This window comes from Vigna umbellata, chromosome 1 (assembly GCF_029865625.1).
Source record: "Vigna umbellata cultivar VRB3 chromosome 1, Vumbellata_1.0, whole genome shotgun sequence".
Classification (NCBI taxonomy): domain Eukaryota; kingdom Viridiplantae; phylum Streptophyta; class Magnoliopsida; order Fabales; family Fabaceae; genus Vigna; species Vigna umbellata.
Window position 1 is genome coordinate 73848010 of NC_142165.1, and position 72089 is coordinate 73920098.

Genomic DNA, 72089 nt, shown 5'->3' on the forward strand with positions numbered 1-72089 from the left:
GGTCGAGCTGTGTCGATCAGACCAAAGTTCAAAACCAATAAGTTGGGTTAAATGTCGAGATGAGTCAATCAGGCTAAAGGTAAAGTTGAGTCGGTCTGGGCTAAAAATCGAGCTATAATGGGCAGTGTCGAAGGTTAAGTCAAGTAGGATTGCATCAATGGTCGATTGGAGATGATTTGTGTCAAAGTTTGAGTCGAGTTGACTCAAAATGAAATTGAGTCGAGTCGACTTAAACTAAAAGTTAAAATGAATCGACCTTGATTAAAGGTTGAAATCAATCCGCCCTAACTAAAGAATAAAATCAACATATTCTAGTTAAAAACCGAGACATGTCTAATTAGACTAAAGATCGATTCTAACTTACCAAGATCACTTATGATAAAATTAATCCAAATAAAAAACCAAAACAAATTATTCTAAATAAAAAATAAGCTAACTAAACTATAATTTAATAATAAAGTTAAATTTACCTTAAAATAGAAAGTAAATTGTTTTATAAAAAAAAATTAAAATATAAAATTATTTAAAAATAAAAATAATTCAATCATAAATTATTTAATATTTTAATTTTTTGAAATTGTTGAAATCCTCTTCCATACAAAATTGTATGGAAATTCTAAAATAGAGTGTTATGTACTCGGAAAAAACCAAGATCTAAAAAAGTGTGATGAGCAAAACCATTCCTGGTTTTAGATGAAAGATTTCAACATTATAGAATATTAGAACAAAAAATGAAGCCGAAAGGTAAGGTTTTGAAATTTTTTTTTTCAAATGCATAAGAAATCAAAGAAAGCAACTACTGATTGCACGAAAAATGAAGCCTATTAAGGGATAGTACAATTAATTACTTGGTTGCATAGGAAATGGGAGCAATGCAAGATGCAATTAATTCTTTTGAATATCATCCACCTACTGCACTGTTTGTGACATCATATTGATACTAATCCTATAGAGAGTGGCATTAACATTGATGAAAAGAATGATGAATTCCTAAAAATATATGAGAGTGGATAAGATGAAATTGATAACCCCAACAACATACTCATCCATCTAATTCATTGAAGTGTTTGTATTCTGTTTTTCTCCATTGATCAAATTCATGCATACATATTTAATTACTGTCTCTTGCATTTAAACCTACAATCAATTTGTTCTTAAGTCTTAAATAATCAACAAATCACATAGCTAAACTAGGCCGTGAGTCCTTGGGAAAACGATACTTGGTCTTACCTTGTTTTATTACTTGATACGATTCGGTCACACTTGTCGATTGTTAAACAAGTTTGTGGCGCCGTTTTTCGGTTTTCATAAATTTGTCATCACTAGCATCAATCTAATGCCCCTATTTATGCTCAAGAAGATTGGTGGGCTGGAGGTCAAACCTACAAGAATGATCTTGCAAATGGCAGACAGATTCATCAAGCATCCTTATGGTGTAGTGGAAGATGTTGTGATCCAGATTGACAAACTCAAATTCCCAGTAGATTTTGTAGTGATGGAAGTGGGGGAAGATGTAGATATCCCTCTCATTCTTGGAAGACCATTCATGAAGACAACCAAGGTTGTCATTCATGTAGATGATGGAGTTTTAACATTGAAAGACCAAGATGAAGAGGTGATTTTTAATGTCTTCGACAATGTGCAGCCAATCCAAGTAAAGTAGACTAGTCCTAAAATACCATATGAAGTTTTCTCAGTAATTAGTCTACCTAATCAAGCTGCAAAGTTGGTCAAGAGGAATCATAATTGTTTCTCTCCAAAACTGAAGGAAGAGGATGGAGATAAGGAAGAGAAACTAGTTCACAAAGACCCTGTGCTGGAAAGTAATGAACCCAAACCTGGCCAACCAGTGAAATTCAAGAACAGGTTATGGGTTATTAAGGATATTAAAGAAAAGGGAGTTTTTGAGATTGAGGCTCCCTATTCCAGGATAGTAAAGTTGGTGACTAGGAATTTGCTGAGATTTTGTTGGTGTCATGAAAGAAAGAAGAACGCCAACATTAAAAATCCAAATTGAGCATAGTGGTGTCAAGCTAATGACGTTAAATAAGCGCTTACTAGAAGGCAACCCAACTTTTCTAAACTTCTCTTTTTAGTTGATTTAGTTGTGTGGTTTTGATTTGATTTTGCTTTGAGTGTTTGTGTGTTTTTAGGTTATATGTTGCTTCTCCCGGACTTCAGTGCATCACTCGCATGTCTTGGCCTAGGGATCAGGCCCAAGCTAGGGGAGGAGGTGGCACGTCCCAAGTCGAAGCCATGGCAGAGGATGATTTGGAGGAAGATTCATATGCCTTTGAGGGGAGTGATGATAGCATCTCTTGTTTTTGTTATTTTTATGCATGTTTGAATTGTGTTTATTTTGTTTTTAATTTTAGTTAACCTATGTACTTGGTTAAATGGATAGTTTACTGCAATGGTTTGGTGTGAAGTGATAAATTGTTTGATGGTGAGAAGTAAGATTATCTTGTGTTTGCCTTATTGAATTGTGAGTGATGTTGAGATATTGATTGCTTTAGCTTTTAAGCATAGATGGTGGTTGCTCATAGTTGTTTAAGACAGATGCATGGTTTCAATTGTGACTAATGTGCTTGGCATGATGTTTATCAAATTGTGGAACTTGAATTAACCTGTGAGAGGTTGGGCTCCAGAGTTTATTGTTGAATGTTATTGGTTTGGAATCATAGTTGATTTTGCCTGAATTTTTTTGTTGAATTATTTGCTTGCTTGTTACAAATGTCCAAGGCCATCTATTCTTATTCCTTGTAAGCCAATGCCAACATTTTAACCCAAAAATTTGTTTTATCCTTTGAACCTTGAGCTTAATGTGAAAAGAACCTTTGAAATCCATTCCTTGATTTGAGTAGAGTATGCATGTATGATACAGGAGAATGGTTCAAGTTTGGGGTTGTTGGAAAAAGTTAAAAGAAAAAGAAAAAGAGCATTGATTAAAGCAAGAAAAGCAAGAGAAGAAAGAAAGAAGAAGAGAAGGATGAGCTCAATGAATAAAAGTTGGGATTAAGTTAAGAAGTGGTTTCTCAAGTGAAAAGTAGAAACAGAGATTAATGTTAAATTATGAAGTAAATTGTTCACTTCTTAACTCAAGGAACTTTGTTGTCCAGAAAAATCAGTTTTCTTCTTAGCCCAGCCACAATACAAGACTTAAAAAGTCTTTGTCATGATAACTTACTTGTGAATGTGTTTGATGTTGTTAAATGAAAGACAAAGTTGATTTGTGGGACATTGTGATGATAGAGTGAAAGGGACACCTCACTATACACCTTTGAGCTTGAGTGAAACACTTTCTTTTGTGAGGAATGATTCCATGCACTATAGGATAACATTTTGCTTTCCTGTTGATCACACATAAGGCTTTTGCATTTGTTGTGTATTCTTTGTTATGTGAGCACCATAACTGAAGCTTGATTGGCTAAGGCATCATTATATCTTGTCTGATCTTTATATGATGACCAAACATGAGTGATTTACTTGTCTTAGAAGAGAATGTGTCTTTTTGGTGTGCTAGACCATTGTAGTATGGTTATGTTGTTTGGGCCAAGTTACAAACAAAGTTTCAAGTTTGGGGTTGTGATAACGGTTGATTTCACCGTTATCTGTGATGCAATTTTGATAGTAAATTAACCCTTTTTGACTTTGAAGCTTACTTAAACTCTTGTTTTTAGTTAAATTGTATGAATAAGAGAATTGAGGTTATACTTAATGATTTTTATCACTAATCCCCTTTATTTTGTAGGATATTGGTATGTTTTGGAAGAAGAGCAAAAGTATCAAGGAAGTGGAACTCAAGAGGGATAACAAAAGCACCAAAGAAGAAAGCTAAAGAAGGGACAGGGCGCCTGGTTGCCCTTTTTTGGGGGCCCTCAGCGCAGGTAGGTTCGCATGGACGCCTAGTTGCCCTCTTTAGGGGCCCTCAGCGCTGAGGTTCGCGCATCATCGCCTGCTTGCCCTCCTGGGGGTACTGAGCGCTAGTCTGTTGCATCGTAGAATGCCTAGTTGCCCTCAACCAGGGCCCTCAGCGTCAGTCTTCTCGCAGTTGCGCCTGCTTGCCCCCATTTGGGGCACTGAAGCACAGAAACACTATTTTCAACCCTTTGGAGGAAGATTGGGCATGCGGGAGCTTTCCTTTTCTCTTTCTAGGGTTTCCAGCTCAATTTCATTCTTCCATTATAAGTCAAGGTTCTCCATGACAATGGAGAGCTAAATTCATTTGTTGTTGGGGAGGATGTAACCTCTAAACTTTCATGTATTTGAACATGTTTTAAATAATTTATGCTTCTTTCAATGAATGTTAGTGTTTTTCTCCTATTCGTTATGCTTGTCTTGTTTTTGCCATTCATGACTTGATGTTTGATTTGTTTGAGTATTGGGAAATATTTTATAAATCATGATCTGGAGGATTTCACCCAAAGGGAATATTGCCTAGGGATAGGGATAGGACGTTTAGTTGTCTTAAGCTTCTTTTCTTAATGCGAAATTGGTTATTAGGGATTCAAGGTATTGAGGTCTAATAATTAAGGCTAGGCTTTTTACGTCGAGGGATCGGGTTCTAAGTAATTTCGTAAGTGACATTAAGATTCCAATGAAGAAGATGAGTCTAATATGCATGAAAGTGATGTAGGTAAAATCTAACCCCAACAACAACATCATCTCATATCATCAATATCATTCATTCATTCTTGCTTTTAGTTGCAAAAGATCAAGATTTTACATTCAAGTTTATGTTTACTTTTATTGCATTTTACTTTTAATCATTGAAATTGTTTTTTAGTCTTAATTAGTTAAGGTATTACACGATTGTTTAGTAACACGACTCTCTTGGAAATCGATACTTGGTCTTACCATTTTATATTACTTTATATGATTTGGTACACTAACCAATGAGTTAACATCCGTCAATTTGGCCCCCCTTACATGGTTTGGTCATGACCCACGTGGGTTGGGACCAGAAAAACCCACAAAACCTAAAAGTCCCTTATAGAAAAAGAGCACAAGCTTAAAATATCTACAAAAACCCCATGGGTCAAAACCAACCCATGATTTTTTTTTTAGAAAAATTATTCATTTTAAATATAAAAAATTATAACATATTAAACTATTACATAAATTAAATTACAACATATTAAATTATCATTATATTTTAAAATTATAACATATTAAACCTTTTTAGAGTTTAGTTTATTAATAAAATGAGTTAAAGTTAATTTCGAGACTGGGTTGCGTTAAAAAACTTTAACTACATAAGTTTTATTAGTCCGATTTGAAAACTAACGTACAGAAACTAAATAATTTTATTTCTTTTTTACATAAAAATAAAAAATGATTAATATTTTTTTAAAATATTAACTATAAGAATGTGATAGTTGTATTTCAGAAACCCTTAGATTTCAAAATTTCGGGAACATGCTTGGAAAGCAATTTTAAGAAAATTGTGTAAAGATTCCGAAAAAGAGAAGGCTCTTTTAGAAATAGAGGCAATCGCTATCCATAAAGCTTATCTATGAAATATTAAATTGGTAATTCATATCTACGATTAAAAATGATTTTTGTTAGTATTTATGTAAAATCTCAAAATATAGCATATTATTATATAAAAGAGTCATCGCAATAAAGATATGATAAAACAGTTACGGATCATTCTATAAAGTAGAGTCTTACCGTTATCCTAAAACAATCATAAAATTTAAACTTTATATACAAACATCCTACACAAAACTAATTACAATTACTGTTTAGGAGATATCTACTCTACAGCATCACCTCCATCAAGAGCCTGCTCCAGAGACACCTCATCTTCCTTTGCTCACACCCACAGGATGATCATCGTAAAGAAAGAAAATCAAGAAAACATACAACACAGACACATGTAGAAGGGTAAGCTAGAAGAAAAACAAGTAGTAATATATAATTACAATTTCACGTAGATCAACATAGTCATATCAAACCAAAGTAACTTTGCATTTAACCAACACTTGACTTGAGAATCCCGATTAGTATGAATATGTAGCTATGAGAGTTCTTGCACTTGTTGTGGTGAAAAAATTGGCACACCCAAGCTACCACACAAGGTTAGCCCGTTATCACTCACCTTAGGCCAAGGAAAAGCCCCGAGGCTGGGACCTCCTGCTATTCTTACGACATGTCTCACCCCTCTCTACTTGAAAATAGGTGACCATTAGAATGTTAGGATGAACTCCAAGACTGAGTTTCCCATATTCATACTTACAAACTTAACAATCACCACTGAGAAGTTCCTGCTTGGAATTCTCTTCCACACAATTTGAAACTATAAACCTTACTTTCATACTCATACATAATCATACAATATCCACAAATAAATCAATTTCATTACTTCAACCAATAAAGAACAAAGAAGAGAAGAATGCATGATAACCTAGATCAATCGCTCAGCGCACGCAATCGCTGAGCAACCACAGACTTTACTCACATAGTGTGTAGCTCGCTGTGCGAATCCACTAACAGTGACCCCAACCTCCAATTCACTCGCTCTACGACTTAGCTCCTTGTGCAAATAAAATTCCTAGTGGTACCAAACCTCAACCTCTCCCTCAGCGACCCAACTCGCTGTGCGAAAGTCCAGACAATGGCTCAGACCTCCAACTCACTCGTTGAGCGCACCCATTCGTTGATCAAATAAGATTGACAGTGCTTCCAGACCCAAACCACTCGCTAAGCACATCTTCTCGTTGTGTGAATCATCAAACAGAGAGCCAACCCCCACAACCACTCAGTGAGCAACTCTACTCGCTCAGCGAGTCTGCATAATCTGCAATACCAAATCTGCAGAATTAAACAACTGACACCAAATTGTATTATACATTTGATTTGACTTGAACAAGTGTTTCAAAACATTACTACCATCATTCTAAAGTGATTTCTAACAATTTCCCACTCTAAAACACACAATTCAACAAATTATGGATCTAGATCACATTATACTACTTTTGGCACTATTTTAAGCAACTTAGGGACTCTAACAAGTCTCAAATGACTTGCCCATACTATTCTAACAGACCAATTGGTCATCTAACCCCTATTTCACATTTTCACTACTTCACTTCATCCAAATTAACATTAAACCTTGGCAATATGACTTTCTTCCCAACTAACCAACCCTATCACCATTTCAAACATTCAATACAGCCCCTAACATATCAATCATCACCCAATTCAGCTCATTTTTCATAGTTCATCAACAACACATTCCAACACAGACCAATCACATATGATATGATTTCTCTAAAGCCTAAATTTGGTTCAAACCACAAGATAACCAAGAATTTACACACATACATATCAAATTACTAAATAAAATTGAAACTCTAACTTCCTTTACCTCAATCAAACTTGCACTGCTTAAGAATTACTTCGTCCTTGCCTTGCACCACAAGCAAATTTCTAGAAACACCTACAAATCACCAATTGGTGATAGGACACTACTTTTAGAACTTAAATGGAACTAAGAATCAAGAGAAGGAAACTCCAAACACATGCAAGAGCAGAAATTCTGTGTGATCACAGAATTAGGGAAAACCTAGAGAAGAGGAACGAAACTTACTTGCTCAAATCGAGAAATTCATCGGGCATATATGTAGACTTTGATGTCATGATTCCCTAGGTACCTCCTGATCATCAAACAGTGGATCAAGGAGTGAGAAAGAGTAGAGAGAAGTGAAAGAACTCAAGGAGGATAGTGTTCTAAAGAGATAGAGGTGATTAAGATAATGAACCGAGCTTTAGAAAATTCTATTTATATTAAAACATTATTTTAAAATAAAATACTCGGTCTCATTATTTTTAATACACATATCTACTCTAATACTCTATTTTCTAGGTTCTTACATTCTACTTTTAAAATATTTGTTATTTTTGCTAATAATTTTTATCACATTTTAATCCTTATTGTAGGAATTAAAAATATGTATATGAACTAAAATAAAAAATAATAATATATAAAGAAAAAAGTTAGTATACAATTATAGAGAAAATAAATTTGCAACTGTAAGAGGGGAATTTATAATTGAACCTTTAACAAAAATATTTTCAACCAATTTTTTCGTTATCTTTGGGTGAATATGGTCTATTCGTTCAAAGTGATTAAAAATTCGTCATGTAAAATGTTTGAAAGATGTTTTGGTAACTTTTTTTTCACATTTTATTATTACTATTCATATATCTCACGAAAATAGTAGTAAAAAAATGAGAAAAACATAGAAAAAGAGAATACATAAATGAAAAAACAAATGAGATTAAAATTTGAAATAGAATCAATTGACATGATAAAATAAATACTATATTTAACTAATAAAAATAATATTATATTTTGTACTATAGGATACCTAACCCTCCAACGGTCAACCAATAACAACCACTAAAGGTTACTGTAATGACGTTCGACCATTCAGCTTGGTCGATCACTTGATGACCGACCGTAATAGATTACGACCACGTGGCGCTCTCGACCATTTGAGGCTCGACAGCCGCATAAGCGATGTCGCGACATGAGACGTACGTCCGACACGTCGTCCACTTAGGTCGACACGAATGATGATCGACACACGAATGATGGTCGACATACAGAATGCGACACCGTGATCTAGCCGTTAAGCAGTTACACACCTTGACTGAATAACGCCGCGAATCACGACCATATATCGTGGAAATAACTGACTCAATGTCAGCGCACAATTCGACGGTTACAACTTCTACTTCAGTAACTGACCGGATTTCCAGGTAAACGGTTTATTATGCTAATTTAAATATACGAAGCAGACCAGAAAAAAGGTACGTTTTTCCCCTAAGAGAAACTTGATTGAGATTTTCATATTTCGAACAACACCCCTGTTGACTTGAGCGTCGGAGTGCCTTTGCAGGTACCCAGCTCACTTTGCTTACGAAGATCAGAAAAGAGAGAGAGAAATACAACACAGTGAAGCCAGCATCAGAGAGAAAGGGAGCAAGGTTGTTAGGTTCGTATCTTGGTCTCCACATCCCTACTGAAACATTTTGGCGCCCACCGTGGGGCCCGAGATTACTATCCCAACAACGACCACCGGAACAATGGAAAATTCCGATACGCACGATTTGATCAGGCAATTGCAAGCGCAACTTGAGGCACAGGCACAAACCATGCAGGAGATTCAGCGTAAACACGCAGAGGAGATGGCGGCACTGCGAGCACAGATCCCAACGCCAGAGTTATCTGCTTCCAACAGACAGGAAGATAATGATGCCAGCCATCATGGGGAAGCCTCCCAACGGGCCGGTGGAGGAAGGAGGGGGCCTACTCCTATGCGCCTCACTAACCTGCTTCCATTCACAGAAGCCATCATGCAAGCAAACATGCCGGACAAGCCTCCTCCAACTCTGGAACGCTACAATGGCTCTGAAGATCCTGATGACCATCTACGCAATTTTATAGATGCCATGGCATTCTATACCGATAGCGATCCGGTGATATGCAGAGCTTTCTCCTTATCCCTCAAGGGGGAAGCTCTGGAATGGTTCCATAAACTTCCCCGATATTCCATAGATTGCTTCGCAACCGTCGAATCTTTATTCCGGAAACAGTACGCGGCAAATAAAAAACCGGCGATGACTGCTACTGAGCTTGTCCATACCAGACAGGAAAAGGATGAGACCTTGAAAGCTTTCATGCAGCGGTACATCGAGACAGCCCGGCGAGTGCCGGACATAACTCCTACTTTCATCATTAGCAATCTGTCGTCCTGCTTAAAGCCGGGGCAATTTTCGGAACAATTATATGCTGACCCTCCAGCATCCATGGAAGAATTACAATCTACTGTGGCAAAATTCATCCGCATTGAAGACCACCGTAACGCCAGAAAGAAGCACCACCAAGATGCCCCCAATCAGGAGACAAGAAAACCAGCGAAACGACCCCCCAACGACTACAGGCCAGACCGAGTACCTCGGAAGGAGTCGGGGTGGACATCTAAATATGATCGTTACACGGCCCTCAACGCACCAAGGGCGAGGGTACTGGAAGAGGCCTTACACGCCGAACTTCTCACCGTGCGGCGAAAAGTCACTCCCAAGAATGCGGATAACAGCAAAACCTGCCGGTTCCACATGAACCATGGGCACGACACGGAAGAGTGCAACATGGTAAAAGATGAGTTAGAACGACTCATTCGGGCAGGTTATCTCCAGAACTATGTCAAGGAGAGAGTTTCCACTAGAGCAACAACTCCTCGCCGAAGAGACCCTCCTAGGCGCAGTCCCCAGCGATCACCCCCCAGGGATGATCGACACCGCAGGCGGTCGCGCAGTCCGCCTCGACGCATAGAGAGAGAACGCTCAGTCCGAGGCCGCATCGACACCATTTCTGGTGGTTTCGCTGGGGGAGGCGTGTCGGCTTCGGCGAGGAAGCGACATTTGAGACAACTGAAGTCGGTCCATATGGTCGAGCGGCAGGCTCGGTCGATCCCCGCCATTACGTTCACAAACGCTGACTTCCATGCACCCGACCCCGACCATGACGATCCTATGGTCATCACGGCTAACATAGCTCGTTATGATGTCAGCAAAGTCCTCGTCGATCAAGGAAGTTCAGTCAATATCTTGTACTGGTCCACCTTTCAGAAAATGGACCTATCCGAGGATCTCATCGCCCCGTTTAACGAGCAGATTGTCGGATTCTCAGGGGAAAGAGTAGACACCCGGGGATACCTTGACCTACGGACTCGACTCGGAACAAGTCGAGAAGCTCCTGAGCTTCGGGTCCGATTTCTTTTGGTCGAGGCAAACACGTCGTACAATGCTCTGCTAGGACGACCTTGCCTGAATGCGTTCGGGGCAATAGTATCAACTCCCCACCTCGCCATGAAGTTCCCGACAGATCATGGTACTATTTGTACCGTCAAAGCCGATCAGCAAACAGCCCGACAATGTTATGTCGCCGGGCTAAAAGTCACCCCTTTTGTTCCATCCAAAAGGGCAAGAGGAATCGAGGCAGCAGCAGTTGACTTAGACCCCCGGACCAATGTAGACGAACGTCTTCATCCGCAAGGCGAAGTCAAACTCCTATCCCTGACGAATGACGTGTCTAAAACCACCAGCATTGGCGGAGACCTTCCCTTGGGCGAGGAACACGCCCTAGGTCATATACTGCGAACCAATGCAGACTTGTTCGCATGGACAGCCGCTGACATGCCAGGAATCCATCCAGGGGTTATGGCTCACAGGTTGTCTATCTTCCGGGAGGCACGACCAGTCGCTCAGAAGAAGCGAAGGTTCGGAGAGGAAAAGCGTCAAGCCATCCAGGTTGAAGTCGACAAGTTGATGAACGCCCGATTCATCAGGGAGTTAACGTACACTACGTGGCTGTCAAACGTAGTTATGGTCAAGAAGTCGAACGGTCAATGGCGGATGTGTGTCGATTTCACTGACCTCAACAAGGCATGCCCTAAAGACTCGTATCCCCTGCCCAGCATCGATCGCCTCGTAGATGGAGCTTCGGGTCATGTCGTATTAAGTTTTCTAGACGCATACTCGGGGTACAACCAGATCCCTATGTATCACCCCGATCAAAGCAAAACAGCCTTCATCACCGAACGCGCCAATTACTGCTACGAAGTAATGCCGTTTGGATTGAAAAATGCCGGGGCCACTTATCAACGCCTCATGGATAAAGTCTTCCATCATCAGATAGGACGTTGTATGGACGTGTATGTCGACGACATGGTCATTCGCAGCAATTCTGTGGAACAGCACCTGCAGGATTTGAAGGAGGTCTTCGACCAAATCCGACGGTACAACATGCGCCTCAATCCTTCCAAATGTACTTTCGGCGTCCCCGCCGGAAAATTCTTAGGATTCATGCTAACACGTCGAGGCATCGAAGCCAACCCCGACAAATGCAGGGCGGTACTAGACATGTCTTCTCCAAAGACCCTGAGGGAGGTACAACGTCTAGTGGGTCGCCTCACCACCCTATCCCGATTTATTCCAAAGCTGGCGGAACACATCAAACCCATCCTTAGGAATTTGAAAAAGGGTTCCCCGCAACACTGGGACGATGATTGTGAGACTGCATTCAACACCGTCAAACACATCTTAACCAGTCCTCCCGTTATGGCTCGGCCGGACGAGGGATCCGACTTGCAGCTGTATATCTCAGCTTCCCAGCATGCCGTTAGTGCAGCCTTGGTACAGGAAGCACCCTCCCTCAAGTTAATATATTTTACCAGTCGTACATTGCAAGGGGCAGAGGAGCGATATTCTCGAATTGAGAAGTTCGCATTGGCCCTTCTCACCGCCTCTAGACGACTTCGCCCGTACTTCCAGAGCCATCAGGTGGTAGTCCGCACAGATCACCCCATAGCCAAAATCCTCCGCAAACCAGACTTGGCAGGAAGAATGGTCGCCTGGTCAGTCGAACTATCTGAGTTCGGACTCCGTTACGAGCCACGTGGGTCCATCAAGGGCCAACATTTGGCAGATTTCGCATCTGAGCTCATACCTGCCCAAGAAGACTCAACGCCAACGTGGCTACTCAGCGTCGACGGCTCTTCCGACAAAAAGGGGGGAGGTGCCGGCATCGTCCTAGAAGGGCCTGATGGTTCAGTTATAGAACAAGCCATCATATTCAACTTTCCAGTTAGCAACAACCAGGCCGAGTACGAAGCCCTGATCGCCGGATTATCCCTGGCCAGAGAGTTCTCGGTCGAGCATTTAGAGTGTCGAATGGACTCGAAGTTGGTCGTCAGCCATGTGAATGGAGTCTATCAAGTCAAGGACAATCAGCTGTTACGTTACTTCCACACGGTTCAGACCTTACTCCGAGATTTTGCCGAAATTAATATCCTCCATATACCCCGGGAGCAAAACGCAAGAGCAGACCTTTTGTCTAAATTAACTCATTGTAAAGAGCGAGCACAGTTATCCTCAGTCATTCGGATGACACTCGACCGTCCTGTGGTGGAAGCTTTCGCCACCAATGTGTCACCACCTATGACAGACTGGCGACAGAATATCAAACATCTCATGGAGCGGCAGGAGAAAGGAGATAACATCACCGTGGCTGATTCCAAACGCATTGCGCGTTTTTTGTGTATAGGTGACGACCTATATCGTCGCGGCCACAGCACTCCTCTGCTGAAATGCATCTCCGAAGAGGAGGCGGACTATGTACTGCGTGAATTGCACACCGGCATATGTGGCTTCCACTCTGGCAAACGCACCCTGAGAGCACGCGTACTCCGTGCAGGGTACTACTGGCCTACGCTCGACCATGATTGTGAGGCTTTCGTCAAGAAGTGTTTCTCCTGTCAAGCACATGGTCACGACATACGTGCACCTCCCGAAGATTTGCATAATATTGTTTCTCCTTGGCCATTCGCCCAATGGGGTCTCGACATAGTGGGGCCTCTGCCGATCGCCAAAGCGCAAAACAAGTTCCTCTTAGTGGCGGTCGATTATTTCACAAAATGGATAGAAGTTGAGCCGCTATCTGTCATCAGCGCCCAACGAGTACAGAAATTCATTTGGCGTCTCATCTGTCGGTTCGGTCTCCCTCAGAAGATCATCACCGACAATGGTCGCCAATTCATCGAACGCAAGTTGGAGGATTTCCTTAGCCATTTAGGCATTAAGCATGTCACCTCATCAGTCGAGCATCCTCAAACAAACGGCCAAGCCGAGGCCGCAAACAAGGCAGTTCTGACAGAGCTAAAAAAGCGACTCGGTGACGCCAAGAGTTTATGGGTGGAGGAGCTACCAGAAGTCCTTTGGGCATACAGATGCACTCCCCATGGATCTACCGGGGACACGCCCTTCAACTTAACCTACGGCACTGATGCCATGCTCCCAGTCGAGGTAGGCGAGCCCACATTGAGACGCCAAATCACTGATATGTCGCTCAATGAAGAGCAGTTACGGACGAATCTCGACGTCCTTCCTGAACGTCGAGAGGTTGCCACCATCCGCGCTGAGGCCCGGAAGCGCATGCTCTCTCGACGATACAATACCAAGGTCAGGCCCAGAGCCTTCAAAAGTGGCGATTTGGTGTGGCGAAAGCGGGGAGAGGCTCGGAAGAATCGAGCCCATGGCAAGCTTGCAGCTAACTGGGAAGGACCCTTTCGGGTCGCAGAGAACATGTTGAACGGCGCATATCGCCTCCAGCTTCTTGATGGACGACCAGTCCCCAATACCTGGAACGCCACCCACCTCAAACATTACTTTAGTTAATGTCTTGTTCATTCTATTTACAACACTATCAAATTCAGTTATCGAATAAAGATTACATTTCATCATGTTATTGTTTAGATTCATTTATCACTGTGCTAATGTCGAGTCCCAGGCTTGTCGTACCGGACCCTTCTACACACAAAGGGCTTAAGAGCACACTCACTGGTAGATGTTCACCCTTGAACACCCAGTCCGTTCGGGATACACTCCCACTGGTCGATGTTCACCCTTGAACACCCAATATGCTTGGGATACACTCCCTCGGGTAGATGTTCACCCTCGAACACCCCATATTTTCCTCACTCGACTATCGCACTCGACTGTCCCACGACACGTTACCAGTGTACTCGACACTCACACTTAACGATCACTACAAATAAGTGGCAGAATCACCTGAGTTAAAAAACAAACTGCAATATCGCCAAACATGCAAAACGCCTTCTATCTCAACGTCAAGCATTCATATATTATCAAAATTCAAGATCATAGTCATCAACAAAATATCCAAGTATGTATGTACAAATCCTTACTACATCCTAATCTATTACAATTTTAGATGTATCGCCTTCAACAGCTTCAGCACTCTCCTTGGCGGGCTCATTCCCCTCCGTTGCTCTTTCGGGCTCGCTGTTGGCGACCACCTCTTCGTCCTCTTCCCCCTCGAGGACAGCGTCTTCCGGAATTTCTTTCAAGGGCTTCAGGTGACCTTCATGCACATCCTTACGGACGTCAAATTCAGCTCCCTTGGTCGATATCTGAAACAAGTGCCCAACTTGCCTCAAAGCCTTCCTGAAGCCCTTCTTATGTTCATCCATGACCGCATCCTTCAGCTCCTCGATCAACTCCTTGTGCTCAAAGATTTCTACCTTCAGCGCATTTCTCTCTCGGGCCACTATCAGCATCGAGTTCTTCGCTTGATCCAGATCCCTCGCCATCTGATCGCGTTCTTGTTGGAGGACCACCCCAGCCTCCCTAGTCTTATTCCACCGTGCCTCACCCTCCTTCAACTGTTCTTCAGCACGCTTCTGCCTGGCCTCACAGCCAGCATGGACCTGGGCAAGCTCTTTCAGTTGGGCACGCACCTTTTCTAACTCAGACCGCATCTGACCCCTATCCGAAGCATACGCCAGATGCCAAGCCAGCGCTTGTGCTCGTGTATTCATCTCCAACAAGCTGTCAGCAATTTGTTGCTCACTCATATTCTCGATCACCTTCTTCTCTGAAGCATCCAGGTTGAGGTCCACTCTATGACCCGGCATGAAGGCGCGATCCCATATACCCAGTGGAAGGGGACGTTCAGTGTCTTCAACCACCTCCTTACTTTTCTTTGACGCCTCGCGGTTGGGGTCGACTGTCTTGGCTTTCCTTTTGCGCACAAGGGGCACTTCAGCTTGTGTTGTCTCCCCAACCGACGCCACTACGACTGGAGGTGGACCAGCTGGTGGCACCTGGGAGCGTTGTTGCTCAACGGATGACCCCGGCCGATTACCTTCATCCCTCTCGTCATCAATGGTCTGAAACCAATTGCGCCCACTACCTTTCCTCCCCATTATCTCTGCAAACACAAACATCCATCCACACTGGTCAGCAACAACATAACAATTTACAAAAGTAGTAGGTAAAAGACACATACCAAACACCCTCGCCCCCGCGTCATCGAACTCGAGGCAATCTATAATCTGACGTGAAGAGAAGGGGCGTGGCAACGAAGTCAACACACTCAAAGCCTCCAACTCTTCAATCGTCATCTTATCCTCCGGCCACGAGGTAAATTTCAGAGGCTCCTGTGTCCAATATAAGGGAAATCTGGGATTCCCCTCACCATCAAAAAAGAACCGTCGACCAGCATCGGTTATCGACACCTTAAAAAAATTTTCCTTAAAACCCCTATACGATTGCAGGTAAAGCTCTAACATTGCGTTACCTGGTTCTGAAATCAGTGACACCCACCCCTTCGTCGCAAGCGGGCGACATCTAAAGAAGTACAAAAACAAGCCTACAGTAGGCCTAATTCCTAACACCCCACACAACACCCCGAAGGCCTGTACATATCCCCAACTATTGGGATGCAGTTGGCTAGGGGCAACATTCAGGGTTCGCAAAACATCCATTTGGAAAGTGGTGAACGGCAATCTTACATACAAATCGTAGAATAACGCAGCATAACAGTAAAAGAATTCATCAGCAGCATTCTCCCTCCCATGACAAACCCTCTCATCCTCCCGACACGCTACCAGTTTCACACAAGTTTGATACCCTAGGGTCCTCAACACACAACTATTCTCAATCCAATCCATAAGGATAGCCCTACTCCTAAATTGACTCCTCAGTTCCTTTACCTCACGCGCCGCCCAGGCGTATTCATCTCCGCTAATCAGAGATATCATGCGTCCCCCTGGACCCTCACCACATACGTTTCCATATACAAAGGCTCTCTCCCCATACGGTACTGTGGTAATTGCGGCACATTCCACCGCAGATGACGGCCCCGGCGTTTCGCCCCCAGTATCCTGCCCCCTCCCTTCCATGATCAACAGTAAGTACACTAAGACGAAAGAGATTTTAGGGTTACCTGGTTGATTCTCGTAGTAACGCAGGCAATGAGACTGACGGAAGACGACGCACTCTCGCTAGCAATACACGCTCTCAATGTTTGATCTTCCGCAAAAGTGACACTAAACCCCTTCTGAATCGTGCTGAAGAAGCCAAAACCGTTTAATCGTCAGGCGCCGTAGGATTCTTTTTGATCTAACGGCTACTAATTCGCGTCTCCTCACTTCCTTAAAGGAGCGGGAAAACCCTAAATTTCGTAACGCCATGCCCAGCTGTCATCCACGTTTTATCCACGTCTCCTCGTTTTCTCCACGACTCCTCGTCTACTCCACGTCTTCTCGTTTTCTCCACGACTCCTCATCTACTCCACTTCCCCTCGATTCTTCAAACAATACTCAAAGTCCTTCGTAACTTTGTCACCCATTTACTCGGACTTGGGGGGCATGTACTATAGGATACCTAACCCTCCAACGGTCAACCAATAACAACCACTGAAGGTTACTGTAATGACGTTCGACCACACAGCTTGGTCGATCACTTGATGACCGACCGTAATAGATTACGACCACGTGGCGCTCTCGACCATTTGAGGCTCGACAGCCGCATAAGCGATGTCGCGACATGAGACGTACGTCCGACACGTCGTCCACTTAGGTCGACACGAATGATGATCGACACACGAATGATGGTCGACATACAGAATGCGACACCGTGATCTAGCCGTTAAGCAGTTACACACCTTGACTGAATAACGCCGCGAATCACGACCATATATCGTGGAAATAACTGACTCAATGTCAGCGCACAATTCGACGGTTACAACTTCTACTTCAGTAACTGACCGGATTTCCAGGTAAACGGTTTATTATGCTAATTTAAATATACGAAGCAGACCAGAAAAAAGGTACGTTTTTCCCCTAAGAGAAACTTGATTGAGATTTTCATATTTCGAACAACACCCCTGTTGACTTGGGCGTCGGAGTGCCTTTGCAGGTACCCAGCTCACTTTGCTTACGAAGATCAGAAAAGAGAGAGAGAAATACAACACAGTGAAGCCAGCATCAGAGAGAAAGGGAGCAAGGTTGTTAGGTTCGTATCTTGGTCTCCACATCCCTACTGAAACATATTTAAATAATAAAAATAATACTATATTTAACTAATAAAAATAAAAATAAATAAATTTTTTAATCTATTTATAAACATATTATAAAATTACAACATATTAATCTATCTAATAAAATATATAATTTTATATGTATATAAATTATATTATTTCTAAAAATTAATTAAATTTTTGTAATGGGGTAAACCCACTTTAACTCTAACCCTAACTCACTTGAAAGAGGGGCTATAAGGGTTGGGTTTTTTTTTGGCCCCCACTTGAAAGGTTTCCTAAAAAAGAGCGGTTTTAAAAATGAGTTAGAATTGATCTATGGATCATGGGTCAAATTGACAACTCTAATTATGTTATCAAATTATAGGTATTTAACTACTATTCTACTACATTCATCACAAATACCTTTATAAGGTAATGCACACGATAATTTTTTCTACTAACAACTCTTACTAAAAGAAAATTCACATACCACTTATATAAATTATCACTTATTTTAAGATAATGATACTTTGACAACATTTTTTTGACAACATTTTAACATTATCTACGTGTCATTATGTGATTGGTCCAAAATTATTCCACAATCAATAATAATAATCACAAACACCAAAATAGACTAATCACAGAATGACATGTAGATAGTGTTAAAATGTTATCAAAAAAATGTTGTCAAAGTATCATTATCCCTTATTTTATTACCCAACACTTATTCCAACCAATTAGTTATGCCTAGACTTTTATTAATTTTGTTGGGTCTAGCGACTATGCCAATCCACCTTTAAAGTGAAAGAAAGAGAAGAAAAAATAAAAAAAAAATTACTTTAGTAAAACCTGTTTTAATTAAAGATTATATTTGTCATTTTAAAAGTTTTAATAAAAAGGTTAAAAGTGTAGAAAGAAGTCATAGAAGTGCAAGAAGAACTATTCTAGACATAAAATATTATGACCAAATCACGATGAAATTATCTAGATTTTTTACCTTAAAATACTATTATAAATATAATTAACTTTCATTACCTATTAAAGTTTGCTTAGATTTAAAATCAAGCTTCAAACTTCTTTTATCACACAGAAAAGTTAAATTTCTATATAGAATATTTTAATGGGTTAAATATGTTTTTCGTCCTTTAAGTAAGTATCACGAGATTTTGGGTTTCGTCCCTCTTTCAAAGTTTTATTCATTTTCATCTCCTTCCTTAGGAAACTTGAATTTTTAGTCCTTAAAAAGTAACATCGTTAAATTTTTTTTTGAGGTGACTAACGGTATGCCATATCATTTTATGTCACATCATTTTTCCTATTTTTGGAACGTGTGGATCCTTTCTTCATGCATCTTCACTGGTGGTGAACGATCTCCCTCTACACCGACCAGACTAGCGCCAACATCTCCTACTCTGTCTCCATCATCGGCAAGTACACCGACCTCCTCTACTCCCACGACACCCACCTCATGCGCCTATCCGTGCAGAGGAGTCAGAAAGTGATGAAGTTGATGAAGATCCTGAAGATGATTATTTGGTGAATCCCTTGAGTGTGTTAACGATTGAAAATACCGTTATCTGTGATGTAATTTTGGTACTACATACACCCTTTTATGCTTAGAAACTTGCTTGGAATCATGTTTTTCTGTTAAGTTGTGTGAATAAAAGAGTTGAGGTTGAATTTTGTGATTTTATAACTAATTCCCTTTGTTTTGATAGAAAATGAATTAATTTGGAAAGCAGGGATAAAGTGCTAAGGAGATAGAGCTTAGAAAGGTCCAGAAAAAGCACCAGAAGGAAGGAAGCTCAAGACTTGGGCGCCCTTTTTGGAGGCTTCAGCGCAGCAAACCACCGCTCACCGCCCGGGCACCCCTTTTTGGGCGCTTGAGCGCCAACAGCACGAAGCTTGGGCGTCCTCTGGAAGGCTTAAGCGCAGGAAGTGCCGCTGACCGCCCGAGCGCCCCTTTTGGGGCGCTTGAGCGCCAGACGTAGAAGGCTTGGGCGATCTCTAAGAGGCTTGACCGTGGAAGAACATTGCTCGCCGCCCGGGCGCCTTAAGTGGGGCGCTTGAGCGCCACTCTCCCGAGCTTGGGCTTTGTTTTTGTTCTGCTTCCATTCTATTTAAAGGACCCAGGCGTCCTAGGTTTTGTATCTCTGGCTGGAGCAGTACAATAGCACCCTCTTCCACTCTCTGAAGGCAGATTTGGATGCGAAAGCGTCCTTCCTCTACTTTTACGGTTTTGCTATCTCACGCTTTTCCATTATTCATCTTATTTCCCCATGTCTATGGGGAACTAAACTTTATTTGTTGTTGGGAATGATGTAACCTTGTGAAATCTCATGTATTTGAATTGATTCTTAATTCCATATGATTTTTCATTAATTGTTAGAGTAATTCATCTGTGCTTATTACATGTTTTGTTTAACTCATTGATCGCATGATTTATGAATTGCATGAGTGTCGGGAGGTTCCTCATAATTCAGGTTCTTGTTGAATTCTCCCAAGAGTAATATTTCTCATGGATGAGGGTGTGAGTCTTGGTCGTCTTAAGCTCTTAATCTTCACATTTAATTGCTAGGAATGCTAGGAAGTGCATGAACTGGTGGTTAAGGACAGGCTTATTCGCCGAGGGATCGGGTTTAGGTGATTTAGTGAGTGACGTTAACATTAATGCATAAAGAAGAATTCTTACATACATGAGAAGGAACTTGGTGAAATCTAACCCCAACAACATACTCATCTCATTATAAACAACATCCGTTCATCTTTGTGTTACTCTACTATTGATCAAACTGCATTCATATTTAATTTTTTGTTCTTGCATCTTAAACCAATGATTTCATTTTATTTATGTCTTAATTGATCGAGTTATCACACAATTGTTTAGTTTCGAGAGTCTTCTGGGATACGATACTTGATCTTACCATTTTATATTACTTGTGTGATTTGGTACACTTGTCAATCCATCAGAGTGCAAACCAAAATTCTGAATAGTATGATGACACAAACATTTGCTCATCAAATGGAAAAGAAAAATTGGATCTCAACATAGATCTTATTCAAAATGAGTTTGATACAAATTTACCCTGTCTTCCTAAGAATGGTTGAACATGTTGTCCCAGTTCTGTCACCAGGTGTGGAGATTTAAATGTTGGCAATCTTGATCAAGATAATATGGAAATTGATGAAAGCATATCTGGAGAGTCTTGGATAAGTCAAATTCTTGTAGAAGCTTAAAAGGATGAAAAAGAAAGAAACCCCATTTTCTTATTTATATTTTCCTCTGAAATCAAAATAAAAATCTCACTCCAATAACCAAGCTTTCGTCTATTGTTTCTTTCCTCTATCCATATTCAACTTTCCTTTTCCTCTTCCAAGATCACATTTTTCTTTGACCCTTTTGCTCCCTCTCTAAAATTCCCCTCTTCACCCACTTCCCCTTTAAGTCAATTTCATGTTTCTCTGTCTTAGATCGTAGATCTTTTTGTCGGTAGGTTGATCGGAGTAGATGTCGCCGTCAAACGGGTTGCAGAACGATAGATAAGAGAGAAACATGCAGCAACAGGCTTCGCACTGAGATCCAAAGTAGCTTGCACAACGTCGAAGAAGATAAACCATCGTCGATGTCGAACCTCACAACGCCACCAGAGGGCAGCAGCCACACACCTACTAGCATCCCAAATTGGCACAACCCCAAGACGACCCAGATCGAGTTCCTCCATTCGCCTAACCTCAACATCTGAACCAAACCACTGAACCACCGCGGAGCTTGCCGAAAAAACCTCCATCTTCACCAAACCCTAATTTTGAGAAAAAAAGGTCACGTGGTAACCTTTCATTTGACAGTCAAAGAATCAAACATTTAAAAGTCAAAGATGCAAGAAAGAAGGATAACACGTTTTCAGAAAAAAGAAAAGTGACGTGGCTCGCCGTTTGCCACATCAAAAAAAAGTTAACGTCGTTCAATTTTAAGCACTAAACATAAGAGTTTTAAAACTAAGAGGACTAAAAGGAACAAACCTTTCGAATAGGGATTAAACCCAAAATCGCTTGATAGTTTAGAGACTAAAAATATATTTAACCTTATTTTAATCAATTATCTAACTACATCCTTGTGATCCTATATTAACATATATTTATCTTTATCTTAAAAGATTACATGAAAGATCCTTAATCTTTATGCATGCAAAACTCCCAAAAACCAAATGACATTTACTATAAAAAAAATTCTAATAGAATAAACTTACTTATTCTTCACTGGGATTCCTAAGACAATACGAAAGGGTTAACAAATCTTTTGAGTTTCTATAAAGAAGAAAAAAAGTGTTTTTTTTGGAGAGGTGATGATTTTTCTGAAACAAACTTTAAATAGTTAACTTTTTTATTTATAAAATTATATTTAAATAACAAAATATTCATATTCCATATTAGTTATCTATCACTTCTATTCTTGAAAAAATTATTAGTTCTTACAATTGTCACCACAATAATTTAATGAATACAAAAGAAAAGAAGGCTTGTCATAATTTTTTTTTTTCAAATTCAAAAGCATTGTTGGTTTCTAATTTTTTTTTTCACGAAAATTGAACTTTGTTAATATTAACTATACAGGGTTTTTCTTAGAGTTTTAATATTAAAGAAAGAAAAAGGTATTTTGGACAATTCAATAGACGGGCTTGCATACTAAACGAGGTGCTCATATTTAACACTTCATGTCTCTATCAAAATTATGGGAAAAACTGTTAGCGGGGCATGAAAACTATAATAGGCTTTTTCTTTCTATAGCTTCATAATTTCTAACTGTAACTTTATCACAATGATATTTTAGCATAATTGTTTTTAAAATATTGACATAATATATATATATATATATATATATATATATATATATATTATTTTTTGTATTGAGTTTAGACTATGTCAGAATAATAACAAATAATAATAAATTAGTGAAAAAATAATACATGTATTTTTTCATTGTAAAAGTATTTTTTTTTAATTTTATAAATTTTAAAATAACCATCTTCATCTTAGTCTTTGTAAAAGTGACTTTCATATTGCCTGATTTAGAAATCTTATGGAATAAGTTTTCTGAACTTTTCAGAACATGAGACACGATTTTCATAACACAATTTTTGTAATAATTTTTTTCAGAATATATAAAATGCATTACGGAATAATCCTTCTATAACATAATGTCAAGAACAAGGTTTTTGAAATATATATAATATTTTCCGGAATGAGTTTTTTAAAATGAACTCTTTTATATAAGTTTTTCAAAACACATGTAATACGTTTTAGAACAAGCTTTTTTTTCTAAATGAGCTCTCTCTTCTTCCTCTGTAGTGGAGAACGGAGGTGCAGCAAGGCAGTGGTGGCGGGTGCATTTACGGAAGAAGCTTAGTCTTTTTCTCTTAGTATGGGTGCCGGTTATAAATAATGAAGGTGCTGGAAGAAAAACATCTCAGAAAATAATCACAAAAAGTCTACTAGGCCCATCTTAGTATGGTCATTGTCCTGTTTACACTCTTATGTTTTAGGGTGTTGCTCCCTCCACTTCCACAACCTTCTCCCTCCACCTTCCCAATTATCTTTAATTCCAATTATATCCTTAAAGTTAAAATTTTTTATTTTTATTATTTTATTATTTTAATATTTTAATATTTAAATATAAACTAATATAAATATACATTATTAAAATACATTAAAAAGATATTCAAAAATAATAAATCAAAATATTAAAATATCTAATAAAATAATAACAGAAACATAAAATTAAAACAAAGCTTAAACGGATGACATCCTTCAACGGATGTCAACATCCGTTTATCCGTTTCGCCTTAAACGGATGTTGACATCCGTTGAAGGATGTCATCCATTTAGGCTTCGTTTTCATTTTACGTTTTAGGGTTAAAGGATTATTGGAAAGATTATTGGAAGGATTATTGGAAGGGTTTAGGGTTTAGGGTTTAGGATTATTGGAAGGATTATGACTACGTATCTAGAGAGGAACCACGACAAGCACATTACACCACAAACGCACTGCACCACGTACTGCACCGAAAGCAAGAAGGAAGATTGCTTGATAATTCTTTTCACGATCACTGAGCTTTGCAGAAAAATATTTTACTCATACAAGGAACTACGTAGGTTATCAATTAAATATGTTATAAATGAGTAAAATTAAAAAACAATAATTCTAAAAATAAAATTTTACTGAGGAGCAAAATAGTAAAGGAGAGATGGAGGAAGAAGGCTGTGGTGGTGGAGGGAGCAACATCCTATGTTTTATTAGACTTAACAGTTTTTCTTACTCAGCTATAGTGTTGTTTAACTTCATTGTACTATTTGTCAAAGTTTTCAATCTGATTCATACTTTTTAAAAAACAAGTTAAGAAAGTTTTTTATTATTATTTATCAAATTGATAATGACAACGTTAATATAATAACAAGTGACATATGTCATAATCTTAATAATGATGTGTTATTTGCTCTTAACACCATATGTTACTGTGATAATATCTTTACCATTAATATGGTAAATTTGATTAGAGGAATTTGTTGAATCATTTTTATCAAAATTGTGAAAAAAAAAGTTGAATAAAATATGATAACAGCATAAAAAGAATTATTAGGACTTTTAATTACTAAATATATATAATATACGTTTTTGTCTCCAACCTTAATGGATTTAGTTAATAAAATTACAATATATGTTCATCGTTATTGTTAGTTTATAAACTCAATTCTTTCAGTACTAATACAAAAATTATATTCCAATAAATTTTAGACTAACTAATAGATATAATTTCGGTTTTCTAATTAAATTTATAAATTTAGATTGATTTTATAAACAAGAAATTTGATTTTTTTTTTCATTTTAGCTGGCGAACCTGCCAATATGGCCTCATGTGGAGTGGGTCAAGGTTTATATATCCATCATTAATTGGTCGGTTAACCTATTTTTAGTGAATTGATATGTGGAGTTGACTGTTTTGTCATCTTAAGATAAAATTCATTAAAATACAAAAATAATATTTTTAAGAATTGTGATTTCAGTTTCACACACATTAAGAAAAAAATTGCTCTTAAGATAATTTGTTGGACACCATTTCACTAAATTAGTTTTACGTTTCGGGATAATGTTTTTTTTAATAATAACCTTAAGTTAATTAATATGAAAAAAAGAAAAATGAGTCAGTTTAACAAAATGAGAAAATGTAATAACACCTAAATATATACTAAATTAAAAAAAAAAAAACTGAATGAGTAAATTGCTGGTGAGTCTAAAATGTTAGGAAAATGAATATATTTGTATATCGAGATTGACCCTTAAATTTTCAAGAATTATATAAATGATAACCGTTTGGAGGGAAAAGTGTGGTTGGTTAGGTCATGAATGGATGAATAGTATTGCAGACGTTGAATAATGAGATATTATAGAGAAAATGGATCTTATCTATGAAGTTGTGGATAGCTAGAGATGTATACTAAAATGCAAGTTGAGTCCCACGTCGAAGGTAAGCTAATCGACCTCCACTCGAATGTCTGCCATCATGTGTGGGACCAGAAACCACTGGTGTTCATTGTTTAGAGGCCTAATTTCGCGTCACCATTCAATGCAACTCCCCAATAAAGAGAGAAAGACGATGCAAACTCCATGACGGTGCCTCTTTCTTACATGATTTCATGTTGCCACTGCTTCAAGCACATATACTATACCAAATCCTAAAGAGATCAAAATGTAGGTGGGGTCGTTAATTCAATTAATTAACAAACCCGTGATATACAAACAAAAAAGCACACTAATTTGTGCGTTGTATATTCATCCATATTTTATATCACATTGCATACCTCTTACTTTTCTACTCTTTTCTCAGAAACTTCTTCCTCAGACTCCTCCAATCTCTTCAACATCGATCCTTCTCAAGGTCTGCTAACCAAATACTTACTAATTGGAACAGTCACCAACTTCGTTTCTAACAACAAATATTGTACTATTTTTATGTTAGGTAGTGCAGGAAATTCAAGAGCATATGGAAAGTGACCAGGTGACAACCAAGGACGTGAGAGTTCAAATGCCACCATCTAGGAGTGAGGTCATGTCAGGTGCTGTGGTGGAGCTTCAAGGCGCTTCTAATTTGGGACAAGGTGGCCTTCAGAGACAACCTAGCATGACCAAGACCAATTGTCTATGTTCTCCAACCACACATGCCGGTTCCTTTCGTTGCAGACTTCACCGCACCCCTAGTCTTCAGAGGACCAAAAGCATGGAATCAGAGGCATCCACGGTTCATGCTTCCATCGTTCATTCTGTTGCTGATCCCAACAAGGATACACTTCATTGACTGCTAAATATTATTAAGCTGTTATATATACATAGTAACTTGTCTTTGTTCACTTGAGTTGTGTATTTTGCTACGCTATCTATTTATGATCGCCAAATGTAAACATGTTTGTCATGGAAATGTATAATTTTACTCTATTTGAATGTCATGTAAACAATTTGGGATCATTTTCATTCATGTTTCCATGTCCTTTCAAGTTTATGCTATTCTTCTTAGTTGAAATGCCCTTTGTCAGTGACCTTTTCTTACTTTAATCATCAAGTTTAGACTTTAGACGTTTAGGGAGTGCAGTAACTGAAGATAATTTGAATTCTGTCATTTCTCTTGTCTTTGTGGTATTTATAAAACATGACATAGCCTTGTCAAGATCCACACGCTTCGCTAATGCGATGACTATACAGGGGATGGTTTCAAGGCTTGGTATAGTTTCTCAAATTGTCTTGATCAACAAGAATCACTTTATTGATTCAGAAACTGAAATTTTGCTAAGGACAAACTTTGTGTAGTTGATTAAATGGTTTCATGCCATTTGTAATTAAAATTGAAGTTTCTTTTTCCCTCAACAATTAGTACTGATTTTTATAGTGGTAAAATTGAAAGTTTAATAAAAAAAAATAATGTTAAAAAACATACAAGGATTGTACATGTACGTTTTTCTGCAAATTTTCTTCCGTCTCTGATATGCTTTATAATGTACTCCAGTTCCCGGTGAATCTTTATATTGCAAAATCACAGGTTAATGACGTTATGAACACAATTAAAAATCCTTAAACAAGTTTTTGCCTGAGATCGTGATGATATATAACTAAATCTTATTGAAAATTGAGTTATAACTACATAGTAGATACAACATTGTGAATCAATGAAACAACCACAAACAAACATATATATTAACACCCTTAAATTGTCACTTGATGTTGATTAATGTAGCAACCAGTAAAATATTCAATTGCTTGTACAGACAGACACCAATGATGCTGAGGTGTGTTATTTGGGAAGTATATTATTTGGGGAAACATGTTTAGAAGCAATCTTACACGTCGTTTAATTCCTTGAACAAACTTGATCTGTTTCTCTAAACTCAGAATTAGGTGGGCACATTCTTACTTCTTGATATATGACTAGCTAGTAGTTTGAAGCAGGGAAGAAGCAAAGAAAATGAAAAGGAATGCATGAAACATTAACGGGTGAAGTAAGTTGTACCAAAATATTTTGTTAATGCTAATGATAGGTAGTAGTAGTGTCAGTCATTGGTGTCAGGAATATTCATGTAGGCATGCTCTTAAAATAGTTAGTCAAGGTCAAAGAAACTATGATGAGTAGTGATCATGATTGCAACAATGATGATGACCACCACAAGCAGTCCGCCACTAAATGATTCTCACATGCTTTATGACTTTTTTTGAAACTAAAAAATTATAATTCTTTGATCGCCTCCAAAACAGTGAGAGGTCCATCTCAGTTTCTGAGATTGAATTGAACTAAGTGGTTAGTTCTCTAGGGACACAACTCATCCCATCAATCCTACAAAATCCAAATTACTCATAATTACAAATCTGAGAATAAAGGAGGTTGAAAGTGACTTCCATCAAAACCATCTACAGCAACTTAGAAGTCAACTCAGTAGGTGATGCTAAAGAAGTCTATCAAAAAAATTGTTAGACATATTTCTGAGTTATGGTGAAAAGGTTTCGCTTTAAGTGGAATACCCTTCGTCTACTCTAGTTGATTTTTTGCTTAGAATAGTAAATGTGGATACACGGAGGTTTATGTAGGGATGGAACAAAGCTGAGTCATGAGTATTAAACACACCAAGTGATTTTTGTTTTTAGTTCAACAGTTGTCGTTGTTTCAATAATACCTTTTGGAAGTAAACATATCTTAGCGATGCTGGATCTTATTCTTTCTTGTTTATCTGTGCTACTTTTTGGTCGGCTATACATTGCACATCATTTTGTTAATCATGCTAACACACTAGATTGTTCCAGCGCACGATACATTAATGACAAATCTGTGCTCACAAAACACCAAATGTCGACCCTTAATTATTTCCCACAACTCCTGTCCATGATACTCTACGATATCAATTCAATAAGGACGACATTATCCGCGTGGATACAAATATATGTGAGGAACATAATCTGATATTACAGTATTAATTGCTTTTTTTCAGATGCTTCAAAATGCCGATAATTATTTTTTTCAAAACAATCAGGACACTTTGAAGTGAACCTTCAAAATGAACACGGCCACGTGTTACAGATTCGTGGAGAGACACGGCACCATTGGCCCTACAATTCGTCACTAACACCAAAGATTCCTCATCCAGTTTTCACAAATGTGATCTACCAAAGAGATTTCCCCTCATGTGAAAATTCTCATTTCTTATTATTATAGGTTACACGAACAATGCACATTTGGATTCGCTGATTTTCCCTACATGTTATAACTTACAGGACCTTATGCAAAAGAGAAAAATATAGTATATGTTACCCCCTAAATTTCCCATCCCCATCATGAAAAATCGAAAAAATTTACTCAATTCTTTTCGGTGGCAGTTCTGTTGGTAGCCCACAACTTGCTAAACATGCGTTTGGGCTGAGTAGGAAGAGCAAGTAGACCCTTAAATCTAGAAGTTCTCCCAATTTCATCACGAGGCACAACATTTGCATCCAAGTCATCCTCAGCTAGCTTCATTCTGAGAGTTGGGTTCTTTGTTGACTTTGGTGACTTGAATCCAGAAACACTCCAATTGTCATCAGCATGTATACTTGTTGTGGTGCTCAATGGTGCTGTGTGTTTTGATGGGTCAATGCCATGAGCGGTGAGTAATGCCTTGATGTTGCTTGGCATGTCAGTCACTTTGCCACCAGCTGCTGCTGCTCGTGCTTGCTCAAAGAAGAGAACTTGGACAACCACCCTTAGGGGAAGTAGCTCATTCTGTGCTGCATGCATGCAAGCTTCCATAGACAACTTTTTGCAGTCTAGAATTCGACATAGTCTCTTCCTTTCGTTCTTATTCAGCTCTGGATGTGCCTAAATTTTCCAATTAAGCAAAATAGAGATTTTAGTCATACTGATAAGGCATCCAAATGAATCCAAGAATTTTCTTTTGCATCGTTAAGCAGATCCCTTTTTGTAAAATTTTACCTTAGTCAAATGAACGCATATATCATGTGAAGGGCTAAAGAACTTTTGTCACGTTTTCTCTTAATCGCTATCTAATGAACAAACGGGTTGCAACAGAAACTCACTAATGTATAGTAGGAAGGTTTTATGTATTCTGTACGACACGCTAAGTTCAAACTTGTTGGTGCTAAAAAAACAAAAAGAAACTAGTGGCAATAAAACAAAACTCTGGTGTACAAAAGAAACAAAAAAGTTCTTTCATAGTTTTCACTGGCAATCTTATCTTTCTTGTTCTAACCAAGTGAAATGACTAACTTCCAGAATAGGAATTAGAAACTGCTAGTGTGAGTCAGAAAGTGGCCACATTCAGGCCAAATTTCTGGTGGGTCAGCCTACACCTAAACCACGAAAAAATGATGGGTGAGACAAGATTTCAAGGTCGAGTTGTTTATCCACCAATTCTGTCCCACCAATGAAACACGTTCAACTTCAACAAGAGCCCCCCCTCTTGGTCATTATTTATTTCTACCATTTACAGAAAACAGTAATTCTGAAACACAATAGAAGTTCTTTTTTCTAAATTTACCTTGAGATAAATGTCAATTGCTCTGTACAGGTCATCATGATCATGTCTTGCAAAATCTGGTATAGTTTCAGCAAGAGCAATGAATTTTGAGAGAGGCAAATTCCCATCCCTGGCAACCTCCTGAAGGTACCTATCCACTAGCTTTGCCACCTTCAGTTTTGAGCTATGAGAAGCTGAGGAGGACCTCCGACTCTCTTGGAACTCGAAGTTAATGTTCTCTGCCGAACGAGACCTTCTCCTTTCAATGGTCAACCTTGATCTTGGAGGGCTGGTTGGTGGACTCTGACCTTGCAACATAAATTGTTCCAATATGGTCATAACCAAGTCCACTTCGTACATCATATTATTTGTCCTAGACACTGAGCGTATTAGAAGATCATTAACCGAGGCCTCCTCCAGTTGAAGTCCTATTCTTGTGGCCAATTCCACCTTTGAAGAAGCCGAAGCTTTGAGAATATTGGCTGCCTTTAACAGTTTAAGAAGGAAGCTGCAAGAAACAGCACCTTTTTCTGCTGGAAGCAAGCTCACAATCGATTCCAAAAGCAGTCTATGCTTTGAAGTTGCATCACTCGCGGAATCTGAATCTTCATCCGAGTCAGATTCAGTCTCCCTCTTGGCATGCACATTCTTCCTGATATTCGGTAGCCATCTAGATGCATAAATCTTCAATGCATCACCAATGAGATTTGAGGGTGTCTTGCCACCAGATTTGATAGCTATCATGGTTCTCCAGTACAGGTCTATACTCAAATCTGCTAAATCCTCAGCCCACCATCCCTTGCTGGCTGATTTGTGTCTCAGACTTTCGGTTCCATTGCAGGAAGACACATCATCCCTTACCCTCCGGGAGTGACTGTGTGATAAACTCACCTTTGAGGGGTGGCTTAAGACCTTCGAGGCAATGGCCTCAATGCATCTGCTGGTAATTGCCAATTCCTCTGACCACAAAGGCAATGCTTTGGTGGTCTGTAGAGTCACAATGGAATCCTTCCAGCCATTAAGGATGCAAGAATTAAAGAAAACATCAAGCTTGTAAATCAAATTCCCCTTCTCAACATCCTCAGTCATCTGCAAATATTCCGCGGCGCAACGCGAACTTACAATGTTGTATGCACTGAGAGTGATGGTTATGCCATAGCAGAACTTGGCACACAGCTCAAATGCTTCCACCCCACCAGGAAATTCAGGGAGTTGGACTATTTGGTGCTGAGGAGAATCAGAACTCTCAGAGCACAGCCTTTGCAGGCGCAAACATTTGGACAATAGCGGAAACTGAACAATATCAACATAACAAAAATTAACAACAGAAAATAGAAAAAGCATTCGTTAAAAATAAAAAATGGTCAGAGATAGAACTTGAAGAGTTTCAGGGAGCAAACCTTGTGAAGAAGATATCTAGTTCCTTTAACTTGAATTATGATGTCACTTGAAACTTCAGAAGAGATTGTCCTGCATACAAAGAAAAGGAAGGAAATCATATTACTCACCGGAAACTGATACATCAGCTACGAAAATAAACAATAAAATTGATCAATATCTATGCCTTGCCTTACAGACTCGGCAGTGTAAAAGGTATCTGGACGAGATCCCAGTTTCATAAACTTCATGACTGTTTCTCAATTTGTTTTATGCTAAATCACATATTACTCTGGACTGCTTCCTTGCATAATTCAGAACTGCTGAAAAAACCAGAAGTGAATAGAGCATATAGTAGAAGAGCATCTACATGAAATGTTCTTCCATTATAATCGCTTTTAATAGATTTTCCCACGTCCCAAGTGAAAACTCAAAGTGCGAGGAGCCTCAATGGAAGACTTGAAAAACTCTTTAGACAGAAAGAAAAAGAAAAAGGAGAAGATGAAGAAGTTATGTTGGAGGAGAGAGAGTATGAAGTTCCAATGTAAAAGGAAAACCGAGAGACTTGCTATGGGCAGAAATAATATAAAGCACTTTAAATAAGTAGATGTCACTACAAATATGGTAAACAGGGACACAACTTTTACTACATTCATTCAGAAGCAAAAATTTTCCTTATTCATTGAAATTTGCAAAAAATATGAAATTCGTCAAAAATATTATGCTACCTACGTAATTTTGTGAGTACTTACAAATTATATTCAATCATTGATAGAAAGTGTATGTGAAAGATTATGCTAAGAGTCTTTCTAACGCTCTTGAATTGAACCTTTCTAGAGAATAGATAAAAGGGAAATAATAATTCCTCCTGATTTAGGCTAACATATGGAATTTATATATAACAAGACAAAAATGATGATTAAAAAAAAGAAGTAAAGTTTACTTCTTTCAGATCAAATATAAAGAAAAATAATAATTTGGACTTAATAACTGTAAACAAATGGTACACTTATGTTCCAATTGATGATATCATCTAAAAATTACACTTTAATTAAGTGAAAATCTATTATTAATGCTTTTTTTTTATTCTTGATATCAAGTTCTGATAAAGGGTATTTTTAAACGTGATTAGTATAATTCAATGATGTTAACTAATTTTTCTAATTAGCAAAAAAGTTTGTTCGTGTTACTTCTACTTAAACTCCGAAAAAAGTATCTTAGAATTTTCCAATTTCGTTAATTATTTTTCACTCATCTTTAACTTATCCAATTGTTGAATCCTCTTCTTACAACCTTCCAATTCCTTTATAAAAACTATAAAATGGTTTTTATATTTTTGAGACATTCTTCAAAGAGTGTTAGTGTACGTTAAAATGTATGGAGAACCCCTCATAAACTAAATAGTCATAAAATGTGTTTGGTTTTTGTTTGATGCTTTTTAGAAAATAGGCTTAAATTTATACAAAAGTTGGTAACAAGAACATAATTGCTCATTTCATAAATGAAGAAATATTTAATGTGTAATATAAAACACCAATCAGTACTTAATATAAAAGAAAATTAATATACATTTATTAAATCTTACTTCTTTTAAATTTTTTTTCTACCAAATATATTATTAAATTTCTCCCTCTCCTTTGTCAGAAATCATTAGAATTATTAAAAAAAAATATTAGTTGTCCGGAAATCCAAAGCTAAAAGAAAGAATGGAATTGAGACAGAATGTTGCAAGGTGAGGTAAGAGCATGAAGATAGTGAATCATTTGATTGAGAAATTTGACCTAGGAAATTTTGCAACTCTATTATTTATTTTTACTTTTTTTAGTAAAGATTATTTAAGACACTTAAATATATTTTACATTCATTTAATACTATTTTTACTCACTTTTTATTCTTTTCTTTTTTTAAACAATACAAAAAAGAAAATTATTCTTTGACACACCTAAATATTTTACATTTGACACTATCTTTATTTACTTTTTACTTTCTTTTTTTTGAAAAAATACAAGAATTTATATCTTTATGACCATTTTATCTTTGTATTTTGTGTCAAATGAATGTAAAAGTATATCATGATATTATTACTCATACAAAATTTTATACTTTTTTTATTACTTTATCTTTATAACTCGTGTTAAATAAATATAAAAATGTGTCATAATATCATTTATTTTTTGTTTTGTTTCTTGGTAGAAGCACACTAAAAAGGAACACCGTGCTTTACTTCTTACAATGGAGACAAGCCATTGCCAGCGTGCAATTTTAAAGCCAAATTCATGTGCTTATCCTGCGCCCACCAGTGCCCTTCCTTCTTCCATCATTGCCACTGCAAAATTCCAATTTTCTTTTCTTTTTTCATTTGTTTTTACTTTGAACCACCCACTATTATTTTAGTCAAACATTATTTTATTTTCATCTGCAACACGTTACAACTTTCTCAATGCAAACAGTTTACCCATAATAACACATGGTGAAATAGTTTTCTTACGAAAGAAATAGACAAAAAAAAGTCACCGCATTCGCTCAAAGGCAGGGTTACTAAAATATTAACCAAATCAAATTAAAATCAAATTGTTTAATGATTTAATACTTATTTTAATTTTTTTTATTAGTTAGTTTTGTTTAAAGTGGTTTTTCTATTTTTGAATTGTTTAAAGTAGTTATTTGTAAAAATAATTTAATTTGGTTTGAGAGCGTTTAAACATTAACAGTGTAATGCCCACTTTAGTCAATATTTAATAAGTTGTCTAATTTTGCAATTTGTAGTCACGTGACAATGTTAAAAGTTTTTAGGTTTAATACTTATTTTGGTCATCAAATGGTAAAGTTTGTTCAAAGTAGTCATACCTTTTTAAAAAGTTTAAAATTGCCTCATATTGTGTAAAAACGGTTGAAGTTAGTCCTTTTTGCTAACTACGTTAAAAACTTTAACGGTGTAGCTGTCCCTGGCCAAAACTGAATGAGATGTGCAATTTTTGGTTGCGTGACACGCTGAGGTCAAATGAAGTGTAAATTTTACAAATAAAAGTTAATGACGTAAGGTCAAATGAGGTGACACTTATTCATTGTGTTTCAGATCTTACAATTTTTAGGAATTTCAAATTAGGGTTTTGAATCAGGATTGATTTTGCGTTTTGGGGGTTCTTTTCTTTGTTTGCGAATTGGGTTTCCTTTTCTTGGGTTGATCTTACGTTTTGGGTTTTGGTGTTCATGATCTTGCAATTTGGGATTTTTTGTTCTTGCTTTCTCAATTTTTGAATTTGGGATTTGTGGTTTGCAAGTTGTTGAATTGGATTTTTGGAGTTCCTACTTTTGGGTTCTTGATTTTTTTGTGTTGATTTGGTATTGTAATTTGAGTCTAGATTTTGAATTAGGATTCTGGATTTTCGTTTGGAGGATGATGATTGCGTATTTGGGTTTTGATTTTTTTTCTTTTTCATTCTTGGACTGAAGACGTTGATGGTGGTTGCCCGAGTTGCGGCGGGGGAGGCGCTGGTTGGGGCGACCATGGGGTGTTGCGGTGATATTGGAAACTCTTTCTTTGGTTGATTTTTCCTTACTTAAAGTCCTGCATCTTTGCTGTATTTAGATTTTAGATGGAGATCTTCAACAAATTATTTCTGCATTGGGGAAGGGGGAAATAATTGAAGAGGCAAAAGGAGAAAATAGGAAGAAGACCAATTTGAAGACCAATTTTAGTATATTCTTCAACCCCAAATTTTCACATAATTAACTTTTATTTGTAAAATTTACACCTCAATTGGGGCAGCTACACCGAAGAGTTACGACTAACTTGAACCATTTTGACACAATATCAGACAATTTTGAACTTTATGAAAAAGGTAGGACAACTATGAACAAACGTTACTATTTGAGAAACCAAAATAGGTATTAAGCCAAGTTTTTATTTCACTTTTTATATTTTTCTTTTTATTTTGTTTTTAATAGATTTTCATCTTCTTCTTATTAAACACATCTGTCATTAGCCATTGCTGCTCACACCTAAACCACCATCGTAAAACCAAAACCCGCAACATCACCCTCCAAATGAAAAAAATTCAGGAATCCCAAATCAAAAACCCTAGTCCCAAATTGCAAGATCAAAACATGTAGAGAATAATCAAAAACAAAAACCCCAAATAACAGAACCCAAATTCAACCTTGATTTAAATAGCTAGTCTCTACCGTCGCGAAGACGCTGGAGCACGAGATCTTCACGTCATAAAATGTTGTGTCTACCCTTGGGAAAACGCCTCTCCTTCCTTGCAAAAATAATCCAGAACATAGAAGAAGAAGAAGGGGGTATGCCCTTCCAGCCAATCACGACCCCTAACCAGAAAAGGAGAAGACGAAACCTCCTACCTAGTCACCGCTCCTTACGCGACGACGAGTCTCACCCAAAATGCCTAACGCAACGCCTTCATCCTACGAAACTCGTAGAGACACCCTAAGACTAGGTTTGTCCAAGAACTAGAAAATAGAGAAGAGAATAAATTTCTAATTAGGGTTTCATGATAGTGAATTATGGATTTAATTAAGGTAAAATAAATTTAATTGTAATAGATAGGGCTTAATTAACATCAAGAACTTTTAACATTCTCACGACAATTAGGTTGTCGTTAACATTTTAAACATTATGAGAAAAAAAAAACAAAATTGAACCATTTTTATAAAAGAATAGACCATTTTAAACAACTTAAAAATAAGATGACATTTAAAAAAACTAACTAATAAGACGAGAAATATAAATATTAAACTCATTTAAATAATCTAGTCAATTAACTCCTACTAGAAAAAAGAAACCGTGACTATTCAAGTTATTATGCAGATACCTCATACTCGATTATCAAAACTAAAACGGATGAAGCTCTTAAGTCATGTTTCTGAAGATATTATTAAAGAGAGATATTATTATTGTCACATATTGCCTTTCTTATAGACATTATAGGTGTTATTTTGGTTAATGAGATCTCTTAGGTTTATGATTATAATAATGTCTAATATATATACATATCCTCCATTATGAATGCAACTAGTAATTTCATTAACAAGTATTGGTAAAAATTGTCCCTGTAATAGAAAAATAACGAAATTGCCATTAATTTTTTTCTGGTTGAGAATTTTGGCTGTGAGTGATGAAGTGGTTAGAATGTGTTAATCTGGCAGTGTTTGGCTTAGTATTGTAATGAATGAGGCAATAAGGTGTGATTTTTCTTTTTTTTTCTTTGGTTAGTTTGACATGGATGACGTAAGTTGATATTATGAAGTATTGAGGAAAGTGGGGCCTTTATTGGTAGGAAACAGAAAAGGAGAAACAGGGTTATGAGGGTATGATATTCATGATTGGTTTCATATAGTGATGTGTCACTATGATTTCTTCAATGTTAAAATCACTTATACCATTTTTTGTTGCCAGAATTATAAAAACTAACACTGGACTAAGGGATCAGCTTCTATTTAATTATATGCTTCATCAATCCTAGCTTTAACAACCCCACCTCATATATTCCACTTTAAACCTTTCAACTCGCTTTATTTTCTACATCATGTATAATCTCAAAATAACAATAAAAATATAATTATTTTATTTAAATACTTTAATATATAACATTTTTTTGTGAATAACTTATAATGTTTATTATATGATAACGGGTCTTTTCAAGATTTACTTGAAAGACATAGGTTCAAAATCTATATATAGATATTCACATTATTTTTAATATAAAACTTAGTTTGTTTTTCTTTAGTAATTCTTATTTTTATTTAATATAAAAATTAAATATATATTTAAAACTTTTTTTTATTTTAAGTTTTGATATAATTTGTTTATCAAATTTTAAAAATAAATAAATACAATTATATAAAAAAATTAATATTATTAGAGTATGAAAACTAACTATATTTATTTATTTTCAAAATTTCAAAATCAAAATTTAAAACAGATAAACTTTAATTTCATATAAAGACTACAAAATTCAAAGACTACAAAATCATATTATATATATATTATATATATATATATATATATATATATATATATATATATTTTTAGGTGTTCACATTATAATCAGACATATTGTTTCGCCAGTTATAAAGTTTTGATAAGGGTTGGCACTTCCTTAAAATTCATTAAGAACAAAATCTCTAAAAGAGTTCATTTTATTAAATGGATATTGGTAAGGTAAAGTGTTTTATTTTCCTATGAACAAGAAAAAAGACACATAAAAAGAACTAAAACAAGTATATATTAAGTTAATGATTGACTTTATAAAATTAAAATATTTAAGAATTCAAATTATAATTTTTGCAATAATTAAATGTTTAAAAGATTCACAATAAAATATAAAAAAGATCTAATACTATAGTAGTTGTTTCTATCACCATAACAACTCATGTCGCCACACCTCTACCATGATTTATTAAAATTGGTTATTTGTGTTTAGATTTTCATTAATTAGCATTAAAACTAGTTGTAAGTCTTTTAAATAAGAGTACCGAAAGTGTTCTTAATTACATGTGGATGATATATGAGTACAATATTTAAGTGTTTAACTCCTTTTCCTTTATAACTTTAAAGAGTAGTTCCCAAGTTGGCTGTATACAATTTTTCATCAATAAAAGATTATAAATAAGTAGGGTTAAATATATTTTTAATCCCTCCATTATCAAGTGTTTTTGGGTTTAGTCAATCTTTCAAACTTTGTTTCATTTTGATCATTCTCCTTAATGAAACTATAATATTCAGTCTTCCAAAAACAATGGTGTTAAATTTTGTCTGTACTAATTAATAGTGTGTCACATCACTTTTCATTTTTCTCAAACATGTCAATCCTCTCTCCTTTCTCTCTTCACTTGGGAGGATCTCCTCATGGATCTCAACATCTCACCTTACTCCCAACTAGGTGTTGTCTACTTCAACGAAGTCTTCATGGCCTCAGAACCCTCAGCTTCATCAACAACTCCTTCTTGGGGATATTCCTAGAGTTCAACAAACTGGGCACAATCAAGTCCCTCCTTTTAACTCAAAATCATTTCTATTGTGAAATTTCTTTGTTTGTTGATCAGTTTTGAAAATGTTAGAACAATGGATTGGATCATGTTGATGTGAAGTTGTGAACTTTACCAAATGAGTTCCCAAAGTTTTTTACTTTTCAGTTTCTGATAATTAAAGACATCATCAAGAAATGAAAATATAGCATAATTTATCAACTGATATTATTCATAGTGTTGAAATAGAACTGAGTTGTTTGGATTCCAAGACCTAAAAGAGAGAAATGATCGCATTTCCAAATTTGCAGAGGTTAATAATATATACTTTTTGTGGCTCTCATTACGCTAATCAAGGACTGCCATTTTTTTATTTCCAAGTTATAATTTTTTGTTCATTATCTGTTTGTTGTAATCTTCACCATGATACCCGATTTCTTAGTTACATTTTTTAAGCATTTGGAAAGGAATTTTTTAGCTTAACTTTTGTACCTTGGTAATCCAGGCTTGAAACTGATAATGAGCAAGAGTTGTTTGCCAAAGCTGATGCCTTTATTAGGAACTTCTACAAACAGTTAAAGATGTAGAAAAAAGATCTATGAGGAAGCCTTTTAGGAATGCATCACTTTTTTTTTCTTTTTTTTAAGAATAAATCATTTCTAGGTGATAACAGTTGAAAAATTGTTATTTTCATGCTTAAAATTGACACAAAAAGCAACCTTTACACTTAGAAACTAGCTTGAAATCATGCTTTTCTTCATATTTTCATAAATAAGAGAGCTGGACAGGTTTATGCTTGATTTCAGTGTTTTTGTGCAGGTTTTAAGGTGAATTTGGTGAAAGAAGTGAAGAAGGAGAGAGATGAAATCAGAAAAGACATCAAAAAGTGCAAAAGGAGAAGCCGAAGTCACCGCTCAACGGCAGTTTACCGTTGAGCGGCACTCAGGAAGTCACGGGAGGTCCGCTGAGGGGCAAAATGGCCGCTGAGGGGAAGAAACGACTCACGCACTTACCGCTGAGCGGTACTTTACCCTGAGCGGCACTTTTATGGGCTTGGACCTAATTTTCTGTAATTTACAAATAATATATAAGCTTTAGGGTTTCCTAGGGTTAGGTATCTTTGGCTGGAACGAAGCAAACACTCTCTCTTCCACCCCTTTGAAGGAGGATCTTGGATGCTCAGGCTTCCTCTTCACCTTTCTAGGGTTTTATCTTTCATTCTTTCATTGTTATTCATCTAGGTTCACCATGAATATGGTGAACTAAACTCTGTATGTTTGTTGGGGAATCAATGTAATCTTTTGAAGCTCTCATATATGGAATTTGTTTTTACATCTTTTATTTAAGACCTATGCTTTCTTTCATCATTAGTTAGGGTTTTTCCTCTTTGCTTAATGCTTGCGTTGTTTAACTCATTCGATGCATGATTATTGGTTTTGTCGATACGGGCACGTACGGGGAAGTCTAGATCCGGGGAATTTCTCCCAATATTATATTGGTTGTCGTTAAGCTCCTGCACTTATGAACTAATTATTAGGAATGCTAGGAATTGTATGAACTCGTAATTAGGGAGAAGCCTTCTTGAAAGGTACTTTAGAGAGTGGCATTAACAATGATGATTTGAATGTTGAATTCCTAAAATATATGAGAGTGGATAAGATGAAATTGACCCCCAACAACATATTCATACATATATTTCATTGAAAGTGTTTATCTTTTGCTTTTGCCATTGATCAAAACTTCATGCATACATATTTAATTTTCGTCTTTTGCATATAAAAATCCAAATATTTCGTCTTTAAGTCTTAGCTAATCAATAAACCACACAACTAAACTAGGCCGTGAGTCCTTTGGGAAGAACGATACTTGGTCTTACCAAGTTTATTACTTGAACGATTCGGTCATACTTGCCGATTGAAAAACAAGTTTGTGACATCATATTTTGGTGTTCATAAATTTGTCCATCACTAGGTTGCTAAATTATATAAACATTGGTTCTATTTTTGCTTCTATGATATTTTTATGTCATGGGTTTGTATAGATTTTAGGCTAGAACCAAGGAATGTTTGTCAATTATCATCTGATATTTCTTTTGAGAAAATTTTACAGTGTCAATTTTCATGCTCCCAAAATCAAAGCAGTCCAAATCTGATTGGCACACTAGTACAAAAACAACACATAACGTCACGCGTTCAACGTCCAACCACTAAATAGCCAACGTTAAAAATGACCGGTGGCATTTCTGTAAATAAATGCAATTATTAAACGTCGTTTATAATTGTAATTCGACGTAAAAATATATAAAACGTCAAATGCCCCAGCCTTAAACGTTAAAAGGTTAGTGAATTCAATAAAAATTTGCGCTGGAGATTGAAAATTCATTCACATTATCTTAGCACGCGAGACCCTCTTCTCTTCTTAAACTTTTCTCGAACGAAGTTTGTCGACCATCACATGTAATATTTCTTTCATTTGATACAAATGCATGTTAATTAATTATTTTATGTATGATTTTCATTTGTTTTGACCGATTATTTTCATGCTCTTGTCCTTCATAGGCGCATTCTGTTTTCTCTGTCACTGGTGACGACACTTTATTCCGATGGATCCATCCTTTGAAGGTTAGTTTTCGTTTTCGTTTTGAAGAACTTATTTGTTGAACTTGTTTGTTGAACTTGTTTGTTGTTTTCTTTTGTTGAACTTGTTTGTTGTTGTTTGGTTGAACTTATTTGTTGTTGGTTATTGTTGTTTGTTGTTGATACTACACTACACGTTCATAGTTCTTGCTTGCTTTATAAAATACCAAAAACTGAAATTTGTTATTTTTATGTTATTCAAGTCTCGTAGAGTTGTAAATAAAATCACAATTAATTAAAAAAACAAAAAAATAGATTAACATCGTATATTGACAAAATTTGACGTTAATTTAACATCGTATATTGACAATATTTGACGTTAATTTAACGTCGAATTTTTTAAATTCGATGTCAATTTAACGTCTCCTATTATCACATCATTCGCGAATTTGCCGTTAAAAGCTCAAAATATTCGACGTTGTACGTGATTTTTGTACTAGTGGCAATATGATAAGTAACAATAAATATAGAACTTGTAATGGAAATGAAAATTTCCCTGTATTATTTCTCAATAATTTCATACGGACCATAAGTTCAGGTGCAGGATTGAAGAATAAGATGCCTCAAGTATTTGGCTCTTGTTTGGCAAAATGGGTTCCTTATTTGTATGTTAACCATGGTGAGCACCCTCTCGTGCAAGCCGTTGCCGCCAACAGCGACAGAACCCAATGCACCAACCCTAAATCGCGCTTCATAACCCTCTCGCGCAAGCTTCGATCTTCAGATTCCCATTCGCACCTGAATAGCAAACCAAAACCACTGTCGTCGCAGAGAAACCCTAATTCAAGCCTCTTTGTTCGCGATTCAACCTCCACGCACAGAACCAATCGCATCCTCCATGAGCAAACCAAGTGAAGCCTTCACGTCTTCTCTTTCCTCGAACAAATAGCGAAAACTACGAACCAACAAAGAAGAACCGTAATCTCAGTGTGAATAACCCCACATTCGCGATTTCTAATTGTACACATGGTATGAAACGTGCACACCATTAGTCATCCTAGACAAAATTTGACGTTGTTACTTTTGGAAGACTAAATATTACAATTTTATTAAGGAGAATGATCAAAGTGAAATAAAGTTTGGAAGATGGACTAAATCCAAAAATACTTAATAATTAAGGAACTAAAAACATATTTAACTCTAAATAATTATAACAGATTGAAAATTAATATATTTAATATGTTTGAGTCAAAATTAAAAGCTACACATTTTATACAAATAAATAACATTGAGTAATATATAAAGAAAAATATCGACAATTTAAATTTAAATTGAAGATAAGATTGTAATTTCTTTTATAAATTTGGTCGTGGATCATTAATACTAAATCTTCATTATGTCTCTCTTTAAGAAATACAATACGATGTTTTTTATTTTTAAATTTATAACAATTATTAATATATATAAATAAATAAGAAAGAATGAAATATTATATAACTTTTGTCAAATTTTAAATTGTCAATGATAAGTATTTATCAATCTAATTATTAAATTATAATTTCATCCCACCATGATTGTTCATTTCACGTTTTATTAAAACTAAAAGTAACAATAACAAAGTGATTAAATTATTTGTATTTTTTTATATTTAAAAATATATATTATATATTTTTGTCTATATAACAGATAAATCAAGTAATTTTAGATTGATATACAATTTTGTATACATGATGTGTTTCGACCGGATTTGGGGACCCTGTTAAAACACTCACAAACGGTAAAGACTAACGGACGGATGATATCGCATGCTACGGATCGGACGGACGCCTTTTCACTTGCTCTTGGCTGAGAGCTGGACGCGCTAGGGAGGGCCGAACGGGCTCTGGTCTTCAAGTCCTGGTTGTAGTATTCGTCCTCTCCCTCCTCGCTTTCCAAGCTGGACGGTCGTGTACCTGTCAAAGGCACTCCGACGCTTAAGTCAGTAACGTGACCAAGTGGTCTGTAATGCATGTATATATTGCATTGTAAGCCATCTGTCCAGAACTCATACCTGGAACCTTTATTTATACTGATTGTAATGAGCTTTTACCATTCGTGGGCCTGATAACGGCCCAATCATACCTTAATCTTCGTTAAGGGCTTTAATGAGTCATTGGCGTTTAACCGTGTAGTCGACCAAGTGCGGGTCGGTTGGGAAGGATGGTCGCCTAGGGATGTCAACCTGGGTGGGCGGCCATCTAGTTCTGCTGTCCAGTCACTCTGGACGCTCGGTCCTGATTGCCCATCTGGGTGGACGTTCGGTTCATGAATGGCCGACCTTGGAGGGTCACTCGGTCCATGTGTGGTCGGGCAGCGTTAACTTGGACGCTCGGTCTCGATGTTCGACCCGGGTGGACGTTCGATTCATGAATGGGGAGGACCGGACGGTACATGATGTATATTGAAAAGGAACTTTCAATAAATATAGAAAGAGTGAGATAAAAAAATAATTTAATAATTTTATGCTACACAGATTATCAAAATGATTTTGTTTTTATTATTTTGTTATGGATATTTGTTAGAGAAAATTATATTAATTTTATATTTAAATATGTAATATATTTTTTTATTATTGTAACTGTCATATCTTTTCTGTCTTTCTTTTACTTTTTTAGTCGTTGGTTTTTTATTTTATTTTTTTATTTCTCTATTAGTTTTCTCCATTCAAAGATAACAAACAAATATTTTAGCACTTAAATAATTATTGTACTTTACGTGGATTAAATCACATTAAACTGATCATCTACATTGGAAGAAAATTGATTAGTGTTGTTCAGATTCAATTAGTCATTCAATTAAATTAAACAAATTAATAATCAAATTTAATAAAATTAAATTGTGATTAAACTGATAATAATAAAAAATTTATAAAAAATTTATAAATACAAATCAAATATATAGTGTTTAAAAATTTTGCTACTCATTTATTATAAAATTAATTACTAAACCATTAGTATTTTAATAGATACATTTGATTAGTGGAAACATATAATCAATAAAGAAATAGATTGAAAACTAAAGAAAATTACACTCAGTATCATACCCTGGAAACAAGTAGAAACTTATGTATGTAAAAGCAAATGACTTACCATATATATATATTTTAAGTGAATAGAACATTCTAAATATTAGAAAAACTTATAAAGAGAATTAATTTCATCTATAAAGTGTCTAAACTTATGAAAAATTTTGGATATTCTTCTACTAAAAATCACATAATTAAATAATTGATTAATTTAATCCTAAAAGCTATCTAGATTACTAGTGACTAAAATAGTTGGTTACCTTATAATCAAATATATTTTGTTCGAAATAATTATTTCTAGATATTTTGAATAATTATTAGGTCGCTCTACGAACTTGAAAAATGGGCACAGCAGAAGTCTTTGAACAGTGCCAAGTACAAGCAAAGACGCACAGAAGGTGTTGCCTAATTCAGTGTGTGGCATTTACGAGATTAAAGGGAAAGACGAAGGGTAGAATAGTAATGAGAGAGAGAAGGCAGAGAGGAAGAGAGGAAGACAGTGTGATAGTGAGAAGTAAGAGAATAGCCACAAACGGCGCTGTGAAGGGGTCTTCATCGGTGTCACCCAACGGGGTAACCAACCGACCGTTGGGACCCTCAGTTGCTCCTTTCTTAATCCGTAACGGGACCCTCTCCAACTGCGTACACACAACACAATCAAACTAATAACTTTTCTATAATTTAGGCTAGAGGGAACCATTTTCCCCTCACATTTAATGCAAAGAAAAATTCCCCTTTCTTCCAAATCCAAAATTCATCATGTAATTTATGAAATATTCATAATGTAATTTATGAAATATATCTATCAGAATTAATTATCATTTATAAACAGCAGTTAACATGTATTAATAAATCGCCTTAAGCTTCATAAATATACAAAATTAATAGTTGATTATTGAGTTTGATTATATAGTACGTGTTTGACTATCGTCTATAAATGTATGATTGATGTCCAGGTAAAATAATATTGATCTATCTTAATAAAATAAAGATTTCTTTGAAAAAAATATTTTAGTTGCATCAGAATATCTTCTACAAATCAACAATGATCAAAGTTAACTCACCAAGAAAAGACGACCGAAAGATAGCATAGTAAAAAAGGACGACGAACCCTCATACCAATTCAATCGAAACACATTCTATTGATCTTTCCATCACATTTTCTCTTTAATGTATAAAACGTGGACTTTTATAGTTAATATTTTCCTAATAAATAAACTTAATATTTTTTGTCTTTCCAATTTTGTTGTTGTCTACGTTTACGTATATTTTACTTTGGCTTAGTTGAAAGTGAGAGTCTGAATATTTTTATTTATTTTTTGTTTCGTAATCAAAGTCAGAATCATATGTCTAAGAAATTTGAGTATTTTCTACTCAAACTAATAGACGCCATCAACAGAGACAATTTATTAATCATCAATGACAGATATTCCTAAAATGTTGTGGCTATGAAGTGTTATTGTTTCCTAAAGACAAATGTTGATAAGTACTCCACACTTGTTCAAATTAAGAAATCAAAAGTGTTTTAAATTTAGTTAACTATTTTCTATCTTAATAAATTCTTTGATAAATTTTGTAGATAAAATATATCAAGTATAAAACATCCAATTGTAATAAGAATAAAAATATTTATTACATTGATAATACAAATTAATTAACATTTATTTTATTAACTAGTTAAATATATTTAATAAGCTAAATTAAATATGTATTACTTAGTGAAACAACTTTTATAAAGTTTGGACTTCATTCTATATGCTCAAATTCAGTCTAAACTCTTGTGTCAACTCATTGTAGTTCTTGAATTTTTATCGGATTAAATTTTCTGTTAATCACTTCTAACCGTGAATATAAAAAAAAGAAGGCAGTAAAAATAATTTATATGAAAAAGACTGTGTAAACTTATTTATATAGAGTAAGTACGGTGTATGTTCCTTTGATTAATTTAAAGTAAGTTCGCTAGATATTTATAATGATATTTTATGTTTATTATTTAGAGACAACTAACATCACTTCCATTAGTCTTTTCTAAAGAAAAATATGTTTAGAAAATAACACATATAGCCCTTTATAATGGAAATCACAATTAAGAAAAGTGTAAATATGATTATCTTAAAATTTCTTATGCCTAGAAGCACTATAAAAAATCATTTATTCATTATAATTTAGTATTGTATCGTCCCCTATTAGTATATTGACTTTTCCTGATAAAATAAGTTATTTCTACATATATTATGAGTTTGTTGATATATATCGTCAATATACAAATAATATAAATAATTTTCTTAGTATAAGATATTAATATATAAGCATCAATAAATGTATATAACACATAGATTTTATAACCGGTTTTATAAATATTCTTTATACTCAGTTTCGAACGTGAAAACATACTTAGACAATTGAAACTTTCGAACGTGAAATTGATCAAGGTCCAGATTCTCTAATGGAATTATTTTGTTTCTATATATGCTTTACAACCTTTTTATAAAGGGTTAAATATGTTTTTAGTCCCTAAACTATTGACCGTTTCTGGTTTTCGTCCCTCTTCCAAATTAAGGTACGATTTGGTCCTCATTCTTTAAAAAAACGTTCGTTTTAGTCCTCAAAATTTTGTTTTTAGTCCTCGTTTTAGTTCTCAAAACGTTCGTTTTTTCGACTAAAACGAACGTTTTTTAAAGATTGAGGACCAAATCGTACCTTAATTTGGAAGAGGGACGAAAACCAGAAACGGCCAATAGTTTAGGAACTAAAAACATATTTAACCCTTTTATAAAATATCCTTTTTATCATATTAAATGTGTTATTTCACATTTTCCTTATTTCTCACTTAAAATAATAGAAATACGTGGAATTTCATCTTAAATAAATAAATAAAAGAAGGGAAATAAATTGATAAATTAACTTAATAAGATGAGAAATGAGTAGAAAAAGAGAAAGAAAAGCGGCAGATGAATAGAACAGATGAGCAACCAATCTTTTGATCTTGTGTACGACAATATTGGTTCGGATTTCGATAATGAACTAATGATAAAGGAGAACAAAACGAAAAAACACAAAGCACGATAAAGATAGGCGATCCGTTCTATGGCTTGAAAAGAAATCATCCGAAGAATATAAAAACAGACTATTAATAATAGTATATGTGAGATGAAAGAGACCGTGTCAATAGGTAAATGCAATGTTTAACAAACATATTCCCTATTAGCAAAGACATTAAAACATTATAAGGTCACAGACACTGGCTAATGGTAATAGGGAGGGCGAGGTTCGGCAACCTTTTTTCTTTAGGGATAGAGATGAAGTTCTGTTTGTTGGATCGGGTTGTCTTATTACTAATAGTATGTATATTTTTTTTTAAGTGCATCATGAAGGATATTTTTTTTACTGTGATTTCATTACAAAATTACATTCAGTTTTTTTTTTTTTAAAAAAAAACTTGAGTTTGGACAATTCGTAATAATTTGGTGAGATTTCAAAAGAAAGAAATCGTGTTGAATGACTTCATTGCAGATGATATGAAGTTATGTTAAGTCATAACTATTTATATAAAAACATTGATATATTTATTTTAGTTTTATAATAATATACCAATATCAATATATTTATTTTAAAACTAATAGTACATAATATATGATTATGTTTATATTAAAATATGAATAAAATTTTAAAAAGATATGATACATATTATTAAAATAAAAAATTATATATTATTATCATTATAAAAGTATTAGTTATAAATACGTGTAAAAATTGTATATTGATTAGATCTTAAAACTAAAAGAATACATTACTTTTGTGTAAGAATTAGTTCATAAATTTCTGGAGATTCACTACAAAAAGAGAAATGATACTAGAAAAAATTGTAAGTAGTAAATGGTAGAAGGTATATGTAATTGAGGATGAACAAGAAATAATAAAAAACAAAATTAAAAGTTTACTCAGTTTCTCTATCAAAAAATGGACTAATGAGAAAAATGTATGAGTATATAAGATCTCATTATTAGAGAATATAAGAGTCACTAAACAATTGTACAAGACGATATATGAGTGAGTAGACAGAAAGAAATTAAATGGTGTAAAGAGAACATCTGGTTGAATGTTAATGAACACGAGTGGATAATATTTTAGGGAGTGAATATTGAAATATTTTGTTGGAAAATTAGTAAGAAGTTAAAGAAAAGCATATTATGAGATGAGTGGAGGGGTTGTGGGTGGTCGGGGCATGGTGGTACGTAGAAGCGACAGAAGCTTTACATAGGAAATTGGCAAAAAGTAAAAGAAGGGAATAGGTTGTATTGTAGGTGGTTGAGATGGTTAGCCGTTGGAGTTATCAGTGTTTTGTCCCCTAAAATCCCTTTTGCGCTGCTTTAAATTTTGTAAGCATTAGAGGACAGAAACAAAGGTAAAGAGATATGGTGTGAGATGCGTGGTGCATGTGCTGCCTGCGTCTTCTTCTGCTCACCACAGCCAAAACCCTTTATTCCATCTTATGAACTGTATCAATCCTGAGACACTAAAGGACCATGCTATCGCTGCCCCAACGCTCCATAGAGGGAGCAAGCACCCATTAAGAGTCTCTTTCACCTTTTTCTCCACGCATTTCTTTTCCCCTACTCTGCATCACAACAATTCTCTCTTCTCCCTCTGTGGGCTACTGTGTTCCTCTTCTCCAACCCATTAACGTACAACAACTTCATAAACATCTTAACTTAACACTTCTCACCCTTCTTTCCCTTTTCTCTCTTTCTTTTCACTTTTGTTTTTTAGTGCTCTACATTTATGTCACTTATTCTAACTTTTTTATCCATCTTCATCTTATCGATAAGATATGCGTCGGAATTCCATATATCAATCCAAGTCTTTTATTTATATATATATCGATGAGATTTTTTTTTTAAATAATAAATCCTAAAGTTAAAAAATAACATTTGAAAAACGGATTTGTTTTTGGTAAATTACAAAACTTACATAACAAATAATTAGTGATGTGTTGAATTATAAAACTCATAATAATTATATCAATACATATAGTAATACTAATATTATTATTAATTGAATTAATAGTAATAACAATACTAATACAAATAATGTTAACCCTAATAACAATAATACCATTAACAATAATCCTAATTGTGATATCCCATTTCAATAGTCTAAACACTATTGAGGAAATATCACATATTCAATATACTATAACCGTTAACCAAGTAAAAAGAAAATATATAAAAGTGTCAAAACAAAATTATAAGTCAAATTTATATACACAACTATAATATAAGACTATCTACTTATTTACAAAAGATTCGTTACAATTTCAACCCAAAAAAAAACCCTAACTACACTAAACAAACTCATCATTAGCACCCTCATCGCCTAGGGCTTACTCTACTGATAAATCATCTCTTTCTGCTCATACTCATCAGGTGATCATTCAAATCATACAACAAACACAAACAAACAACATAACAAGGGTAAGCTAATATCAAAACAATAAAACATGGAATTCACAAAATAACATATAATAATTTCATTTCAAATTAAGCACAACATCCGAAGATTGAGCTCCTATAATAATACATATACTACTTGAAAGAATCATTAAGAATTTCACTTTAAAAACACTTTTCAAACCATACTTCAATACATATATAACCTCATGCAAAAACTATAATAATAATCAATATATATTATAAAAAAAACTTTAGAGTATCAATGTATCTCCTCATCCATAAGAAATAAAAGAAAAGAAAGCAAAAACTCAAATTGTAAACAAGATGCCCAGCATCAAAACGCTGGTGTCAGCGTCATACCTACAATGGACAAGTGACACTCAGCACCCAAATACACCGCTCAACACCCAAAAGTCAGAGAACTCAATGACTTATGACTTTGTGATGCTCAATATCCTCGTGTAAGACCTAGATAAAATAAAAATACCTTTTATTTTTATTTTTATATTTTCTAATAATAAATATTTAATTATGGAATAGTATTGGGTGATAAAAGTGTTTAAGAGTTGCATAAAAATTAATTAATAATTTCTTTTATTTTAATTTTCAAAATGAGATGATGAAAGATTTATATACAAATGTTTGCACAAAAATGTTAGTGAGTTATCGTTGTCCTAGTGGATAAACTGTGATTGTGTATTTTGTGTGTGCTTGACTGATCCTCTTCGAATCTCTCGCAGTCTTAGAAGGTTTTTATTTTTTATTTTTTTTGGGACCCCTACGCAAGAAAGAGAGATTTAATTGGTCTTCATTCATTTTTGGGTAGCGATATTCCAACAACGCAAATTTGACAAAAATTTGACAACGCCACGTGTCAACTTTTAAGTGGTCGAAATTTGAATGTTATTTGTAATTAAAAATCTGATGCTGAGGGGCTAGAAGTTAGGATTCCGAAATTGCCCTCTTCATTTTCGAAGTGTAAGTTCTGTCCTTATGAAGGTGTTCTGTCTCCATTTTAGGGATTTGAAAATCATTTGAACTTGTGTCTTGATAATAGTGTTGTTCGTCCTCCATTGTAAGGGTTTCGTTTGTTTTCAAGATCTCTATGTCCCGCTTCCCTGTGACCATTTTTGTTGGTAATAATGTCTGTGGAGATTGGGTATGTTTGTTTGAGTTGTAGATCACCGTTGTCTCCTTCGGTGTCTCTGTGAACTCGTCTTCTTTGTTTGAGTTAGAGATTAGCGTTGTGTCGTTGGGTGTGGATTTGGTGGAAGTTGTTAATTTTATTGTGCAATGGGTTCGTCCGGTGACAATGGTTGTTCGAACAAGGTATGAACTTTTTCGTCTCTCCGTATTCGTATTTTGGGGAGGGGATTTTGGTGTTGCATGTGTTGGTAATTTTTTTGGTGTGTGTTGCTTTTTGGTTGTGACTTACGTTGGTTATTTGTACCAAAAAACACTTTTTTTTTGCAGCTGTTTGTTCGTCACTCATTGAAAACGAAACGTATTGCTTCTTTGAATGACATTTTGAGTGAGGAGCAGAAGTCCATAATCTCCAAGACTCACTTTCGATGGTTTTTAGAATTACATGGTAATATTAAGATTGGAAGGAATATTCTGAGCGATTTACTGATTAGATGGGATGATGACAGAGGTGGTTTTAGTTTTAGAGATAAATTTGTTGAATTCAAGGAAATAGATGTCAGCTTAACACTAGTGCAGAATTGATCTTTAACGTCACCCCATAGACGTCCGTCCACGAAAACTCCAACGTAAATAATTGACCGGTGGCATAAATGTAAATAATTGAGTGTGGAGACGTCCGTCCTGGAGGGGGACGGACGTCTATAATATAGTAGACGACAGACCCCTCTAACGGACGTTCAAAAGACTGACTGGTTGAACTACCCGGTCAGCCTCTTGAACGTCCGTCCTGGAGGGGGACGGACGTCTATATGTAGTAGACGTCCGTCCCCCTCCAGGACGGACGTTCAAGAGGCTGACAGGGTAGTGAACCAATCAGCCTCTTGAACGTCCGTCCTGGAGGGGGACGGACGTCTACTATATATGGACGTCCGTCCCCCTCCAGGACGGACGTTCAAGAGGCTGAGGGGTTGTACTACCCTGTCAGTCTCTTGAACGTCCGTCCTGGAGGGGGACGGACGTCCATATATAATAGACGTTCGTCCCCCTCCAGGACGGACGTTCAAGAGACTGACAGGGTAGTACAACCCCTCAGTCTCTTGAACGTCCGTCCTGGAGGGGGACGGACGTCCATATATAATAGACGTTCGTCCCCCTCCAGGACGGACGTTCAAGAGACTGACAGGGTAGTACAACCCTCAGTCTCTTGAACGTCCGTCCTGGAGGGGGACGGTCGTCTATTATATATGGACGTCCGTCCCCCTCCAGGACGGACGTTCAAGAGACTGACAGGGTAGTACAACCCCTCAGTCTCTTGAACGTCCGTCCTGGAGGGGGACGGACGTCCATATATAATAGACGACCGTCCCCCTCCAGGACGGACGTTCAAGAGACTGAGGGGTTGTACTACCCTGTTAGTCTCTTGAACGTCCGTCCTGGAGGGGGACAGACGTCTATTATATATGGACGTCCGTCCCCCTCCAGGACGGACGTTCAAAAGACGTTTAAAATAAAGATACACACTTCAAAACGCGAACCCGCGAGGAGTTATGCGAACCTTTCCCTCTGCGCCTTGCATTTCCAGGTTGGTTTTTATGCGTTTTGGTCCATTTAATCTTACTTTTGTTCCGATTAAATTGTTCAGTGATGACATATCTTTCATTTGGACCGATTAAAAATCGTTTTCGGTGCATTTTGGTGCAGTTTGTTGCGTGTTCGTGGGCGGCGTTTTTTGGCCTACATTTTTAGGTCGTTTACTCCTCCATCTTCCTCCATTTTCATTTTGAATCTGTTCTTCAGACGTGTTGCAGTGCACAAACAAACGTTCAAACCCGTAATCCTAAATAATCCTAACCCGTAATCCTAAATAACCCTAAATAAGCCGTCTAATAAAGCCCTTTCTGCAGTAGTATATAGACGTCCGAGAGGTTCACAGCGGACGTCTATATAGACATCCGGGCTGACACAGCGGACGTCCATATAGACGTCCGGCCGAACACAACGGACGTCCATATAGACGTCCGACCTGACACAACAGACGTCTACATAGACGTCACCCGAATAGACGTCCGTTGGAGGTCGAACGTTAAAAGGCCTAAAGAACGGACGTCTATGCCCGTTTCTGCACTAGTGTAAGCCTAGGGTTGGGTTTGGTTGGTGAGCAGATTAAATTGAATGAAAACAAACTCAGTGAAAGTCATTGTCGCAAGTACTTTGGTGATGGAAAATATGAATTGGATTTGGTATATGAATTTATTTTTAAGCAACACAAAAAGTTGCCTTCAATAGATGTTTGTAGGTTGTACATTTTGGTAGCAATTAGTGAAGTACTGTTTCCTAATCGCAGCAGAACAATATTTCCAATTTTGTTTGAAATTGTTGATAGAATCAGTGATCTGGGAACTTTTTGTTGGGGTCGTATAGTGTACCATTATCTACTTAGCAGTCTGTGCAAAGCTTGTACAGCGTGGAATAGAGGAAAAGGTGCAACCACTGTTTATGTGGATGGTTGTGTATACGTGTTCCAGGTAAATTTGTTCCATGGATTGTTTGCTGTTTGTGAATTGAGATGACTAATTATGACGTCTATGATGTATTTCAGGTATGGTTTTGTGATCGTTTCATTCCTTCCAATGTTTGTGTACATAAATATCCAAGATTTTTGCATTGGATGAATATAAATGTTGGTGACAAGTTCATTAAACGTGCAATGGAGACGGGTGTGGTATGTACTTTATCATTTTATTACATTTGTTTGAATGAATGTTTTATGTAATGGTAATTGTGATGAAATTGCAGATGCTTGATGATTATGGTGCATCAAGGACAGAAAACAGTGAAACATGTGTCAAAGCATCAGTTAGTTCAAATGGAGAGGAATTGAATGAAGAAGACAAATCAACAATCAATATGAAACTGATAAAAGGTATTAATGATGCTTTAGAGGAACAAGATGGTGTAATTGAAGAACTTGAAGAAGAGTTATCTAGATTGCAGGCTGAGCTGCTTGAAGGGAATAATAAAGATGAAGGTGGTTACAGTACACCGTGTAACCAACATGATTTTGACATTAACTTTGACTGTGAGGGAGGAGTTTACAGCCATGAAACCGTTATGAAGGAAAGAGTACGTCGAAAACGTTACAAAAGCCATGTTTGTAGAACTCCCTACACTGGATATAGTCCGAAACTTGATTGATTAATGTAATTTCTGATTATTCCAGTATTAGGATTATGTTTAATTATGGATAGTTGTATTTGGAACAATTTTCTTTGGTATTGTTGATAAAGAAAGTGGTTGTTTCAGTTTTGAATGTTATAATAATTCCATCTGTTGTTTGGTAGCAGTGGGAAGTTGAAATTGTGGTAGTTATATGAAATGTCCAGGTCTGAGGAAGCTGTAATCGATTACAGGAGAGTTAATCGATTACTAGTCCAGAAATGGGAATGTTTACCAAAAGTATGTCCGCGATACCCAAAAATGGGTAAATAACTCCCCAGTAGTGTTTGGTCGTGTTTTTTCAGCGTTCTTAAAAGGTTTTGTGCACGGTCTTCGTCATTGTGTTTGGTTTTGTGAACCATAATGCGTTTGGAAGAGGAAACGAAGGTGTTACCAGCTTCAGAGTTCCTGGCATGGAAACCTGGGACAGACTAACGGTGTTGTAATCGATTACCAGGGACCCGTAATCGATTAATATAACAACGATCTCATTCTGCACCAAAAGTCTGACTGGTCTACCCACATAAGATTGAATAACTCTCCAGTAATGTCTGGAACCATTTTTTCATTGTTTGGCAGGTTCAGAGATCATGTCAGGGAAACCTGGGGAACAACTAACGGTGGTGTAATCGATTACCTGGTACTCGTAATCGATTAATATAACAACTATCTCATTGTGTGCCAAAAGTATGACTTGTGTACCCACACAGGGCTGACAAACTCCTCAGTAGTGTATGGTAGCGTTTTTTGATTGTTTGCCAGGTTCAGAGATCATTCCAGGGAAACCTGGGACAAAGTAACGGTGGTGTAATCGATTAACGGGGAGTCGTAATCCATTAATATACCAATAATGTCATTGTGTACTAGAAGTGTGTCTGGTCTCCCCAAACAGGGTTAATTAACTCCCCAGTAGTATTTTTTTTGTGTTTGCCAACTTCAGAGATCATGGCAGGGAAACCTGGGAATAACAGACGTTGCTGTAATCGATTAAAAGGGACCCGTAATCGATTAATATAACAACAATGTTATGGTGTACCAAAATTCTGACGGGACTACCCACAAAAAATTGAATAACTCCCCAGTACTGGCTGGAACCGTTGTTTCAGTGTTTGGCAGGTTCAGAGATCATGGGAGGAAACCATGGAATAACTAACTGTGGTGTAATCGATTACAAACGACCCGTAATCGATTATTAATTCAACAATCTCATTGTGTACCAAGATTCTTACTGGTCTACCCACATAAGATTGAATAACTCCCCAGTACTGGCTGGAACCGATTTTTCAGTGTTTGGCAGGTTCAGAGATCATGGAAGGGAAACGTGGGAATAACTAAGGGTAGTGTAATCGATTACCAGGGACCCGTAATCGATTAATATAACAACAATCTCATTGTGTACCAAAATTCTGACTGGTCTACCCACAGAAAATAGAATAACTCCCCAGTGGTGGCTGGAAACGTTTTTTCAGTGTTTGGCAGGTTCAGAGATCATGGGAGGGAAACCATGGAATAACTAACTGTGGTGTAATCGATTACAAACGACCCGTAATCGATTATTAATTCAACAATCTGATTGTGTACCAAGATTCTTACTGGTCTACCCACATAAGATTGAATAACTCCCCAGTACTGGCTGGAACCGATTTTTCAGTGTTTGCCAGGTTCAGAGATCATGGAAGGGAAACGTGGGAATAACTAACGGTGGTGTAATCGATTACAAAGGACCCGTAATCGATTATTAATTCAACAATCTCATTGTGTACCAAGATTCTTACTGGTCTACCCACATAAGATTGAATAACTCCCCAGTACTGGCTGGAACCGATTTTTCAGTGTTTGCCAGGTTCAGAGATCATGGAAGGGAAACGTGGGAATAACTAACGGTGGTGTAATCGATTACCAGGGACCCGTAATCGATTAATATAACAACGATAAAATAGTGTACCAAAAGTCTGACGGGTCTACCCATATAAGATTGAATAACTCCCCAGTATTGTCTGGAACCATTTTTTCAGTGTTTGGCAGGTTCAGAGATCATGGCAGGGAACCTTGGAATAACTAACGGTGGTGTAATCGATTACCAGAAAGTCGTAATCGATTAATATAACACCAATATCATTCTGTACCAGAAGTGTGTCTGCTCTACCCACACAAGGTTCAATAACTCCCCAGTAGTGTATTATGTACCCAGACATGGAAGGATCTTTTTAGTTATAACTTGAACTTCGAATACGAGAATATTGAATAAATAAAATAAATTCAAACAAAATAATTTTTTCCTGTTTATAAAAGACCGTACTTAGATGGAGCCCATAAGTGGGGAGCACCTCAGTAATAACAGGGGACCACAAACGAACTTTCGGTACATGTCAATCGTAATCGATTACATCGTATCTGTAATCGATTACAGCAGCGCAATACTCCCTTCCCAGCCCTGCCTTACCCAGTTCCTTCATGCTGTGTGAAGGAAGCCAGAGTAGTTAGCTCCACCCCATACGTGGGGAGCAACTGAATAATAACAGGGGACCACAAACGAACTTTCGGTACATGTCAATAGTAATCGATTACAGCGTATCTGTAATCGATTACAGCAGCGCAATACTCCCTTCCCACCCCTGCCTTACCCAGTTCCTTCAAGCCAGTCATCAAAACACAATGTTGGGGCCACCCTAATCATGTCCCATTCCCTTATGACTGCATCCACACCTACAGGTTTCCAAGCCAAACACCAACCCGGTCATGCTGTGTCAACGAAGGCAGAGTAGTTAGTTCCAGACCATAAGTGGGGAGCAACTCAGCAATAACAGGGGACCAGCCACGAACTTTCGGTACAGGTCAGTAGTAATCGATTAGAGATACGCTGTAATCGATTATAGAAGCCCAATACTGCCTTCCCACCCCTGCCTTACCCAGTTCCTTCATGCTGTGTCAACGAAGGCAGAGTAGTTAGTTCCAGACCATAAGTGGGGAGCAACTCAGCAATAACAGGGGACCAACCACGAACTTTCGGTACAGGTCAGTAGTAATCGATTACAGATACGCTGTAATCGATTACAGAAGCCCAATACTGCCTTCCCACCCCTGCCTTACCCAGTTCCTTCATGCTGTGTCAACGAAGGCAGAGTAGTTAGTTCCACCCCATACGTGGGGAGCAACTCAGCAATAACAGGGGACCAGCCACGAACTTTTGGTACAGGTCAGTAGTAATCGATTAGAGATACGCTGTAATCGATTACAGAAGCCCAATACTGGCTTCCCACCCCTGCCTTACCCAGTTCCTTCATGTTTTGTCAACGAAGCAAGAGTAGTTAGGTCCACCCCATACGTGGGGAGCAACTCAGTAATAACAGGGGACCAGCCACCAACTTTCGGTACACGTCAGTAGTAATCGATTACAGCGTATCTGTAATCGATTACAGCAGCCCAATAATCCCTTCCCACCCCTGCCTTACCCAGTTCCTTCATCCAGTCATCAAAACACAATGTTGGGGCCACCCTAATCATGTCCCATTCCCTTATGACTGCATCCACACCTACAGGTTTCCAAGATAAACACCAACCAGGTGATGCTGTGTCAATGAAGCCAAAGTAGTTAGGTCCAGCCCAGAAGTGGGGAGCAACTCTATAACACCCCGAAATTTGGTGTTACGCCGACTAATTTTTCCGTAAAACACGTAGGTAAAAAATTCAAAATTTTAATATCCAACCTCAACGGAAAAATAGTACGTTATTTATTATAAACCGATTATTCCGAAAATAAAATGTTCAAATAGTCAGGATCGAATAAAATATTAAAATACATTCCCAAGTCCTCTATCCCATCTCTCTTTCATCCTTTATGCATGTTCAGAAGCATCAGCCATCACATCTGTAATAACATCTGCTCCCGTATAACATCACGCATTATACGATCATCGCATTCACATGCACAAACAAGCAAGGGTGAGCTAACAAAAATACAATTCATATACATCATAAATATATTCATAATAACATACTATCATCCACACCTTAACCAGATCAAACTACACACACAAGTACGAATTATACTTCAACCACCTTACATACACCAATATGTATCACACCAAATCAGAATGTATACACCAATATGCATCATAAACAAATACCTGCATACACCAATATGCACATAAATAAACAACATGCATCCATCGATATGCATCATAAACAAATACCTGCATACACCAATATGCAATCACACCAAATCAGAATACATACACCAATATGTACTAGCGTCACTCCCATCACTCTTTTCAGAGCTTCCCCGGGCCGTTACACATTACCCTAATGTGTAGTGCTGCTTCCCATCACTCTATAGGGAGATTCCCCGAGCAAGTACACCAGTCACCCTCCATCACTCTAATCAAGAGCTTCCCCGGACAAGTGCAAGTATACCCCTCATCACTCGCCTAAAGAGATTCCCCGGGCCCGCAAGCACAACGCCAATTTAATTATCTCGAGCTTCACCGGACTAGTACCCCACGTCACCCCCATCACTCTTACATAATTGTAAGAGATTCCCCGGGCGGTTACACATTACCCCAATGTGTAGTGCTGCTTCCCATCACTCTATAGGGAGATTCCCCGGGCAAGTACACAATGTCACCCTCCATCACTCTGAACAAGAGCTTCCCCGGACAAGTGCAAGCATACCCCCCATCACTCACCTAAAGAGATTCCCCGGGACCGCACGCACAACGCTTACTATCCACCACTCGTTTAATAACATCATCTGACCAAAATACCCATATACAATAATCCTTACAATACCAATCCAACCATACCATAACGCCCATATCATATCATCATCACATATTCGCCAACCATGAACTTAGCATATGTTCAAAATATTCAAATGCATAAATGAGATTATCACAATACCATATCATTAATAACCTCAATTCTTCATTTAACATGAAACTTATAATCAAATCATATACAACCATAATTTCAACAGTACTTAACCATCCAAACATCATTCTCATATCAATTTGCAATGTCAAACAGATCACCCAACATTCCTATATCAAATAGATATATCAAACAACTCAAAACAGTGTACACATAACACATTTTCTTTATATCTTTTTAATACTCATATTTAGGTAACTCAAACAGCTTTGAAACCATCACCAACAGCTCCGGAAGGGTCAAAAACCCCCAAAACGAACTAAAGAACGTCCAAAACGGACATCCAGAACCCCCAAAACTCCCAAAAACAAAATCTGCAGCATGCTGCTGCGTTCAGCGGCGCCCGGCGCGACCAAACGGCGCCCGGCGCAATGACAGCAACCAGATTCACAAATTCCACCCAGTTTCGTCCAGATCTGATTTCCAGCAAAGATTTGATAGTTCTAACATGTTTTCAAACATATTTGGAGTCTAATATCACTCCACAATCACCCACAAACATCATAAACATCAAACCATCCATTTACTCATGCAAAATCAACTCTTTAAGTGCATAGCTTCATATTTTTCTGCATAATTTCTACCAACTTTTAATCACTCAAACAACTCCCAAACTGAGTTCAATCCATCCCAAAACAGTTTACTCACATCACCAATTCATCTATCATCACAAACAGATTTGAATTTGCACTATGCTTAAGTGAGTTTCCCAAAACTCATCACTCATACTACTCATCAAACCATACTTATAAATTCCATCGTTTTCCACAACATAAAACTTTTATAACATCAACATCTTAAATCCTAACTCACCATACTTTCATCTTATTAAAGATTTCTACACAAACCATCAATTCATCCATCCAAAATTCATCAACCAACCAAAATACCCAATTTTCGTATTTGATCAAAAGGAAGGTAAAACCATCATGTTTCTCATCCCATTTCACAACCTAATCCAGCAAAAGCTTCATATACATATATATCAACATCCTAGAACGAAAATCCACCATCAATCCAATATATTCATCAATTTTTCATCATAAAGTTCATACAAATTTCATATATCAAAGTTATAGCAAAAACCCATTTGATTCATCTTTTTACCATCAAAACATACTCAACAACCATCATCTAAGAATAGGACATTTCCAATCCAAGATCTCACAACAAACATTCACATCCATCCCATTCAAACTAATCATTTGTTCAAGAAGTATGATTTTCGGATTTGGAAAAAGCTAAGGGAAAACCACCATGTTCTTCATCCCATTTCAAGAACCAATTCATCTAAAACTTCATATCTATATATACAAACACATTAAAACGAATTCTCATCATAACTCCCATCATTCAATCCATTAAAACTCATCACATTTCGTAGAACTTTCATCAAACAACACATGTGCATTTTTCCAAATCAAAGTTAGCTCCCCTTACTCTCTCACGGACCACTTTCTTCTTTGTAATTCAGCACCTAAGTCCAAGTGCAGAATCCACCCCTTTCTCTTATTCAAATCTGCCCCAAGGGACAACCATGGCCCTTCACTCCAAAAAGAATCACTCAAAATTGAAAAAGAGGATCATCCCATGCTCTTCTCTGGCCCAAAGGACCGAAATGTTGGATCTGGAACAGATTCCCCAACTTTCCACGTAAGTCCCACGTGTTTTAGATCCAAAACGCGAAAACTGACAACTCTCGCGCCAGGCGCCCCACAGAAAACGGCGCCGGGCGCCATCCACCCAGACAGCACATCTGTCACAACTTTGACAGTTCGGTTGAACCCCTTCCCGAAGTCGGAATTAGGCGTATGAGTACTCGAATCGAAGCTCTTTGAGTCTACTTTCCAATGGAAAAAGAATCAACGCAAAATATTGATTGTATAAAAAGTTATACATAAAATAGTAAACCATGTCAAATTTTGACAGCATTCTATTTTACACTACAACTTGAAATTTTTACAACTTGGTAAAATTTTGAGTTTACAAGGGTCTTACATTCTCCCCTCCTTTAAAAATTTTCGTCCTCGAAAATTGTACTTGTTAACTAAAAAGATGAGGATAAAGATTTTTCATTTCTTCTTCCAATTCCCAAGTCATTTCCTCAGTCTTCTCATTCCACAACACTTTCACTGTACGAATATCCTTCCCTCTCAACTGCTTCGACTGAACATCCAGTATTCGCACAGGTTTCGTATCCAATGACAAGTCTTCTCTGATTTGAACATCATCCAATTCGAGCACATGATCAGGGTTTGACACATACTTCCTCAACTGAGAAACGTGAAACACATTGTGTAAATTTTCCAATTGAGGAGGTAGTGCAATTTCATATGCTACCGGTCCTATCCTTTTGATAATCTGAAATGGTCCAAGAAACTTCGGAGATAACTTCCTTGACTTGATGGCTCTTCCAACTCCTGTCATCTGAGAGACTCGCAGAAAAACATGATCTCCCACCTCGAACTCAAGAGGTCTCCGTCGTTTGTCTGCATAAGACTTCTGCCTACTCTGTGTTGCACGCATCCTTTCTTGTATCAGCTTAACCTTCTCGGTTGTCTTCTGTAACAACTCTGGACCCACCGATATTACTTCCCCATCTTGGAACCAGCACAAAGGCGTCCTACACCTTCTCCCATAGAGAGCTTCATACGGTGCCATTCCAATGCTCGCGTGAAAGCTATTGTTGTATGATAACAGTTGAAAAACTGTTATTTTCATGCTTAAAAGTGATACTAAAAGCAACCTTTAGACTTAGAAACTAGCTTGAAATCATGCATTTTGTTTATATTTTCAGAAATAAGAGAGCTGGACAGGTTTATGCTTGATTTGAGTGTTTTTGTGCAGGTTTTGAGGTGAATTTGGTGAAAGAAGTGAAGAATGAGAGAGAGGACATTAGAAAAGACAAGAAAGAGTGCAAAAAGAGAAGTCGAAGGCACCGCTCAGCGGCAAACTACCGCTGAGCGGCACTCAAGAGGTGGCGTTGGAACCGCTGAGGGGCAAATGGCCGCTGAGGGGAAGAAAGAAGACGCGTAACCACCGCTGAGCGGTAAATGGCGCTGAGCGGCACTTTTTGGGCTTGGGCTTTTGTAATCTTTTGTAACTCTAGATTAGTATATAAGGGCTTGCACGTCCTTTAGTTAGGGATCTTTGGCAGAAACGAGGCAAACACTCTCTCTTTCACCCCTTTGAAGGAGGATCTTGGATGCTCAGGCTACCTCTTCACCTTTATTAGGTTTATTCTTTCATACTTTCATTGTTATTCATCTAGGTTCACCATGAATATGGTGAACTAAACCTTGTATGTTTGTTGGGGAATCAATGTAATCTCTTGAAGCTCTCATATATGGATTTGTTGAATACATCTTTGAATTAAGACATATGCTTTCTTTTCATCATTAGTTAGGGTTTTTCCTCTTTGCTCAATGCTTGCATTGTTTAACTCATTCTAATGCATGATTATTGGTTTTGTTGATACGGACACGTACGGGGAAATCTAGATCCGGGGAATTTCTCCCAATATTTTACTGACAACATTATATTGGTTGCCTTAAGCTCCTGCACTCATGAACTAATCATTAGGAATGCTAGGAATTGTATGAACTATTTGATTAGGGAGAAGCCATCTAGAATGGTACATTAGAGAGTGGCATTAACAATGATGATTTGAAAGAGGAATTCCTAAAATATATGAGAGTGGATGAGATGAAATTGACCCCCAACAACATATTCATTCATTTAATCCATTGAAAGTGTTTATCTTATGTCTTTGCCATTGATCAATTCATGCATACATGTTTATTTTCGTCTTGCATATTAAAATTTCAATCATTGTTTTCTTAAGTCTTAGCTAATCAAGAAATCACATAATTAAACTAGGCCGTGAGTCCTTTGGGAAGAACGATACTTGGTCTTACCAAGTTTTATTACTTGAACGATTCGGTCATACTTGCCGATTGTGAAACAAGTTTGTGACATCATATTTTGGTGCTTACAAATTTGTCCATCAAGTTTTTGGCGCCGTTGCCGGGGACTCGTGGTTTAACTGGTTAATTTGTGTGATTATTGATTATCTTTGACTTATTTTTTTATTTTTAATTTAAATTTCGAATTTTTTTTTAATTTTATTTTATTTTTTTTGTTTATATTTTTCAGTTTGTATTTTATTTGATTTTATTTTATTTTTCTGTTTTCTGTTTTTCTGTTTTCTATTTTTATTTTCTGTTTTTTTATTTTTCGGTTTTTATTTGATTTGATTTTATTTTAGGTTAGATTAGATTAGATTTTTTTTTTAGGTTAGATTTTATTTTTATTTTTTTAGATTAGATTTTATTTTATTTTATTAGATTTTATCTTTTTATCTTTTTAGGTTAGATTTTATTTTATTCTTATTCTATCTTTTAGGTTAGGTTAGATTTTATTTTATTTTATCTTTTAGATTAGATTTTATTTTTTAGATTAGGTTTTATTTTATTTTATTTGATTCTATCTTCTAAATCTCTTATCTTCTTATATCTTTTCAATCTTTATTTTCTTTTCTCTATCTTTTTGTGCTAACAATTGTTTTTAGGGTTTTGTGCCTAATGTCTGCAGAATGCAATTTGGTCAAGAGTTTAATTATAGGGGCACTCAATTCTACCAAAGTAATCTCAACCAATGGTGGGAACCTCACTCAAGCATGGATCAAAGCCAATTTTGGCAAGCTGCTGGACAATTTGAGAACCAACCACAACAACAATGGCAGCAACAACCCTTTCTATCAGGAAGTTTGGATAGGTTGGAGGACACCCTTCAACGATTTTTGAAAAATTCCGATTCTACTCAGAAAAGCATTGAAGAATCATGTAAAAGAATGGAGATGAAACTTCGTCACATTAGTCAGATATTAAATGATGATGTTAATACTGATGTTAACCTTGAGGAGGAAGGGCAAGTCATTATCACTGAAAGTGACAAGATTCTTGATGAGGAAAAATTAGAGGGAGATGAGGAAAGGGTAGAGAGAAAAGAGAAAGAAGAGTTGAGTGAGAAAGATAAAGATGAAGAAAAAGAAAAAGAATTGGTTGAGAGAGAAGAGAGAAAGAAAATTTGTGTGAAGATAAAGAAGTTGAGGAGAAAAAGAGAAAGGAAGAAAAAAATAAAAGAAGAGAAAAAGAGAAAATTTAGGGAGAGAAAAAGGAAGAAAAAGAAGATGAGAGGAAAGAAGAAGAAATCACATGAAAAATCACATCCTCATCTAAAGAAGAATCATAGGAAGGAAAAGAAATTTAAGTGCTTCATGGAAATCTTCAAGAAATTGGAGATTAAAGTTCCTATGATTGAGACACTGCAACAGGTTCCTGGTTTGATCAAATTTCTGAAGAAGTTCAGTAGGAAGAAGAAGAAAAAGAAGAAGGAACTTGAGCTTTACTGGGTCAAGCTAATGACATTAAAAGAGCGCTTGCTGGGAGGCAACCCAGTGGATTTACAAACTTTTGATTTGGTTTTGTAATTTATAATTTGTGAACATTATTCTGGACATTATTTTGTTGGATCTAGCATCTACTGAAGGATGCTAGGTGATTAAGTATCTACTGAAGGATACTAAGTTTGTAACACCTACTGATGGGTGTTGGTGAGAAGATTTTGCACCTACTGATGGGTGCTGGTAAGTTTGAAACACCTACTGATGGGTGTTGGTGGATTTTGGGTCAGGCTCGTGACGTTAAACAAGCGCTACCTGGGAGGCAACCCAGTTGATTGATTGTTTTCTGTTTGTCTATTTTAGTTAGGGTTTGCATAAGCATTTTTAACATTGAATTGCAGGGAACCTATGAGGGGTATGCTAGGAAGGCACGTAGGTCAAGAAAAGAAGGAGAAGGGCACATCACGAAAGTGCCGCTGAGCGGCATTTACCGCTGAGCGGTACTAACGCAGATGGGCTTAAGTTCCCCTTAGCGGAACCCGAGCCCATTGGGGTATTTTTAAACCCTAAGCTGCGCGTTTTTACACTCTTTCAAGTTCTTCTCTGCATAAACACTTCCACACCTCTTCTCCTAGGTTTTCCACATCTTTTTACTCTTCCCTCTTTAGAAAATTTCTCTTCCACTCACCTTTACACTAGTGTGCTATCAAAGTTTGGGGTTGGAAGAGAGCATTCTAGTTTGGAAGCATTCTCATATCATCTAGCATCTCCACCCAAGTAAGTAAAATGCATTTTGTTCATTCTAGGGTTCTTGAAATTGACTGTGATTGTCAAAGCATGAATATTTAGGGGTTTTGATTTCTATGCATGATTTGATGATATATTTGATGTTTGAACCGATTAAACTGCTTGATTATGAACTGGAAAACTGAAAATTGCATTTGGGTGGAGTTAGGACAGTTTAAAAACGAGATTTGCAAAAATCTGCAGATCACCGCTGAGCGGCATTTACCGCTGAGCGGCACTCTGCCAGATTTGCTTTTTCTGGTTTGTTGCGTGTTTGAATGTGGCACTGGTGGCGCTAAGGGGAAATTCTGGGCCTCAGCGGTGGTTTAGCTTCAAAAGGAGTTTTGTTTTATATTTACTAATGATTAACATCATGTTCTGTGGTTTTGGATTTATGTTTGAATGCAGGAATGGCATCCTCTTCAGGAAAGAGATTGAAAACCATGGCAACCAAGAGGAAGGAAAAGGAACCAGAGCAGCCCCATAATGGCAGGTTCCTCTCTAGGAAACATGAGAAGCACTTTAGGGTGGTTCAGGACAGGAGACTTTTAATGGAGAGAAAGGTTGGAATGATACCTAACTTTGCTCCTCAATTTGGAGAGTAAGTGTTAGGGAATGATTGGGGGAAGCTAGCCACTTATCCATCACCTGCCAACATAGCTGTGGTGAAAGAATTCTATACCAATGCAAAGAAGATTGGTGATTATCCAGCTGAGAATTATTTGGGCTATGTTAGAGGCCATGCTATCAGGTATGATCCTGACTCCATAAATAACTTTCTGGATACTGTGTGGGCTGGTGAGCAGTGCCAGTTTGCTCTTAGCATGGAGGAAGGTGCTGATTATGAGGATGTGGAGAGAGTATTGTGTATACCTGGAGGACACTTCCAAAGGAATAGATCTGGCTCAGTGGTTAATATTAGGAGGACAGATTTGACTCCTCTTGCAAAGTATTGGATGGCATTTTCTCATGCCAACATTCAGCCATGTTCACATGTGTCAGATATTACTCTCAGCAGGGCACTCTTCATCTACTGTGCTATCAGAAACTTGAATGTTAATATTGGGCAGGTGATAGCTGATGAGATTAGTGTGTGTGCTAACACCTCAAACAACAAAGCACCACTGGGACATCCTTCTTTGATCACTCACCTTTGCAAGCTAGCTGGGGTGGACACTTCTGTTCCACCATTTGAGAGGCCAAGAAAAGCTATAGATGAGGCCTATTACAGACAGTACTGTGGAGGTGAGGAGGCAGCCCAGCCAGTGCCACCACGCCAGGCTCGTAGAGAGAGAAGGCCAGCACAGAGCAGGACTTCTGCTGATACTCATGAGGCAGAACCATTCCAGATGAGGGACATGTATATGTCTCTTATAGGTGCTCAGTTGCAGTCCATCCACAGAGGGCAGGTGGCCACTGATGGACAAATTTGTAAGCACCAAAATATGATGTCACAAACTTGTTTCACAATCGGCAAGTATGACCGAATCGTTCAAGTAATAAAACTTGGTAAGACCAAGTATCGTTCTTCCCAAAGGACTCACGGCCTAGTTTAGTTATGTGATTTCTTGATTAGCTAAGACTTAAGAAAACAATGATTGAAATTTTAATATGCAAGACGAAAATAAACATGTATGCATGAATTGATCAATGGCAAAGACATAAGATAAACACTTTCAATGGATTAAATGAATGAATATGTTGTTGGGGGTCAATTTCATCTCATCCACTCTCATATATTTTAGGAATTCCTCTTTCAAATCATCATTGTTAATGCCACTCTCTAATGTACCATTCTAGATGGCTTCTCCCTAATCAAATAGTTCATACAATTCCTAGCATTCCTAATGATTAGTTCATGAGTGCAGGAGCTTAAGGCAACCAATATAATGTTGTCAGTAAAATATTGGGAGAAATTCCCCGGATCTAGATTTCCCCGTACGTGTCCGTATCAACAAAACCAATAATCATGCATTAGAATGAGTTAAACAATGCAAGCATTGAGCAAAGAGGAAAAACCCTAACTAATGATGAAAAGAAAGCATATGTCTTAATTCAAAGATGTATTCAACAAATCCATATATGAGAGCTTCAAGAGATTACATTGATTCCCCAACAAACATACAAGGTTTAGTTCACCATATTCATGGTGAACCTAGATGAATTACAATGAAAGTATGAAAGAATAAACCCAATAAAGGTGAAGAGGTAGCCTGAGCATCCAAGATCCTCCTTCAAAGGGGTGAAAGAGAGAGTGTTTGCCTCGTTTCTGCCAAAGATACTTAACTAAAGGACGTGCAAGCCCTTATATACTAATCTAGAGTTACAAAAGATTACAAAAGCCCAAGCCCAAAAAGTGCCGCTCAGCGCCATTTACCGCTCAGCGGTGGTTACGCGTCTTCTTTCTTCCCCTCAGCGGCCATTTGCCCCTCAGCGGTTCCAACGCCACCTCTTGAGTGCCGCTCAGCGGTAGTTTGCCGCTGAGCGGTGCCTTCGACTTCTCCTTTTTGCACTCTTTCTTGTCTTTTCTAATGTCCTCTCTCTTATTCTTCACTTCTTTCACCAAATTCACCTCAAAACCTGCACAAAAACACTCAAATCAAGCATAAACCTGTCCAACTCTCTTATTTCTGAAAATATAAACAAAATGCATGATTTCAAGCTAGTTTCTAAGTCTAAAGGTTGCTTTTAGTATCAATTTTAAGCATGAAAATAACAGTTTTTCAACTGTTATCACAACCCCAAACTTAGAACTTTGCTTGTCCTCAAGCAAATAAAATGTAACTCCATCTCCAACCAATTCATATGATGGTTTACTCATTCAAAATCCTCTTTTCAAGATAAGTAATAACTTCACTCAAACTTAAGACCAAGAGTTCAATCAAGATGTGCACATGCTTTAGTGTTCACAAAGTCATTTAAATTCCAACAAATGCTATTTTTCATGAATGATCAATCAATTAAGCATGGATGTTCATGTGCTTATGAAATATTTCCTCACTAGGTAAAGTGTTTCACTCAACACACAAGTGTATAAGAGGTAAAGTGTTTCACTCATTCACTCCACTATCACAATGTCACATGAATCAACTTTGCCTTTCATTTAACCACAATCAAATACATTCACAAGCATGCATCATCACAAGGACTTTTCAATGGCTTATAATGTGGCTGGGCTAACAAGAAAATTGGTTTTTCTGGATCACAAAATCCTTGAGTTAAGAGAATCATAACAACACAATCTTCTTATTCATTCCCAACTTTCTTTTGCCTTTGCTTTTGCATTTGCATTGAGCTTTGCTTCTTTTTCTTTTCTTTTCTTTGCATATTCTTACTTTTTAGCTGTTAGCTCAATGCTTTTTCCTTTTTCATGTTTCCCCAATAACCCCAAACTTGAACATTTAACAATACCACACAAGATCTTCTACTTAACTCAAGGTAAAGATTTTCAATCAAGGGTGTTCAGTGTATATTTAAGGCTAAGGGTTCAAAGGATAGAACACAACGTGTTCTCTTTTAGAAGGCTAACTTTATGAATTTGGCCAATAAAAAGGGTTTCAAAAACACGGCCTTTGATCATATGATGCAAAACAAGCAATTGATTCAATCATAGAAAACCTGGGCAAAATCATTCATGCTTTCAAAGTAATAGCATTCAACAATAATAACTCTGGAGCTCAAAACCTCACATATAAGCTCATTCACATTTGACATGCACATCCTGCTTAATTTCACAATCACAATCATGATATTATGCATTTGTTCACAAAGCTTGTGAATCACCTGTATAAGCATTTTAATGTGCACATCATCTCAACATCAATCAATCAATAAGCATCATCAAGCATTACTTATCACACAATCACAGTTAATAGCAAACCATCATAACAAACCAGGTGTTCAATAGAGTACATCAAACACTAATCTAAAAATAATAACAAATAAGTTCAGAAAACTTAAACCATAAAAGCATAATCATATGATAGCATTCATCAGTAAATGCTATCTCAGCTCCTCATCAGTCCGAGCTCTCTGTATCTTCCTCTTCCTCTTCATCATCATCTTCATCAAATGCATCCTCCTCCTCTGCTTCATCTTCCTCCATACTGATAGCATGGCCTCTAACATAGCCCAAATAATTCTCAGCTGGATGATCACCAATCTTCTTTGCATTGGTGTAAAATTCCTTGACCACAGCTATGTTGGCAGGTGATGGATAAGTGGCTAGCTTCCCCCAATCATTCCCTAACACTTGCTCTCCAAATTGAGGAGCAAAGTTAGGTATCATTCCAACCTTTCTCTCCATTAGAAGTCTCCTGTCCTGAACCACCCTAAAGTGCTTCTCATGTTTCCTAGAGAGGAACCTGCCATTATGGGGCTGCTCTGGTTCCTTTTCCTTTCTCTTGGTTGCCATGGTTTTCAATCTCTTTCCTGAAGAGGATGCCATTCCTGCATTCAAACACAAATCCAAAACCACAGAACATGATGTTCATCATTAGTAAACTCAGAACACAACTCCTTTCGAAGCTAAACCACCGCTGAGGGCCAGAATTTCCCCTCAGCGCCACCAGTGCCACATTCAAACACGCAATAAACCAGAAAAAAAACAAATCTGGCAGAGTGCCGCTCAGCGGTAAATGCCGCTCAGCGGTGATCTGTAGATTTTTGCAAATCTCTTTTTAAAACAGTCCTAACTCCACCCAAATGCAATTTTCAGTTTTCCAGTTCATAATCAAGCAGTTTAATCGGTTCAAACATCAAATATATCATCAAATCATGCATAGAAACTAAAACCCCTAAGTATTCATGCTTTGACAATCACATTCAAATTCAAGAACCCTAGAATGAACAAAATGCATTTTACTTACTTGGGTGGAGATGCTAGATGATATGAGAATGCTTCCAAACTAGAATGCTCTCTTCCAACCCCAAACTTTGATGACACACTAGTATAAAAGTGAGTGGAAGAGAAATTTTCTAAAGAGGGAAGAGTAAAAAGATGTGGGAAACCTAAGAGGAGATATGTGGGAGTCTTAGTGCAGAGAAGAGCTTGAAAGAATGTAAAAACGCGCAGCTTAGGGTTTAAAATTACCCCAATGGGCTCGGGTTCCGCTAAGGGGAACTTAAGCCCATCTGCGATAGTACCGCTCAGCGGTAATTGCCGCTCAGCGGCACTTTCTTGATGTGCCCTTCTCCTTCTTTTCTTGACCTACGTGCCTTCCTAGCATACCCCTCATAGGTTCCCTGCAATTCAATGTTAAAAATGCTTATGCAAACCCTAACTAAAATAAACAAACAAAAAACAATCAATCAACTGGGTTGCCTCCCAGGTAGCGCTTGTTTAACGTCACGAGCCTGACCCAAAATCCACCAACACCCATCAGTAGGTGTTTCAAACTTACCAGCACCCATCAGTAGGTGCAAAATCTTCTCACCAACACCCATCAGTAGGTGTTACAAACTTAGTATCCTTCAGTAGATACTTAACCACCTAGCATCCTTCAGTAGATGCTAAATCCAACAAAATAATGTCCAGAATAATGTTCACAAATTACAAATTATAAAACCAAATCAAAAGTTTGTAAATCTACTGGGTTGCCTCCCAGCAAGCGCTTCTTTAACGTCACTAGCTTGACCCTGTTAAAGCTCACATTCCATCTTCTTTATAATTGATGTAGTCCTTCCACCAACCTTTCAACTGCTTCCTTTGGACTGTTTTGGACTCTCTAGAATACGGAGATTCTATCTCTATCATCTCCTTCTCTTTAAAGCCTTTAATAACCCACAACTTGTTCTTGAGTCTTACAGGTGTGCCAAGTTGGAGTCTTAATTTTTTCCAGTCTCTAGGAACTTCTTCTCCTTTCCCAATCTCTTCTACCTTGGGTGCCTGAAAATACAAACAATGGTTATCAGAAACCTTAAGATTTTTATTTTTACCTCTAGTTATGGGTGCATCTCGAAATGCAGCTTTATAACTGGCTTCTTCCTCCTTTGCTTGTATCTCATCTTTGAACACATCCACCACCACTTTCTCCTCTCTGTCTTGGAGAACCACTATACCTTCATTCACATCAATGATAGCCCTAGCCGTTTTCATAAACGGCCTTCCAAGTATGAAAGGTATTCTCTCAGTTTCCATCTTCATCACCACAAAGTCTGCCAAGAACTGAAGTTTGCCAACACAAACTACAATGTCTTCTGCAATCCCACATGGCTCCTTTGAAGATCCATCAGCCATTACAAGATTAACCTTTACAGGTTTTATTTCAACATGGCCAATTTGCTCCAATAGAGAATAAGGCATCAAGTTAACACTTGAGCCTAAATCAAGGAGAGCTTTCTTTACCTTTTTCTTCCCTATAATGCAAGGAATAGAAAAACTGCCTGGATCTGCTGCTTTTGGTGGGAATGATTCTTTCTTAACAGTTATACACTTTTCTTCCTCATCCTCTTTACGTCTTCTTTTTGTAGAGGTTCCTTCATCTGATTTGGTGTAAACTGCTATTTTCTGTAGAATTTGTTCCCAAGGAGCTTCATTATCAACCATTTTGAATAAATCTGTGAAATTCATTGGTTTCTCCTGATTTGTTAGAAAAGGAAAAGTGTCCTTTCTTTCTTCTTCTCTTCTCTCTTCTGTTTCATCTTCTTCCAACTCAATGATCTCTTCATTTACACTCTTGACCACTTTGCACTCTTCTCTGGGGTTAACCTCAGTATTAGCCCCAAAGTTTCTGTTGGGTCTTTCTTCCAATTGCTTGGTGATCTGACCCATCTGAATCTCCAGATTCTTTATAGCAGCTTCAGTGCTCTTTTGAGAAGATTCAGTTTTTTGAATGAATTGCTGAAGAGTTTCTTCCAACTTTGTTGATCTGTCATTAAGCATAGATAATTGTTGCCACAAAGTTGGTTGCTGCTGCTGCTTATTAAACTGATTAGCCTGCCCAGTTTGTCCTTGGCCAATGCTTGGATGTGGTTTCCAACCCTGATTATAATTTCCTTGACGGTATGGAAACTGATTAGCCATGAAGTTAACATCCTCCAAGGCCTCTACTGGAAAAGCACACTGGCCATTGATGTGATCACCTCCACACAGTTCGCACAACTGGGTTTGTACCTGTGCAGCAGATTTTAACTCTTTAGGTAGTGAAGCAAGAGTTTTGGTCAGAGTTTCCAGCTGTTGAGTTAGAATCTTATTCTGTGCTAGCAGAGC

The 72089-nt window shown here is 37.0% G+C and overlaps 3 protein-coding genes and 1 pseudogene across 3 annotated transcripts; 2 read left to right on the forward strand and 2 right to left on the reverse strand.

Annotated features, from left to right (window-relative positions):
* Nucleotides 1–14783: 14783 nt before the first annotated feature.
* On the reverse strand, nucleotides 14784–16775 carry LOC148206267 (uncharacterized). Its single transcript, XM_088103454.1, has 2 exons — nucleotides 15881–16775; nucleotides 14784–15802 (listed from the first exon to the last, which is right to left on the reverse strand). The coding sequence occupies exons 1-2, from the start codon at nucleotides 16773–16775 to the stop codon at nucleotides 14784–14786; spliced, it is 1914 nt and encodes a 637-aa protein (XP_087959580.1).
* Nucleotides 16776–25428: 8653 nt separating this feature from the next.
* LOC124826903 (uncharacterized) lies at nucleotides 25429–26424 on the forward strand (annotated as a pseudogene).
* A 2169-nt stretch (nucleotides 26425–28593) lies between these two features.
* Nucleotides 28594–31889, reverse strand: LOC124827071 (BTB/POZ domain-containing protein At1g67900-like). Its single transcript, XM_047300054.2, has 4 exons — nucleotides 31511–31889; nucleotides 31342–31411; nucleotides 29963–31234; nucleotides 28594–29283 (listed from the first exon to the last, which is right to left on the reverse strand). Exons 1-4 carry the CDS (start codon nucleotides 31567–31569, stop codon nucleotides 28786–28788), a joined length of 1899 nt encoding a protein of 632 aa, XP_047156010.1. The 5' UTR covers nucleotides 31570–31889; the 3' UTR covers nucleotides 28594–28785.
* Nucleotides 31890–52692: 20803 nt separating this feature from the next.
* On the forward strand, nucleotides 52693–53856 carry LOC148206268 (uncharacterized). Its single transcript, XM_088113117.1, has 3 exons — nucleotides 52693–53069; nucleotides 53144–53266; nucleotides 53341–53856. The coding sequence occupies exons 2-3, from the start codon at nucleotides 53213–53215 to the stop codon at nucleotides 53737–53739; spliced, it is 453 nt and encodes a 150-aa protein (XP_087969243.1). The 5' UTR covers nucleotides 52693–53069; nucleotides 53144–53212; the 3' UTR covers nucleotides 53740–53856.
* Nucleotides 53857–72089: the final 18233 nt, after the last annotated feature.

Coding starts and splice junctions, on each gene's coding strand:
- LOC148206268 (XM_088113117.1), top strand. CDS start 53,213: ATGAATATAAATGTTGGTGACAAGTTCATTAAACGTGCAATGGAGACG. Junction 53,267..53,340: donor GTGCAATGGAGACGGGTGTG/GTATGTACTTTA, acceptor ATGAAATTGCAG/ATGCTTGATGATTATGGTGC.
- LOC148206267 (XM_088103454.1), bottom strand. CDS start 16,775: ATGGAAGGGAGGGGGCAGGATACTGGGGGCGAAACGCCGGGGCCGTCA. Junction 15,803..15,880: donor CGCGGGGGCGAGGGTGTTTG/GTATGTGTCTTT, acceptor TTGTGTTTGCAG/AGATAATGGGGAGGAAAGGT.
- LOC124827071 (XM_047300054.2), bottom strand. CDS start 31,569: ATGAAGTTTATGAAACTGGGATCTCGTCCAGATACCTTTTACACTGCC. Junction 31,412..31,510: donor TACACTGCCGAGTCTGTAAG/GCAAGGCATAGA, acceptor CTTTGTATGCAG/GACAATCTCTTCTGAAGTTT. Junction 29,284..29,962: donor CAATTGACATTTATCTCAAG/GTAAATTTAGAA, acceptor TGGAAAATTTAG/GCACATCCAGAGCTGAATAA.